The sequence below is a fragment of the Lathyrus oleraceus genome, chromosome 4 (genome assembly GCF_024323335.1).
Source record: "Lathyrus oleraceus cultivar Zhongwan6 chromosome 4, CAAS_Psat_ZW6_1.0, whole genome shotgun sequence".
In the NCBI taxonomy this organism is placed as follows: domain Eukaryota; kingdom Viridiplantae; phylum Streptophyta; class Magnoliopsida; order Fabales; family Fabaceae; genus Lathyrus; species Lathyrus oleraceus.
In genome coordinates, this window is record NC_066582.1 from 181204190 (window position 1) to 181276278 (window position 72089).

The following is a 72089-nucleotide window of genomic DNA, read 5'->3' on the forward strand; positions in this document are numbered from 1 at the left end:
ATCTAAGCCGTAAGAATTATGAATGGGACAAGAAAATAATAAACTTTAATAAATTCGAACAAGTAATACTAGAACGTAGTTCACCTCAACTAAATGTACTCTTGATTTCTTCTAATGAGATTATTGTATGGGGTAATATTTTCTACCTTGAAAAGAATTTAATTAAACAGGAATTGTCGCTTTCGCGTATTCAGAACCAAATTTTACTCCTTAATTTATACCGTCCATTGTGACATATGATCGGCGCTTATTGTGTCAAAGTAGTAAATCCTATTTTAAGAATTAGATTCTTTACTTAGTTGAAAAATGATTTTGATTGGTAAGTTTAAATAAAAAGGGTCCATAGCTTCCGCACAGGTGACCGGTTATTAACCCTTTAGGTGTGCGCGTTCGCAAATAGTTTTAAAACCATCTTCTAGAAATATTAAACCTCCTAAGCAATTAATAAAATTCTTTCGCGGTATTTTCTAACGAAAAATAATCTTATTTAATCTTTAGTGTCAAACGACTTTCGATCTTATTTGACGTTATCACTAACCTACGTTCGTAATAGCGGATTTGATTAAGTTAGGAAAAATTGTGTTAAAACCAAAACAACATAAAATTATAATTCCAAAGAAATAACAGACAGAGTAGGGTCAAATGACGGTCTTCATATTCTAGTACGAATAAATTAGCTAGACATGTTCGCGGTAATTAAAAATGCATTTGGTTTAGATTTGGAATTAAACATAACGACAGATTTAAATAAAGCAGTTTAAAGACAAAGTCGAGGAAATTAAATTAGAGGAAATAAAGTGTGATAAATAAAATGCGGGGAAAGTAAAGCAGGGATATTAAATAGATAAAGCAATTAAAGCATAAATAAAGTTGGATAAAATAAGAACCTCTCCAATCGAAGACTTTAATTTGATACAATGCGGGTAGACAGAAATAAACTTCGACAGAATGTAAATGCGGGAAGATAAATAACTTCAAAATAAAAGTGCTCCAAGCTTGATACACGAACTATGCGATAATCCTTTGATGTAATGGGTTAAAGATCTAATGATATTGAACTTATGGCCTATGTTGGTGCTAAGCTTGGATGCCTGAAAAAGAAGAGTAAAACGACTATTTATAATGACCCTAAGCCCTAAAATGTCAAGTGAAACCTTCTTTGTTTGTGGAAGAAAAAAAAGGGAACAATGGTTGGGTGGAAGACCAAGTTAAGCCCATTTCCAAGTGCAACACAAAACAAAGTATGGAGAACGCCATCCCGTGCATGGCGAACGCCATCTTCGTAATGTTGGTGTGACGAAGTCTTCCGACCATTGAAACGTGGTACACGTCATTCTCCTGGTGGCTGCCTCTATGGCGAACTCCATGTAGGTAGCCTTGAGTGCAAATATCCATTTTTTCATTATTTTTCTTTCGAATTATTTCTTTTCTTCGCATATGGTCCCAATATAGTTAAATACCTGAAATATAGACAAAGTACCCACATAATACTGGAAATAGAGATAAAACGATAACAAAACATGTACAAAAGGAGTCAAAATAGTGGTGTAATTTGGTGTTATCAATGACTGAATTGGATTTTGTATAGGGAAGTTGTTGGGAATTAGTTTGAAATATATGTGGGGAAATGGGTAGTTGTGAAACAAAGGTTAGATAGGTATGGCGTATGGAATATGATAATTCAGTGTGATTGATCTTCTTTATTTTCTTTACTCTTTTTTTTTGCTTTTCCTCTACTGACAAGTTTTGGCATGTACGGGTAATTGAGATATTCCCGTAGGATTTCATGAAGGTAAGAATATTATGTATTTTGCGAAAGACAAGTAACAAAGGATATAAAAGTAAAGTGGAAACTTCTACAAAAGGCAGAGAATTGTCTTGCAAAAGGAAAGCACCTAACTGAGCAATAATTTGATTTCCTGCTACAAAACGTAGAGGACACGCGTAAAAGGCAAGCGAAATGGTATAATGTTTCCTCATGCAAAAGGAATAAGGGAAAACCTTGGAAAAAGGCTAAGAAAACACATGAAGGTGAATATGATCTCTCATGCAAAAGGCAATGAGCACCTCTTAACAAAAGGTCAAGAAGAAAGATGAAGGCGAAGGACGACTTCACCGTGATATGGTTTCTCGTACAAAAGGTAACGAAAGCTTCTTAGCAAGAGGAACGAGAACTTGTTATCAAAAGGATTGGTTTCTTACACAAAATGTGATAAGAATCTCCTTGACAAAAGGTCAAGAAGAAAGATGGGAATGAAATTCTCATACAAAAGGTAATGAGAACTCATCGACAAAAAGGTATGCTGGGATTGAAATTTCTCATACAAAAGGTAATGAGAAAATTTCTTATCAAAAGACTAAGGAGACGCATGAAGATGGAAATGATTTCTCATGCGAAAGGAGACGAGAAACTCCCTAACAAAAAGTTAAGAAGAAAGTTGGAAGGGATTTCTCATACAAAAGGTAATGAGAAACTCCTTAGCGAAAGGCTAAGAAGGCACATGAAGATGGAAATGATTTCTCATGCAAAAGGCAATGAGAAACTCCTCAACAAAAGGTTAAGAAAAAAGCTGGAAGGGATGGTTTTCTCCTGCAAAAGGCAGGGGTACTTACAAAAGGTAAGTGACAAGAGAGATTTCCCATGCAAAAGTCAGGGGGTACTTACAAAAGGTAAGCAAATGGGAAGTTAATTCCTCGTGCAAAAGTCCGAGGGAACTTACAAAAGGTAAGTGAGGAATAAAATGGTTTCCTTTGCAAAAGGCATAAGGTACTCACAAAAGGTAAGATGAAAGAGATATTTCCCGTGCAAAAGACAGGGGGGATTTATAAAAGGTAAGCTGAAAGAGAAACTTCTCGTGCAAAAGGCAAGTAAAAGAGGTGATAATCCTCATGCAAAAGGAAGAGGGAACTTTGCAGTAGGCATGAAAAGCTCATGACGTCCCTTAGGTGCAACGAAGAGGATGAAGCTTTCAAAATATGGCTAGCACTCTGGGACACACCAAACCTACGTCGGGGATTTCAAAGCAATCAAGAAGGGAGTAAGTCAATTGTCTAGTCTCTTATCTTGTGCTCAAGATGATTTTTTTTCAAAGATAACTTTATCGTGCAAAAGGAAAAGAGGGCTTTCAAAAGGTAAGTGAGGAGATACGACTTCATGCAAAAGGCAACGAACTCTTTTCTGTGCGAAAGGTAGGGGAAACTTGAAAAAGGAAAAAGGATACCTGCAAAAGGTAATCAACTGACAAAAGGTAAAAAATATTTTCAAAATGCAAATTAAAAGGTTTGAATATGATTTTCCAAGTGAAACCTGGGCTTTCAAAATATTTTTCAGACGGGATCTAGGCTTTGGCACACTCTGAGAAGAATCCCCACACACTCAATCAACGAAGGCGGCCAACTAGAAAAACCATATCAATTCTATGATCCTGAGAGTCATTAACCGAAAGGACATCCTCAACAATAACAGCAAGCACATGATAGCTTACAAAGGCTTGAAGTTGGGTCAATGAAATCTCAACCAAGCTTTATGCCAACCACCCAAATTTAGACCGAGTTATCAGGCTTTTTATGATGAGCACGAAGATCACATGTCGTACCAAAATTTGATGGAATGCTTTACCACTTCTACTGATATAGATATCTACTTGAATGAGCAAGATCAAACATTAACTCATAGGATATAAAAGACGAGGACCACCTAGGCAAGAAAAAACCAACGATTTTAGGATGGCATGAATGATTTGAACAACTACTTCAACTCTGGCAACATATGATTAGGAGTTTTAGTTTTTATTTTTCTTTATTTCCTTTTTGTATTATGATCAAATGAAGAGTACTAGATAGCTCTCATGAAATTCTCTTCCTCCTATGTACTTATTTTTCCTTTGAATTAATGAATCAGGTATCTACTTTTTTTTCTTTCAACTTTGATTTTTTGTCTTAGCAATGCCATTATGAAAAATAAAAAGCAGAGTCACCAGAAAAAAAAGAGAATAAAAGTGATCAACTTTGAAGTTCCCTTGCAAGATTGACATTTGATGAAGAAAAGAGAAGTCTACTACTTGTACTCAATCCCCACATACCTCAACTAGTAAGGTTTAAGCAAATATTTTCATTATTCACTTTTCTTTCTTATGAGAGTATTTGTACATTAATTATCTTCTAGAAATTGAATTGTTTCTACTTAGTCTATTTTTCGGATGAATATACACTGAGAGAATTTTTTATGAAAGCTTTGAGCCTTTTTAAAAATCTTATTTTACTATGAATATCCATTGCTAACCACTTTGAGTCTCAGCCATTCTTTCGGTGACATAGTCTGTTATATAGCCATTTGACATAAAAGACTAAATCTTTTCACCCTAATTTGAGTTAGGTAAAAAAAAATATTTTCCTTGTCTCGTGTAAAAGAATAAGTTTTGGATTGCTCTTGGAAGTTAGCAATGTTTAAATTTGGTGTTGGGGTATTATAAAAATTGGTTAAAAGAAAGAAAAAGAAAAATATTTTTTTGTGAAAAAAAAAGGATGATGAATAGGACCAACAAAGTGAATTTTACAATACCTAACTCCAAAGGTTTAAGTCTAATATCCCAAATTATCCTACCCTAACATAAGTCACCTTACAACCTTGAAAAGACCTCAAAAGTATATATTTAAATATGACTTCGATAGAAATTTTACATGGTTGAGTACTTGTGTTGTTTGAAGAACTTTTCAGAGTTAAATAGATTGAAGTAGGGAAAGGAAATGTTGATCAGAAAAAGAAAGGTGAGATTCATTGGTAAGGGTAAACATTTTGATTATGATAAAAAATTTAGTGTGCAGACAGGTAACTTAAGGAAAAACAACATGGTAATTTTAGGGTTTTGATGACACTTTGTCATTACTTAAAATTCGCGAGTATTTTTGACGAAATTGGTGGAATAATGAGCAAAAATCAAGCAAGTATGTGAAAAAATTGAACAACGATGCAAAAGAGTGATAAAAGTGGATTTAGAAACATTCTGAAGGAAGAAGGAAGAAGATAAGACAATTTGCCTTTGTTTTTCTCGCGACACAATGTTGATATTGTGGGCCTGATGATATCACATTGCGACCGCGATAGATACCAACGAGGGCGGGATGCAGCAAAAATTCTGACGGGTTTTGTAGCCTTAAATACAAAAAATGGAGATCATTTTTAGGGTTCCAAATATGAGATAGAAAGTAATGGCCAAGTGATTTAGAGCATGATTTTAGAGAGCACTTGGGCCATTAGAGAGTATATTTTATATTGATTTTGATGTATACTTCTTATCATTTCATGGTAATTTTTATTATCACTGATTACCTAATTTATTTTAGATTAAGTCTTTTGAGATGAACCTAATCATACTCTATTGGATCTTATGATTTTTTGATATTATTTGTATTTATTAATGTTATAATCATGATTTAATTCTTCTTGTGCTTAATGTTGTTTGTCGGTTGACGAGCGTACAAACTAGTATCAGATGAGTAGAAATTATTGACGATAAGTCTATCAATCTGAACTAGGATAATTAGTCAATTTAGTAATTAATAACGAATATGTGATTATAAGTTGTGACTTTTGAATTAACAAACTTAGAAATGTATGATTTAACTCTAAATTGACCTAAAAAATTAAGGGATTATTATGTAAGTTAGTGATGTGTACGCCAAGGAATTTGATACAGTCGTCTTGTTGTATTCGCCGGGAGATTATAGCTTAATTGTAATTCATTTGATACATAATTTATAAATAGTTATAATTTGTGGATTCAATAAAAAGATCTAATCTCCTTTCCTCATCGAACTTCATATCGTTAATTTTCTCGTTCTTGTTTTCGCACCAAATCGCTATTGAAACCCCCATCCCAATTATTTAGTTTAATTCGCACAATTATTTTCTTATTTTAATTCGCAATCTCCATGGAGAAGAATTATTTTATTTCTTCGTCAAGATTTGTACACTTCCTAGTTAATTCCATTAATAGTATTCTTAAATCGGATGGCTTGTGGGGAGAAACATCCCAATGGGCTCCACCTAGAGATGTTTCCAATTACTGTCCAATTATTCTCATATACTTTAATCACTTGTGGGAGCCTAACACTACTACGTAACGGTAATTTAACCACGATTGAGAGAAGGATATTACCACAGATAGAGGTCTGTGGTAAAGTAGGATGTTGTAGTAAGTGCGCTCTTTTAGTGTTGGATTGTCAATTACTTTCTATTTTGAGTAATTGATATTGAAATGAATATTGTTGTTATTATTTTCCATTGTTTATTTATATGTCAATTGTTAAAATTGGGATTTAGTGTCATTAAGACCATTGTGCCTATGGTCGACATAAGTTTGGAGTTTGAGGCATGATTATAATTTTGAACTCGGCACCTTCGGGACCACTATATCGGTGGTATTCCATATTGGAGCTAAGGTTTGAGTTTAAGTTCGGCGTTGTCAGGACCATTGTGTCGGTGGTTGACTCCATATTTGAGTAAAGACGTTTTGGTTGTAAAATCATGCAATTTCTTTGCATTTAAGGTCTTTGAGAGAAATTGTTAAGGAATAACAGTTTGGATGTTGGATCACATTGGCATGTTGTTTTCTTGCCACACTCCACACTAATGACTAGTTGATAAAGTCCATAGTATTTCTAATCATTGAAGGTTTTACGTGAATGAATGATATAATAATCGTCATGATTCGATACTACTTGACTTTTGTTGGATGAAGTCATATTCAGATACTGCACTTAAAATCATACATTTTCTTAAAACGCGACTGCATTTAGAGAAATTAGTGATTAACCCGAGAATCGTTTTCAAAGTGTGTTTTTTAAAAATTAAAATCACACAATTATTTTTCTCAAGTGGGAGAATGTTAGATCTATCTGACATTTTGTGGGCTACAATCAATTGTTATTTTAATTTATGAAAAACAGATTAATCATGATTTTGATGGGGAACATAAATAAACCTCTTTATTGATTATGTGATCATTTTAATTAAAAACAGAGTATCTGAACATATGATGGATGTGGACAAAAGTGTGAGCTATAACCCTAACCCATAATGGATAGGGACTAAGATTTTATATATATATATATATATATATATATATATATATATATATATATATATATATATATATATATATATATATAGTTATGTCCTCTCAATAATCACAAAATGAGAAGGATAACTAAAGGCTCCACAACCCGCTTCATTGTGAATTGTCAACGATACTGTGAGATATAGAAGAAAATTCAATTACTTGTATTTAAATCCAAAGTACAACTAGCACTCTGAGTTCAATACATATGGATTAAACATTGGAATTGAAAACTGATTATTACGAAAGTAATCAAATATAGACATATATTATAATCCAATAGGCATACTAAGCAAGGTATGATGGTGTTTCAAGCACTGGTACAAGCATTTGAGTTTTTTCATAACCAGAATTAGTAACTTCAGAATTTTTACGAAGCTTAGTTGGGTATGTAGCATCCATTGCGATTCCACACATTCCAACAGGGTCTTTCACATTACGCTCCATCTTGAAGTAACCAGCTTCACCCCATTTAGTCCCCCACGAGTTCCTCACCAACCAATAATCTAAACCATTTTCAGAACCATATCCAACAACCACCACACTATGATCTAACCATGTCCCACATCTACCGTTGAACACACCCTACGAGAATAATATATAAACCAATTTCATTACCATGACGTTTAAAGCCAACTAATATACCATAAATGTATGTGATTTTGATTTTGAATAAGCTTACCGATTCGTAGAGTTGAAAATCTATTCCATATGCCTCAATACCAACGCTGACAGGTTGATTAGCCACAGCTTCCATTAATGCACTTTCATTATTTCGTTGAACATACTTATAACCATTGATGCTCACTACCTTGGTATTTTTCTGCATCACATCATTAGACAAACAATTCATAACTCTTTAGGAATTATGCTTATGAAACATAATATATATAATTTTATTTGACATGCTTACTTTTACTTGATTGCATGTGCTCCCCCGTCCTAGGTATGGATAATCTGTCTCTGTGTCAAGGCCACCATTTTCAACCATGAATTCGTACGCGTTGCCCTCGAGACCACCATTACACCCTAAATTTTTTTTTCTATCACAGTCCACAAGCTCTTGTACAGACAAATTCACAAACCTCCCTGTCACTATCTTGTTAATCGCTTCCACTGCCGCTACTGTGGAAAACGCCCAACAAGCTCCTGCATCACCACAAAATAATTTGAAGCAGATGAAAATGATTCAAAATTCAATCAAATCAGAAACAAACTTACCACAACTTCCTTGATTTTTTATAGTACCAAGAGCCCCTCTCCAATCAACAGACACGGGCAATCTATTATTATCACCTGCCTTATAAGCATATCGTTCACTGGTAATCTTATTTTTCATATTATTATTAATCCTCCTGCTCAAATACATGTCACGATATTCTTTATTAGTTATATCTGCAAACTCGTTCAATCCAACTCTATAACTGTGATTTTGAGCATTGTGCTCATCTATGAATTTTAAATTATCCTTAAATATTTGAAACCTTTGGTCTTTCTCTCCTAATCCGTTATACACTTTTTGGTGTTCTACTAACCATTTCTCGTACATGGTCATAACCTCCTTGTTACTACGTTCACTTGACATGTCCAATGCCAATGATAAAGTGATCAAGGAAAATAAGATCAAAGAGTCTAGTATTGACGCCATGATTGTTGTTTTGCTAATTAAGGAGAGAAAGATGGATTAGGCTTTGAACTAGTTGGATAATTTTGGTGTGAAGAAGATAAGGTGTGAGCGTGGGCTTTTATAGAGAGGATATGTTGTTTAATATTCGATGAATGAAAATAATTAAGTTAGGCAAGTGGTAAGCAATACAATCATGAAGCCACACCATGTGATCTCTGAGTTTATGACTTTTTTGTTACAATGAAAACAAAATTATTCACACATATATAAATCAACTAACTACCTACCAATAAAAAAAAGATACTACCATTTTTCCTAAAACACCCTTGTTGATTTTTGACTTTTAAACTATCCATTATCCATTAATGTAATTGGCATATTAATTCTTTCCATTCACTCAAAATGTAGTACAAAATCTGTGACATAAAGTGGCAACCTCATGAAGAGCATTGGGCAAAGCTGGATACAAAGGTCGATGGCTAGGCTGATTCATCAAAAGACTTGGAATAGGGTGATGAATCTTTAATTATGTGGAGTTCTCGAGGGAATTAAATTAGCTCACATGAAGAATTTTAACCGTATTGCTATTCAAGTCAACGCGAGAGCCGTTTACAAGGTTATCACTATGGAGAACTACCACAAAGGGGCTGACATTAGGCATGGCAATATAATCTGTACCCGCGGGTACCAACCCGAACCTGTCCCGAAGTTGACGGGGAAAACCCGCTTTGACTGGGTTTGGGTTTGGGTTTTCCCCGATTTTAAAATATGGGGATGGGTCGGGTAATGGGGACACTAGTACCCACCCCGAACTCGTCCCCGAACCCGCCCCTTTTATTTTACTATGTACATTATTATTTATTTTTGATAATTTAAAATATTAAATATGTGGTCAATGTTTTGATATTTTAATTCACTACACCAAAAACTGGAATAGACAGCGCACCTTAGAGGGCGCTTTATTACAAAAGCACTCTCTAAAGTGAAGCGAAAAATAAGGAGCAATAGACAGCGCACTTTAGAGGACGCTTTTGTAATAAAGCGCCCTCTAAGGTGAAGCGAAAAAATAAGGAGGAGATAGAGGGACAACAATACATGGCGCTTTTTAGAAAGCGCCCTCTAAGGTTATCCTTAGAGGGCGCTTTTACTAAAGCGCTGTTATTAGTCCATGTGCATTTCCAGCTTATAAAGCGCTTCTGGAAAGCCTTAGAGAGCGCTTCCATAAGCGCCCTCTTAGGCCCCCTTTAGAGGGCGCTTTTTTTCCACAAGCGCCCTCTAAGGTGAAACGAAAAAATAAGGAGGAGATAGAGGGACAACAATACATGGCGCTTTTTAGAAAGCGCCCTCTAAGGTTACCCTTAGAGGGCGCTTTTAATAAAGCGCTGTTATAAGTCCATGTGCATTTCCAGCTTATAAAGCGCTTCTGGAAAGCCTTAGAGAGCGCTTCCATAAGCGCCCTCTTAGGCCCCCTTTAGAGGGCGCTTTTTTTCCACAAGCGCCCTCTAATGTCCCCTTTAGTAAACATTAAAATTATAACATACTGCGCGTTTTGTTATTTCACTATCTGTTATTTTCGTTCTTTTTCACGTTAGGGTTCTAAGGCGTTTTCCTTCCACCTCTGTTAGATCTACATTATTACTGCGCGTTTCCTCCTTCTACCAATCAAAGGTACACGATGCATACATTATTACTTGCACTATTGCTTTGTTTTAGCTTTGCCCAATTTCAGTTTTATGTTATTGTTGTCTATGCTACGTTTGTTTCGACCTGTAAAGTTTCAATATTCATAGTCATTTAAATAGTTTGGGTTTATTAGGAAATTGACGGTTGGTTTTTATGACCATGATAGCGCATGCAATGGGACTACATTACCCAGTAGTTAGGGTTATACGACCTATGAACATATGATTTTGTGTCAACACCAGTATCATTAGAAACCTAGGTCCGAATGTGTTTGAACACTTCTGAAATTGTTTTTTGTTTATTCTAATTAGTAATGGATAATACATGGATGTCTTCCAATCGATTGTCGAGAGAGTACGAGAATGGGGTATCAGAATTCGTTAAGTTTGCCGTTGCGCACGCCGAAGACCCCAGTAGAATGATATGTCCTTGCTTGGGTTGTTGTTATGGGAAACGGGTTGACGCAGTTCAGTTGACATCGCATCTAATGAGGCATGGAATTGATCGAAGTTATACATGTTGGAATTTGCATGGTGAGAAAAGTAACGAGAATGTTGAACCGGGGGATAGTACGACCTATGCCTCAAACTATAGTGGCGCAGATACATACGATTGTGATCGAGTTGAAGAGATTGCAGAAGCACTTGAAGGAGATCTTAAGGATTGTCCCGAAATGTTTGAGAGGTTGGTAAGTGATGCAGAGAAACCTTTGTATGATGGTTGCACTAAATTCACAAGATTGTCTGCGGTATTAAAGTTGTACAACTTAAAGGCGGGCAATGGATGGTCGGATAAAAGTTTCACAGAGTTATTAGCCCTTTTGAATGATATGCTTCCTGAGGATAATGTTCTTCCCAATCGAACATATGAGACCAAAAAGATGTTGTGCTCTATTGGCATGAGCTATGATAAGATACATGCATGTCCAAACGATTGCGTTTTGTTTCGAAATGAGTATGCATCGTTAAATGAGTGTCCTAAATGCGGTGTCTCGCGATATAAGAACAAGTTGTCTCCAACAAAAGTCTTGTGGTATTTTCCTGTTATTCCGAGATTTAGACGCATGTTTCGTAGTGAAACCGATTCAAGACACTTGACCTGGCATGCAGATGAAAGAATTATAGATGGAAAGTATCGACATCCGGCAGATTCACCATAGTGGTTGAAAATTGATAATGATTATCCTGAATTTGGAGAAGAATCAAGAAACCTTCGCTTGGCATTATCTACTGATGGAATGAACCCACACGGTATCCAGAGTATCTCACACAGTACATGGCCTGTGATTATTATGATTTATAACCTACCTCTATGGCTATGTATGAAGCGTAAGTACATGATGTTGTCTATGTTGATTTCTGGACCTAAACAACCAGGGAATGACATAGACGTGTACTTAAAGCCCTTAATCGAAGATTTAAAGATTTTGTGGGAGACCGGTGTGGAGGTTTATGATGGATATAGGAAAGAAAGTTTCAACTTGAGGGCGATGTTGTTTGGCACAATTAATGATTTTCCAGCATACGGAAATCTATCAGGGTATAGCATAAAAGGTCAATGTGCGTGTCCTATTTGTGAAGATAAAACAGATTGGAAGCGCTTGGAGTTTGGTCAGAAGAATGTCTTTCTCGGTCATCGGAGATTCTTAAATTCAAATCATCACTACCGTGGATGGAGAAAGGCGTTCAATGGAGAGACGGAACAAGGCAGAACTCCACCTATATTGACGAGTGATCAAATTTTTGAAAAGGTGAAAGATTTGGATACTCAGTTTGGCAAGCCTTTTGCGCACACACTTGTCAAAAGTGGGTGGAAGAAGAGGTCAGTTTTTTTTGAATTGCCGTATTGGAAGTCCTTGTATGTGAGAAATTTTCTTGATGTTATGCATATTGAAAAAAATGTATTTGAAAGTGTTATTGGCACGTTACTCAATATACAAGGAAAGTCTAAGGATGGCCTTAAGGCAAGAAAGGACTTGATAGCGATGGGAATAAGAACTGAATTAGGACCCTTGAAGAAAGGAAAACGAACATATCTACCTCCTGCTGCTTATACTCTATCTAGAAAGGAGAAAAAAACATTGTGTAAGTTTCTAAGTGAAGTTAAAGTTCCAGAAGGGTACTCTTCAGATATTAGAAGACTTGTGTCTATGAAAGACCTCAAGTTAAAGAGTTTAAAGACCCATGATTGCCATGTTATAATGGAACATTTTCTCCTAATAGGTATACGTTCTATTCTTCCAGAAAAAGTAAGAAGCTCTATAACTAAGTTGTGTTCTTTCTTCAAGTCAATTTGCAGTAAGGTGATCAATCCTGCGATCTTACCAATGTTGCAAAAAGAAATCGTTATTACTTTGTGTGAGCTTGAAATGTTTTTTCCTCCATCATTTTTTGACATAATGGTACATCTAGTTGTTCATCTTGTGAAAGAGACACAATTGTGTGGACCAGCTTATATGAGATGGATGTACCCTGTTGAACGTTATATGAAAATATTAAAAGGGTACGTGAAGAACCGAAGTCGACCAGAAGGTTGTATGGTTGAAAGATACATTGTTGAAGAAGCGATTGAGTTTTGTACTGAATATTTGTCTAATGTTCAGTCAATCGGACTCCCCAAGTCTCAGCTTGTCGAAAAGAAAGAAGGAAAAAATCTAATTGGAAATAAAATCGTGGCAGTATCAAGGATCGAACGGGATCAAGTGCATTTGTATGTTCTGCACAATGAGAATGAGGTTGAGCCGTATGTTGAAATTCACAAGGATGTTCTCCGAGGTTTAAATCCCAATAGAAATGAAAATTGGATAGTACGAGAGCACAATCGATGTTTTATACCTTGGTTTAAGGATCATATTTATTCAAAGTATTATTCAGATCCCGCTTCAATAACAGAAAGGTTGAGATGCTTAGCATATGGTCCAAGTTTCCATGTTTTTTCTTATAGCGCATACGCGATTAATGGATACACATTTTATACCAAAGAACAAGATGATAAAAGTACTATGCAGAATAGTGGTGTCACCGTGGTAGCTGAAGCAATGCACATATCAAGTGTGAAGGACTTAAACCCCAAATTTGCAAATCTGTCGTATTTTGGTGTTATCGAGCGCATTTGGGTGTTTGATTATGAGAAGTTTCAGATTCCTATATTTGGTTGCAAGTGGGTTGAAAATAATAACGGCATTCGAATGGATAAGTCAGGATTTTTGCAAGTGGATCTTAATAGGGTGGGATACAAAGATGAGTCTTTTATTCTAGCCTCTCAAGCTAGACAAGTGTTCTATGTCAATGATCCGAAAAGTACGAAATGGTCTATAGTTCTTTTTTCCAACAAAGTAATTGATGAAAACATTGGAGATCAAGGTGATATTGATGTCGAGATTGAATCGTTTACCAGAAATGATCAAGATGAGAATATTATATCAAATGATTCATATATTAGAAATGATCATAATGAGGGTATTTGGATCAATCCAACCGTCCGTGTTGTTAAGAGACATGTAGAACATATTCCAACCAAGAAAAGAAAGAGAACTTAGTGAAAAAGGTACAGGTCAAATGATTTTAATTGTTTTCTTTATTACAGGTAAAATGACTTTTATGATTTTAATTGTTTTTACATTTGTCATCTGATTTTAATTGTTTTCTTTATTACAGGTAAAATGGCTATTATGAAGTCAATCATTCGTGCAAGGGGCAAGGGATACTCGAAAGTATCAATTGATATTTGTTTAGATGGAGATGTTCCATTGTCGTCAAGCCTCATTCGCGTAGATGATGATGCTGGATATTTGAAAGTATCCCTCTACGACAATGGAACATGTCCATCTAAACAAATATCAATTCTATCTTCAAAAGATAAGAGACCAAAAATATAAGGGGATTACGCAGCAAATCGAGTCAGTTGCATAAAAAAAAAAAGGTATAAACACAATTATATGATATTTATGCATAGAAAATGTTAATTCTTGATCTTATACATCACCTAACTAATTTTATGATATTTTAGGTTCATGCTATTGATATTGAACAAAAAGAGGTTGTTGCTAAGAAGACTGCTGCTAGCAAAAAAAACATACATCTCAGAGATGCTTTTGCTACTTAGTTTTATTTCTTTTTAAGTTATGAATTGGTTGTATATTTAGAATCTTTAGAAGTTAAACGATTATATATCAGTGGATTGTTGTATATGTATGGATTGTTGTATATAAGGCTTGTTGAATGCAATGTGTGAAAAAGGGCTTCAAATTATACAGTTTTGGGTGTACTGCTTCAATATACAGGTTGTCTAAAATAAATAAATAAATATAGTGCTTTTTAAAAAAAAAATTTAAATAACCACCCACTTTAGAGGGCGCTTCCCAAAATAAGCGCCCTCTAAACCCTTTAAATTTCCACTTTAGAGGGTGCTTTCCAGTAAAAGCGCCCTTTAAACCCTTAAAAGTTTCCACTTTAGAGGGCGCTTTCCAGTAAAAGCGCCCTCTAAACCCTTAAATGTTTCCACTTTAGAGGGTGCTTTCTTTAAAAAGCGCCCTCTAAAATGGCCCTTAAAGGGCTTAAAGAGTCACTTTAGACAGCGCTTTCACCAGGAAAAAAAACGCTGTCTTTACCTATGCCAGCGCCAGATTATAGGGCGCTTTAAAGCGCTGTTATAGGCCAAAAAAAGCGCCCTCTTTTCCCTTATTTGGCGTAGTGATTTGAATTTATTATTTAAAATATTTAAAATGTATGTATGAAAAAATTTTAGATTGTTTTATTTTATTATTTGTAATGTAATTTTATTTTGGAAAAATAAATATTTCTATTAAAAATTGATTTTACTAAACGAATGGGGACGGGGCGGGGATACCCGAACCCGTTTGGGACGGGTTTGGGTTTTGATTCCCCATCTCCGTTTGGGTTTGTGGCGGGGAACGGAGATTGTCTGAGGATTCGGGTTTGGGTTTGGGAGAGGTAAAAACCGTCCCCGACCCGCCCCGTTGCCATGCCTAACTGACATTAGTTTGTTAAAACTTATTCAAACTAAACTGAGTAAATTTGTCAACATAAAAGTTGAACATGTCTTTAGAGAAGCAAACAAGTGTGTCAATGGATTGACAAAAATAAGAATTTGGAAGGATAAATGTATTGATAGGTTAGAAAAGCGTCATGAGGATATATATATATATATATATATATATATATATATATATATATATATATATATATATATATATATATATATATAAAAGGGGAACCTCACAGAGGAGAGTGTTTAGTGTAAAGTTTGGAATTTTGCCCGGTTTATATTTAACACATTTGTTTTATCATTGGATTTGGTGATTGAATAATGATTGATTTTTTATCGTGTATTTTATTGGTTAATGAAGTAGTGAAGTTGGTTAATAAGTTATCGGAAAAAAAATATGGTTAACCATATATATTTTTATAATTAATAAAATAATAAAATTGGTTAATGACAAATGTTATATTTTTGTTACGAAATTCATTTTAAAAAAAAATATTTTTATAATTATTTTTTATTTAAAATAAAATTTTAATATTATTTTATTAAAAAAACATTGTTCATCGTATAATCACTATGAATAGTGTTTGGTGTAATTATTGGTGTAGGAAATGGGTATAAGAATAACATTACTCTTTAAATTATAAGTGTATTTAGTGAATATAGTTGTATTTTTAGGTTACTTTCATTATTCAGTACTTTTATAGGGGATGTGTCTACATAAATTGTCTCGTGGAGGATCTAATAAATTAGAGAAAATGAGAATAGGAAAAGAAATATTTATCTACATAAATTGTCTCGTGGATGATATGATAAACTAGAATAGATAATTATTTTTAAAAAAAGAAAATAAAGAAAACTAGAGCTAGGAGGTCCTTCTAGAAGCCTTGATCGCAATCTAATTTCATCATCATGTCGTGAAAAATGGAAGAGAGCACATCAAAGAACATGAGGCGAGTTTACATTAGAGGTTACACGCAAAATTGTTGAAAAGATTGTAAGTAGATACTTTTTTAAAAATTGATTATTTTAGTTAATTTAATTCAATAAAGATGAAATTTTATTTGTGTTGTAGGATTTGTTGGTTAAAAAATCTAAAGATTGTGCTTTTGTTCCACAAGAATATCATGACATGTTGGTAGAAGCGTTTCCTTGATCTTAGAAGAGGAGTCGACTTGAGGATATTTTTTAGATCATTGCTAAAGAGTAACGAAGTAATACTCAAGAAATATATTGAAGACTTACTTGATGAAAGAGTAGGTGAAAGGATACAAGAAGCATTAGAAAAGGAGTGCGGGAATTTGACTAAGGAGGTGCGGGAGATAGTGGCTTTGGAGGAACTAGAAAGGGTGCACTAGGAGGAGCGGGAGAGGTTGATCCAGGAGGTGTGTGAGAGATTGATTCATGTAAGAAGAAGATGGTGCATTAGGAGTAGTGGGAGAGGTTGATTGAGAAGCGGGAGAAGTTGACTGATGATATGCGGGAGAAGTGTACTCGAGATGTGATTGAGGTAAGTATAAGTTTGGTTTAAAAAATTTGTGTTATGTGTTGTTGATGTTTATGTATTTAAATTTATTTATTGTGTTGTTGTTATAATTATGATGCATCAATTAAAATCAATGGGTGTAATCATCCACCAAAATTTAAATCAATTAGACATAGCTGAGAAAGTTATTTTGGATGGTGTAAGTACGGAAGATAATTGTTCAGCCCCACAGTGCAATATTTATACAATACCTCAACTAGATAACATGCTAAAACTACCAAGGATGGTAGAGGAGATGGAAGACACCTTTTAGATAACATTAAAACATGAACCAAGTCAAGTTTATATAATTGAAATTATTTGTATTTTAGATCTTTTGAAGGGTACTTGGTAGTTGGACATCACCATACTACATTTATGGTGCATATAAGTACATATTTTATAGTGATTTCAATTTATATCATTTTTCTCGAATAGTTTTAATGTCATGACTCACATCAGAATTTGACTTTTGTGTTAACATTTAGGTATATGCGTCAGATGTGTGCTGAAAGTAGGGGTGGCAAACGGACATGCCCGCCCCGTTTAGGCCTGCCCCGCAAAAGCCCATAAAAAAACGGGGTGGGTCGGGGCGGTCATAGTTGAGGATGCGGGCCTAAAACTTAGACCCGCCCCGCAAAAAAGTGAGGGCGGGGCGGGGAAAGCCCGCGGGAACTGCACTCTTTAAGCCTAAAAATGCAAAAATTTATGTAAATACACGTGCCCGCAATAGCCCGCGAAAAAAGCAGGGCGGGGCGGGGCGGACACATTTGAGGGTGAGGGCCAAAATCCTTGGCCCGCCCCGCACAAAAGTGCAGGCAAAACGGGCATGCCACGTGGGCCGAGCCGTTTTGCCACCCCTAGCTGAAAGGGACCTAACAAAGTATTGCTTCTTAGACCCATTCAATATTCAATTTAAACAACTGGGATCAAACTTTGTCCACACGTACATACAAATAAGTTAATTCAAGAGAAAAGAAAGTGTTACATAGGACCATTTTAACATTTGCAAGTATATATGACTTTTTTTCTGTTATAATCAATTTTATATTGCATTATTAATTATTCTGAATGTTTAAGCAATTCACATTTGCAACTAATAATTATATGTCACAAGAAAAATAGTGTAACAAGGTTATGCTCGTTATACTATGATCTTAATTCAACGACGAAAAACGATTTGACCACATGTTATTATTTGTAATACTCAAATTTTACCTTTATTTTTGAACAATTTTTATTCATGTTTAATTTTTACCAACATGTAGAGGTATAGAGGGATAGAATTTAATGTCTCATAAAGTGAGAAATAATAAGCCAGCGAAAAGTATTATTTATGCTTTTTGACATTCTTTTATTTTTGGTAATGTATTACTTGTGTATTGTGTGGATTAAGGACTATATGAAAATTATTTGTAGACACGGAAACAACCCAACGAATATTCATATGGATACTATTTATGAACTATATGTTGGAAATTGTCTCTAGAGGCATTACTGATTCATGGTTTAAGGTATTAACTTTATCCATATGCATGTAATTTATTTTTGTTGGTTGTTAAGTTACTGTTATTGTTGGTAGCTACTAAAATGTTTATGTTGTTTTTTGTATGAATATTGAATCTTTCATGTTGTTATTGTAAGGTTATCCTAATTTAGATATTGTTCTAATTATAGGTGTTTGACAAACCAACACCATTTCCACAAGAAGATATAAATGGCACTCGTTCACGTTGGGCCAGTTGCTTTCTATCATTTTATGAACCCCGGCAACACTAGTGTGTCTTTGTTGTTGTAAATAATGTTTAAAGATTCTCTTGGTGTACCAATTTGTATATATGAGTATATTACGTTCTTTTACAAATTTTATAAATAATGCAATATGGTATTCTGTATATAATAGGTTTCGTTCTGTTATAAAATAAAATGTTATGATTCAGTCTCAAAATGTGTATATAGGTTATGTCTAAAAAATGCAGGTCAAAACCGAGGTAAAAACTTACTTTCCACCTCAGATATTAACATCTAATTTTTATAAGTTCCAATGATGGATAGAAGCTAAAGCAATGATAATTTTTACAATGGCGAGTTTGACAACATGTGAGTAGGTATCAAAGTAATCAATACCTTCAATCTGGTCATAACCTTTAGCTACTAGTCTAACTTTTTTAACCTATCAATGGAACCATATACCATGTATTTGATCTTATATATCCACCTACAACAAATTGATGTGATTACAAGTGGAAGATACACAAGCTTTCATGTACATGTTTTCTCAAGAACACTAAGTTCAAAGTGCATAGCTTAGTTCTAACATTCATGTTTGGATGCCTTAGAGTAATTTTTAGGTTTAACATTGGACACTAGAGACAAAGAACAATGTGAATGTCAAGAATACAATTTATGATGTGAAATGAAATTAGCCACGGGATAGAGAATATCTTTGGATGATTGATTTTTGGTACTAGTAGAATGACATATGTAATATCTCACCCTTGAAGATGTTATTGTTTAAGGGTTATGATTGGATGTGTGAGTTTCATTATTTGTATGAGTAAGAGGCTGTGTAAGATTGTGTGTAATGGTAGGGTTATCAACAGGAATGTGAGACTCAATTGCGTGGTCATTTGGTGGATCAACAAATATATTGTGGTTTTGTTAAAGAATGATGGCATGAGCTTTGTTTGTATTTATGCTTGATATATTAGGTGTGTTAATTCCTTGTGTTTTTTATTGGCAGTAATTTTGGTAAAACTAACTTAGTTGCAACATGTTGTAAAAGATATCCTAACATGTGGTTGTGACATCTTGTCTGAAATAGGTTTTACTCCTGGTAACGTTTGTGTTTAACTGATTTCAGAATATTTGAGGAATATTAAGCATTCCCATGTGACGTTCATGATTGAGGAATAAGAGATTCTAATTATGGTTTAGAGATTCTGTTTTCTAAATGTTGAGACATTTTAGGAAACTTTTGATTGATAACCTAATGTTGTGCAACTGATTCATATGGAGTACAAGGCCAAAATCTAGTTCATTCTATGGCTATGTATAGAATGTCTCAAAACCTAATTAACGACGAAGAAAATAAGATAGTTGATTGTATTAGGGTTTGAGTGTTCATGTTATTTGTGAGCCTACAAACTAATAGTATCTAGTGAATTTCCTCCTTGGCTTGGTAGCCCCCAGATATAGGCGTTTTTGTACACCGAACTAGGTTAATAACTTTGTGTGTTATGTTATTTTATGTTCCTCTATATGTAAGTTGTCCTATTATTGATCAGATTTCAATGTCTTGACATCTCATAGGACATCTGATATCTGCATACCAAAATTTCAATTGGTATCAGAGCAGGATCCCTGTTTCTGGGTGAGATTCAATAAAGTTATTTCTGGTAGAATGGACAAGGAAAGAGGTTTTATGAATAGATCTCCCATTCTTGATGGAACCAACTATGACTACTGGAAAGCACGTATGGTGGATTTTATCAAATCCATGGATAGCAATGCTTGGAAATCTATGGTCAAGGGATGGGATCAACCAATGATTAGAGACAAATATGGAAAGATCACTGATGAGTTGAAGCCCGAGGAAGACTGGGATGATGAAGATGATAGATTAGCTCAGGGAAACTCCAAATATTTGAATGCTCTATTGAATGGAATGGACAATAATGTCTTTAGATTAATAAACAATTGCACTGTTGCTACAGATGCTTGGGAGATCTTGAAGATTACTCATGAAGGAACCTCCAAGGTAAAGATGCCAAGACTTCGACTTCTGACCACCAAGTTTGAGAACTTAAGAATGAAGGAGGATGAGAGCATTCATGACTTTCACATAAATATCATTGAGATAGCCAATGCCTCAAGTGCTCTAGGAGAGAAGATGTCAGAAGCCAAACTGGTCAGAAATATCCTCAGGTCTCTTCCAAAGAGATTTGACATGAAGGTTACTGCCATTGAAGAAGCTCAAGATATCAACAACATGAAAGTTGATGAATTGGTGGGATCTCTTCAAACCTTTGAGTTAGGAATAAATGAAAAGTCAGTAAAGAAGAAAAGCATAGCCTTTGTTTCTAATATTGAAGACCTCGAAGATGAATGTGACATGGATACAGATGAAGGGATATCTAATGCCATTGTCTTACTTGGGAGACAATTCAACAAAGTGATGAAGAAGATGGACTGGAAGACAAAAGCTAATGTGAAGAACAAATCATTCGACATCACCAAAAATCAGGAATTTAGCAGAAAGCCCAAAACTGAAGAAAATACTAACCAAGGAAAAGGAATACAATACCATGGATGTGAAGGGTTTGGTCACATAAGGGTTGATTGCCCCACATTTCTCTAAAAGAAGAAGAAGGGTTTCTATGTATCTTGGTTAGAAGATGATTCTGAAAGTGATCCTGAAGTGGAACCTACCAAATAGGTTACTGCCCTGACTGAAATTTGTGACTCTGAAGAAGACTCTAAATTTGAAGAACTAACCTTTGAAGAGCTTGTTGAATCCTACAAAGAATTGTGCCTCAGAAGTGGAGAAGTCTGTAAACTGGGAGAAGATCAAAAGAAAACTATTGCTCAACTACAAGCTGAGAAAGTGGAGCATCTCTCTATCATTTTTTATCTAAAGGAGGAAGTTGTACTTCTCAATTCAAGAATTGACAATATGACTAAATATGTAAGAATGCTTAACAGTAGTTCTGATGTACTGGATGAAATTCTTCAAACTGGTAAGAATGCTAGAAATGTTCAAGGTTTAGGCTATGACTATCAAGGAGGAATGAACAAAGGAAAATGGCCTGTAATGAATTTTGTTCCACCCAAAAGACAATAGGAACGACATATTTAAAATCAAATGTCCCAACATCAGCAAGGGTATCAAAAGGTTTACTCAGGAAGTAAGACCCAAAGATGGAAGTGTCATCATTGTGGGATGTTTGGTCATATAAAACCTTATTGTTACAAATTGTGTAACTATCCTAAACCTGCTTTACAATTTAGAAGAAAGCAACCCATGATAAAGCCAAAGAAAAGATGGATTCCCAAAAATGGTATGTCAGGAGTCATAGCTCACACCTCCCTCACATGAGTGAACTTCATTAAAGAAAAGTCATAAGTGTTTGAAGTGTTTAAAGAAATTTGTCAAAAGATTCGAAGAGAGAAGGAGTGTGGCATTGTTAGGATTAGAAGTGACCACGAGATGAAATTTGAGAATAACAAGTTTGAGGAATTTTGCACCTCTGAAGGAATTATTCGTGAGTTCTCTTCACCCATCACCCCCACAATATAATGGTGTGGTTGAGCTCAAAAATAGAACCATTAAAGAATGTTCCAGGGTCATGCTTCATGCTAAGAAACTACCATATCATTTTTGGGATGAAGCCATGAACATTGCCTGCTATATTCTTAATAGAGTGACTATCAAATCTGGCACGTCGGTCACATTATATGAACTATGGAAATGAAGAAAGCCAATTGTGAAATATTTCCATGTATTTGGAAGTAAATGTTATATTCTGGCAGATTGTAAGCAGAGGAGAAAAATGGATCCTTAAAGTGATGAGGTAATTTTTTTAGGGTACTCTACAAATAGTAGAGCATACAAAGTCTTCAACTCCAGAACCAAGGTAATGATGGAATCCATAAAGGTTGTAGTGGAGGACTCAAATAACGAAGTTGATGTCACAGATGATGTTGAAACATCAATGAATGATGTCCTAGAAGATGTTGCAGACACAAATACTAATACTGAACCTATAGAGAATGATTCAACTAACAAAGGGTCTTCCAACAGAATTCAGAAAGATCACCCTAAGGAGCTTATTATAGAAAATCTAAATGAAGTAATTATCACCAGATCAAGTGAATTGTGTCAAATCTCTGTTTTGTCTCTAAATTTGAACCCAAGAATATCAAGGAATCCTTGATTGATGAGTTATGGATTAATGTTATGCAAGACGAACTTGGGGAATTCAAAATAAATGAGGTGTGGGATATGGTTCCAAGACCTGTAGGAACAAATGTTATTGGCACTAAATGGCTTTACAAGAACAAGTATGATGAACAAGGGGTTGTCACCAGAAATGAATCCAGAGTTGTGGCTCAAGGATACACCCAAATGGAAGGAGTAGACTTTGATGAAACCTTTGCTCCAGTTGCTCACTTGGAGTCTATCATATTGTTACTTGGAATGGCATGTATTTTAAAGTTAAAATTGTTCCAAATGGATGTTAAAAGTGTATTCCTAAATGGCTATTTAAATGAAGATGTGTATGTTGAACAACCAAAAGGATTTATTAATCCTACATTCCCAAATCATGTGTACAAATTAAATAAGGCACTGTATGGTTTAAAACAAGCCCCAAGAGCTTGTTATGAAAGGTTGACTGAGTTTCTCATTAACCACGGATATAGAAAGGATGAAATTGATAAAACTCTCTTTGTCAAAGAAAATGATGGAAAACTTATGATATCTCAGATCTATGTGGATGCCATTGTGTTTGGAAGGATGTCAGATGAGATGGCCCAACATTTTGTCAAGCAAATGCAGTCTGAGTTTGAAATGAGTTTGGTAGGAGAACTGACATACTTCCTTGGGCTTCAAGTGAAACAAATGGAAGACTCCATCCTTCTGTGTCAAAGCAAATATGCTAATAGTATTGTGGATAAATTTGGATTGGAGAATGCTAGTCACAAAAGAAATCCTGCACCTACCCACTTGAAGTTATCTAAAGATGAAAGAGGCTTAAGTGTTTACAAGAGCTTATATAGAAGCATGATTGGCAGCCTTCTATACCTTACATCAAGCATACTAGATATAAAGTTTGCTATTGGTGTGTGTGTGTGCTAGATATCAAGCAGAACCAAAATTTAGTCACATCAATCAAGTAAAGAGGATTCTAAAGTATGTGAATGACATAAGTGAGTATGGTATGTTGTACTCCCATGATTCAAATTCTATGTTAGTTGGATATTGTGATGATGATTGGGTTGGTAGTGTTGATGATAGGAAAAGTACCTCGGGAGGATGTTTCTTCTTACAATTTGATTTCATGGTTCAGCAAGAAACAAAATTATGTATCCCTATCCACTGCTGAAGTTGAGTACATTGCAGCAGGCAGGCAGCTGCTCTAAACTAATGTGGCTGAACCAAATGTTGACAGAATAAAATGTCACACAAGATGGCATGACATTATTCTGGGACAACTTAAGTGCTATTAATATCTATGAAAATCCTATTCAGCAAAGTAGAACTAAACACATTGGCATCAGACATCATTTTATCAGAGAACTTATTGAAGACAAAGTTATATCACTTGAGCATGTTAGGACGGAGAATCAGCTTGTAGATATTTTTACCAAAGCCTTGGATGCAAGTCAATTTAAAAAATTAAGAGGAAAACTTGGGATTTGTGTTAATGAGGATTTATAGCAATTATAGTTAATTAAGTGTGTTAGACAAGAGCATGTCTCTCATTATCACACTAGACACGCTTACCTAAACCCCTTACCTTATCGTGTACCCGTTTGGATAAAACTACACTATCTTTTCCACTCAAATGCCTCATTCTCTTCCAAACATATATGATCTCTCTCTCTCTCAAAAACCTTTCCCTATTCCATCTGCCTCGAGTGTCTACTAACATGTCTTAACAATCTTCACCCACTCACATAAATGTCCTAGCTGAAACCAGTGGATCTTCCTTACCATCGTCTAGGGAAAATGAAACATTTAAAATGATTAACTTGGTAGATCTGATTTTAGACGTTGCCCCTCTGTCCACAGTTCATCCCCCTCCTTAAAAGAAGCCTACACCGCCTGTGTCAAAAATTGTCAAGACTTATGGTAAGTCTTCTAAACCTATAATCCCCAGTAAAGATAAAAATGTTGTTGAAGAAGAATCTATGATTAAAGGGTATGAATTAAGAAACCCTAGTATGCATGTTGACGGCTCTGAAAATCCCACGGAAGCAGAAAGAAGTGCAACTGATAAGGATCTTAAGAAGTTTGTTGCATCTGATTTGAAGGAAGTAGACTTAGATGTTTTACCAGATGTTGAAACATCTTTGGCAAAAGATCCAAGCCCTGATAATGACTCGAGTGAAAAATCTGAGTAAAATGTTCCAAAGCATGTTGCTCATGAGAGAAGAAGTAAAAAAAAGTTGAGCTTGTTGTCAATGTTAAAGAACTTACTTCTGTTGAAGAACCCCTTACAAACATTGTTACTCCTAGTATTTCCAAGAGACTGCAGAAACGTAAAGGAAAGACTGTTATTTTTGAAGATTCTACCTCCAGGGAAGTGAAGATAAAAGTTGATGGGTTGAAAGGTACTCCTTCTAGAAGCTCCATAGGAAAATCTCCTTTTGGGCCCACTAGGTCATGCAGTAAAGTTATTACCCCTACTAGAAAGAGGAAAGTTGTCTCTTCTTGAATTTGAGTTTGATGTTGATGATGCTTGTCGTGGCTATATATAAAATATAGTCAGTCGGGTACTTGACTGCAAGTGCACAGTCTAGTCGCTTTAGTTTTAAAAGATATCGATCCCACAGGGACCTATGGTCAAATTAGTGCTACTAACGTCACTATGTTTAGCTAAGGGAATTGATTAGTAAGAGTTCAGGGGTAATATAGTAAATCTAAGGGAAAATTTCGGTTTTAAGAAAGAATTAAAGGAAGGAATCAGTATGCAGCGCATCAATCGTCAGGGATTCGATAAGTCACCGGTGAATAGTTTAAATGCCAAATATCTCTTAGTAGAAAATGTTTATTTAAAAGACTTTATCTCACACTCTCGTGGTTGTTGATTTGGCCTATAACTTTAAGTCAGAATGTACGCTCTCGCTGTCCCATTTGAAGTCAAAATTACTTTTTGAAAATAAATAAATTCTAATTGTTTTTAAAGTGCTCTCGCTGTTTTTAAACCCAATGCCTAATTTTTACTATCCGGCTCGAGCCTCACGCTCTCGCGATTGTTGGTTCTCACCTTAGTTAATTTTCCACTCTCGTGGCAAAATCGTATTAAATAGATTTTCGCGCTTTTGTGATAAAGTTAATTAAATTTAGATTAAAAACTTCAGCCTAAAAGGTTATTTGAGAAAAAAGGGTTTTCACCGGTTATTATTAAATCCCATCAAATTAAGTTGCTACATACCAATACCGGTAGTTTAGCCGGACATATTATTTAAAACAATCACAAGGCATACACAGATCAACATTGTGGCAAACATGCTTTTAACAATAAATGGGAAATAATAATAATAATTCAATAAAAACCTGGAGATCGAAGTACAGAGTATAGCGATTCTTGGAGCACTTGAGCAGTCCTCCACAAGTCGGTAGGTTTTGCTTCTTCAATACAGATTACTACTTAAAATTAAATAAAGTGTAGTAGTTCCTCAGTGTAGGAAACTACTACTATGGCTAACTGGAAAACTAACTGGAAAAGGGAAACTAGGAAAAGAATGGCGAATACAATAGGGCAACGAAAACAAGGTTGCTGGAAAGAAAGAAAAAAATGATGAATGCTAAAAAGCTGGAAATTAAATTGCAGAGCATAAATATCAGAGTAGGCGTTTCCAATTTTTCCCAATTGAGTCCTTTATATAGTGTCCATTAGGTCTTTGTAGTTGAGGAATTCAAGGAACACTTGGTCTTGAGAGAGGAAATCGTGGGAAAAGTTTGTTGGAGGAAATATAGGCACATTTGGGTGCCTGTTGCTGACTGCTTCAAAGCGCAGTTTGTGGCCATGTGACGCTCGTCATGGGCCTGTGACGGTCGTCACAGTTTGGGTCGTGACGAGTGTCATGAATGTGTGGCGATCGTCACATTAGCAAAATCTGCTTTTTCTGTTCTTCTGGTTTTTCTATGCTTTTTATTTACTTGTTTCTTCTTCTTTTTCTTCCTTTTCTTCATTTTGCTGTTTAATGCATGGAGATTTAAATACCTGCAAAAACAACACAAATGCTTGCACAATAATCGGGAGATTAATCGAAATGATGTGATTTCTGAGTGTAAATAAAGGCAATTATCTGATGTGTTTTCGCGTTATCAGTTGAACAGGATGTCCAACACATCACACCTATAAAAAGATTTGCTAACAAGAAACCTCATGATGCTAGGTCCAAAGCTCCACTGGACAATGTTTCTTTACACTATGTGAAGAATGGAAAAAGGTGGAAGTATGTCATTCAGAGGAGGGTAGCCCTAGAAAGGGAATTGGGGAAGGATTCCCTTAAGTGTAATGAGGTCATAGAACTGATAAAATTTGTTGGGCTATTAAAGATTGTCACACACTGTGGACCTAGCTATGAAAACTTAGTAAAGGAGTTTGTGGTGACTATCCATGATGGATGTGATGATACGAAGAGTGCTGACTATGGTAAAGTTTATGTGAGAGGAAATGTTGCAACATTCTCCCCAACTGTGATAAAAAAATATCTAGGAAGAACAAATGAACCCCAGGCTGAGCTAGAACTTACTCATGATCAGGTGTGCAAAGAGATCACGGCCAAACAGGTTAGACATTAGCCAAACAAAGGAAAGTTGTCTGCTAGTAAGCTAAGTGTAAAATATGTCATCCTTCATATGATTGGTACTTCCAATTGGGTGCCCACTAATCATACCTCAAAAATCTCTATTGGTCTTGGTAAATTTATTTATGTTATTGGTACAAAAAGAGAGTTTGACTTTGGAAAATACATCTTTGAACAAGTGTTGAAATAAGCCTTCTCTACTAATGTAAAAATGCCCATATGCTTTCCATCCCTCATCTGTGGAATCATCCTAAATCAACATCCTGGTATCTTGCTTCCCATTGACAGTGTGAAGAAAAGGGATTCTCCCTTATCACTCCACTACAATCTCTTTGTAGGAACACATGTCCCAGACATTGTTATGACATCCTCTAAGGCACCTGACCCTGCCACATCCAAGAAGAGTGTCATTGCTCAACTGAAGGAAACTTGTAAAGAGCTGGGGGATTCCATCAGATCTAGCACTGCAACAAAGATTAAACTGAAGACATTGATGAAGGTTGTGATGGAAGAGGAGAAGAAGGAAGTTGTACAGGGTGGTGATGCTAATGAAGATTATGTTGGTGAAGATGATGCTGATGAAGACAAAAGAAGATGAAGGAGAAGAGTATTAAACACCTGACTCAGATAGTCAGGAAGATATCTGATTGTAGTCTTCTTTTGTTCTGTTTTTTTTTGCTTTTGGGGTTTGTGACCAGGATATTGTGCCCCCTTAGGTGCCCCCTTGTGTGAGAGATTATACTTTATGAATATGGTTTCATCTGTGTTTGGTTATATGTTTGCCTTTGTCAGATTATGGCTAAAAGGGAGTATTGTGTACGCTAACCACTAACCACTAACCTCTGGTTGTGCTTAAGGAGAAATGACCACTAACCACTAACCTCTGGTTGTGCTTAAGGAGAAAGGAGATGCAGGTCTGAGATGCAGGTTTGACTCTGTCTAGGATGTTGTATTGTGATGTCAAGCTAAGATGTCAAACTTGATATTCTGACATAATTGATTAAGGAAGTGTTTTGTGTGATGGTCTTGAAGTTTTTTTGTTTTTTCGTTCCATATGCCTCTGATATGTGAGGTAAAACATGTCGTGTTTGCCATGGATGAACCCTTGAAGGGGGTCCTGGTTATGTGAAACAGGGGTAGTACTGACTATTGACTTTAACTGATGTGATTTCTTGAGTACCCTTGTAATCTATGTGTTTGATTTTTATTTGTTGTGTTTCAGTCCTATAATGTTATCCTAGACTCTGGCACAGGTGTGCAAAGTGTACTTGGTTGTTTTAGTCAAAATTTGCCAAAGAGGGAGATTGTTAATTCCTTGTGTTTTTTATTGGCAGTAATTTTGGTCAAACTAACTTAGCTGCAACATGTTGTACAAGATATCCTAACATGTGGTTGTGACATCTTGTCTAAAACATGTTTTACTCTTGGTAATGTTTATGTTTAACTGATATCAGAATATTCGAGGAATATTAATAATTCCCATGTGACGTTCGTCATTGAGGAATAAGAGATTCTAATTATGGTTAACAGATTCTGTTTTCTAAATGTTGAGATATTTTAGGAAACTTTTTATTGATAACCTAATGTTGTACAGCTGATTCATGCGGAGTACAAGGCCCAAATCCAGTTCATTCTATGGCTATATATAGAATGTCTCGAAACCTAATTAAAGATGAAGAAAAGAAGATAGTTGATTGTATTAGGGTTTGAGTGTTTGTGTTATTTGTGGGCCTCTCAAATATCATCTTGATATATGAGTAGGATTGTGTTAACTGGTTGTAAGAACTGTCAAACACTCTTAAGCTTTTAAGCATTGAGTGATTGTGTGTTTGTGATGTGTAACTTATGAATTTCTTGTAATTGTTTAAGTATCATTGTTGTGATTGATAGGGAGGTGAGAAGGGTCTCACACCTAGGAGAGACTTAGGTAGAAGTTAAGCACGGGTATTGATTAGGGTATTAACTATAATCTGGAGATAGTTTACAGAAGGCCAACAAACTAATATTATCTAGTGAATTTCCTCCCTGGCTTGGTAGTCCCCAGATGTAGGTGTTGTTGTACATCGAACTGGGTTAACAACTTTGTGTGTTCTGTTGTTTTATGTTCCTTTATATGTAAGTTGTCATGTTATTGATCAGATATCAGTGTCTCGACATCTCACGGGACATCTAATATCTGCATACCAAAATTTCAAGGTGGATGTAAGTGATTGTTTTAGTATGTGTTGTTTGTGCCAGGTATGGATGGAGAGTAGGTCGAAGTTGTGGATTAGGATTTAGTTATTGATTTATATGGAAGAATATTTTCATGAAATGAAACATTTCTGGGTACAGAAACTTTTTAGCTATTCATGTCAATCAATACACACAATTTCATTCATGGTTTGTATTAGAAAAAATATGCTTTCTTGTCTTAGGTTCAAGCTTAGTTATGTGAACTTGAAGGGTTGAAGCATGACATGATAATCCAAAAACACTAAATGAATAAAAGTCAGGTAACTTGTTATGTATGGCCTAATAAGGTAATTTATGATGGAGAATATAGGTGGGAACTATATTAATAATGAATGTGGAAAATTGGATAGCAAATGACCAATATTGTTTAGGAAATTTGGATTGATAAAGAAGATCACGGCCAAAATTTAAAAGAGTCTTGTGTTTTCTTTCAACCCTCCCATTTTGTTAGGAAGTTTCAACACAAGACCATTGATGAACAAGGCTTTTAGATGCAAAAACTTGGTTAAGCCTAAATTCAGGTCCATTGTTGATCTTACAACTTTAGGAATTGTGTTGCATTGGTTTGTATTCATGTTAAAAAAAATTGGACCTGTTGTGAAACTTCAGACATGTTTCTGAGAAGAATGGTCTAAAAAAATATTGTATGGTCATCAAATATAGTTTTAAAATATCTTGTATGGTCATCAAGGATAGTTTTAAAAATGCAAAAAATGGTATGAGGTAGAAAATAATTTTATGAAATTATGAAAAAAAATTGAATAAAACAATACTAAGGGAGCTAATTTTAATGAATTTTAGAAGAAAAAGGAATTAATATAATAAAAAGAAATTGATTTGCTCTAAGCAGGGAGAATTTGATCAGAAACATGAAGAACACTAGTTCTTTAAAGTAAAATTAAATAGTTAATATAAACAATAATTGGAAAAGAGGTTATGGCTTTTATCCATAGAACCTTCACTCGTGCGTTTTGTGATTTTCTTTAAGCCAAATATTCACTTCATGGAGTAGAACGAGATGAAAAAAGAATCAATTTAAGAGGAGCTTTGAGGTGAAAGTTATGGACATGTAAAGTTGAGGTCGTGACTAGAAAAATGAGTTAGGCAAATGGTCAAGCACCTTGCAGCATGCTAGGTGATGTTAAGGTCCAATGTTCTTGATGCAATAACTTTAGATTCCCTCGTGCATTTTGAGCCAAACTTGGGTCAAATGATCTTTTCCATAAGATTAAGATAATGCAAAAGGAATGGGGTCAAAAGGACAATTGAGCTGAAAATGGCAAGGGTGGAAAGTATGGGTCATGACATGGTTTTAGCCCAAATTGGTAACTTGGCCGATGACACAAATGAGGTCTTAAATGGATGAATTGATGTTTGACCCTTGAATCAAATTTGGAGAGGATCCCAAAAGGCACATTGGACTCAAAGAAGTTTGTCATTTGGATGAAGATTGAAGAAGTTATGGAGCTTGGACCAAAAGTAGGACATATTTGCAAATTAGGTCAACCACACTTGCACACCTTTTGCAAACTTGATGTTTCCTTACATTCCAAGCCATGACGATGATGTAATGAGTAACCCTTGATGAAATCTTGAAGATACAAACCACAATGTGGTCATGCTTGTGATTTCATGACCAACTGCAATGGTCATGCATGATATGGTTTGGATGTATGCAAATGAGATATGCATAAAGGGAAAAAGGAGGGTAAATTTTTGGGTATGACATCATGCAATTTCTTTGCCTTAAAGACATTTGAGAGAAATTGTTAAGGAATAATAGTTTGGATGTTGGATCACATTATCATGTTGTTTTCTTGCCACACTGAGTAATCACAAAATCAGAATGGCAACTGACGGCTCCACAGTTTGTCTCATTGTGAGTTGTGAACGGAGAGTGTGGAATACAGAGCAATATTCAATCACTCATATTTTCAAGATTCTAAATCAAGGTGATAAGAAGATGATCTTTATTCCCAAATTTTATCTACAATAAATAAGTATTGATATTTTAATTTTATATAATTGATCAATAAATTTTTCGATTATATCTATACAATTTTATCATATTCAATACCAAGTGTGCAGAGTGCTTGTAAAAGTTTATTATATATAAATCCAAAATACAACAAGCACTTGAGTTCAATACATATAGAGAGTACACACTGAAATTGAAAAACTGATTATTAAAAGAGTAATAAAATCTATAGACATATATTCTAATCCAATAGGCATACTAAGCAACGTATGTAGGTGTTTCAAGCACTGGTACAAGCATTTGAGTTTTTTCATAACCAGAATTAGTAACTTCAGAGTTTTTACGAAGCTTAGTTGGGTATGTAGCATCCATTGCGATTCCACACTTTCCTGTATTTGTATTTTTCAGATTACGCTCTATCTTTAAGTAACCACGTTCACCCCAGTTAGTCCCCCATGAGTTCCTCACCAACCAATAATCTTTACCATTTTCAGAACCATATCCAACAACCACCACAGCATGATCTAAGCTAGTTCCACAACTACCAGTAAATACACCCTAAAATAATTATATATAAACCAATTTCATTAGCATGACATTTTAAGTCCAACTAATATACCATTAAATGTATGTGATTTTGATTTTGAATAAGCTTACCGATTGGTAGAGTTGAAAATCTTTTCCATATGCCTCAATACCAACGCTGACAGGTTGATTAGCCACAGCTTCCATTAACGCACTTTCACTATTTCGTTGAACATTCTTATAACCATTGATGCTCACTACCTTGGTATTTTTCTGCATCACATCATTAGGAAAACAATTCATAACTCAAAATATATATTATTATGACCATTTAGGAATTATGCTTATGAAACTTAATACATGTAATTTTATTTGACATGCTTACTTTTGCTTGATTACATGTGCTCTGCCGACCTAGGTATGGATAATCTATCTGTGAGTCAAGGCCACCATTTTCAACGATGAATCTGTACGCGTTGACCTGGTTACCACCATTACACCCTTTATTTTTTGTTCTATCACAGTCCACAAGCTCTTGTTCAGACAAACTCACAAGACTCCCTGTCACTATCTTGTTAATAGCTTCCACTGCCGCTACTGCAGAAAACGCCCAACACGCTCCTGCATCACCACAAAATAATTTGAAGCAGATGAAAATGATTCAAATTTAAATCAAATCAGAAACAAACTTACCACAACTTCCTTGATTTTTTATAGGAGTAAGAGCCCCTCTCCAATCAACAGACACGGGCAATTTATTATTATGACCTGCCTTATAAGCATATCGTTCACTGGTAATCTTGTTTTTAATATTATTATTACTCCACCTGCTCAAATACGTGTCACGATATTCTTTATTAGTTATATCTGCAAACTCGTTCAACCCAACTCTATAACTGTGATTTTGAGCATTATGCTCATCTATGAATATTAAGTTATCCTTAAATATTTGAAACCTTTGATTTTTCTCTCCTAATCCGTTATACACTTTTTGGTGTTTTACTAACCATTTCTCGTACATGGTCATAACCTCCTTGTTACTACGTCCACTTGACATGTCTAATGATAATGACAAAGTGATCAAGCAAAATAAGATCAAAGAGTATAGTATTGATGCCATGATTGGTGTTTGGCTAATTAAGGAGAGAAAGGTGGATTAGGCTTTGAACTAGTTGGATATTTTTGGTGTGAAGAAGATTAGGTGTTAGTGTGGGATTTTATAGAGAGGATATATTGTTTAATATTTGATAAATGAAAATAAATAATTTAGGCAAGTCGTCAGCAATACAATCATAGAGCCACGCCATGCGACTCTTGTTACGATAAAAAAAAATATATTCACACATATATATAAATCAAGCAACTACCTACCTGAAAAGGAAAGATGCTGCCATTTTTCCTAAAATACTCTTATTGATTTTTGACTTTTAGACTAGCAATTATCCATTAATGTAATTGGCATATTCACTTCTTTCCATTCACTCAAAATGTAATACATAGTTCGCGACATAAAGTGGCAACCTCACGAAGGGCATTGGGTAACGCTAAATATAGATGATGCAATATGTCAAGAAAGATATGCAAGATGTGGAGGCCTTAATCGCAATAGCAGAGGTCGATTGCTAGGTGAATTCACCAAAAGACTTATTTGCAGAGTCAGGAATGTTTAATTATAGGGAGTTCTTGAGGGAATTAAATTAGCTCACAGGAAATTTTTTGACTGTATTGTAATTCAAGTGGACACGAGAGCGGTTTTTAAGGTTATCACTATGGAGAACTACCACAAAGGGGCTGATATTAGTCTGTTAAAAATTCCCCAAACTGAATATGGTATCGAATTTTATGGATGTGTTAATGGATGTTATTTCTTAAAATTACTTGCGAATGAGCGAAAAAAATGTTTAAGAATTAGTGTGCTCGTCAAGGATTCGAACATTTTTGTCTACGTATTCTAATAGTGCAATAAGGAAATCAGAGATCTATAGTCCGTGGTAGAGAATACGGATGTGTTGGTTATTTTTAGTGAATCATTATAATCGTATCCTTAAAGTATGTAGACATTAGCTGACTTGATTCTAGTTTGGATACTCCAAGCTTTTAATCTGACTGCTAAGAAACAGATTATAAAATTTATTTTATGAAAAGAAGAATTGTTTTGCAAAAAGGTTTAAGTAATAAAGGAAAAAGAAAGGGTTAATTGAATTAACGGGGAAAAGAGACTCCTTGAAGTGAAAAGAGCTTGAAGTGAAAGGTATTGTGAAAGTGTGGTTTGAACTAATGATTATGTTGTTTGGATCCACAAGATAGGTGTATCTAAATCAAGGAGTGGCTAATGTAGAATTGTAGGATTGTGTATAGATCCAATGATCAATACCTATAAATGGGGTGTTTGCCTAAGCATGAGAAGACTGACAAGGCGAACATGAATGAGAAATGGTTTGCCTAAGCACGAGAGGACTAACAAGGCAAACATGCAAGAGAGAAAGACTTTGTGTAAGTAGGAGAGGACCGACAAGGTGAACTTGAACAAGAAATGATTTGCATAAGCACGAGAGAACTCACAAGGCAAACATTCAAGAGAGAAACGATTCGATTTTAAGTGGGAGACAAGTATCACATACCACAAGTTAAGTACGGGTGGCACTCAGAATACTTGAGAGCTGAGAGGACAGTTACATCATAACTGTAAGTTTAAGGAGTGCCTTAGAGGGGGTGAATGAGGCACTTAGAGTATTTTCCGGATTTTTGACAGTTTATGACTTTTACTTTCTTCAGTTGCTTATGTGATGAAAAGCGGTAAAGTGCGGAAAATAAAGAACACCACGATGTATAGTGGTTCCCCTCACAGATTGAGAGTACTCCACTCCCCTTTCTACACGAAAGAGAATTTCACTATAATGTTAGATTCCTAGAAAAGACACCTTAAGGTCTTTCTATCTAATTCTAACACACCAAGAACAATCCTCTTGGATTTATAATGTTTAAAGTCCAATCGAGACTCAATTTCTCACAAATGGACCTCTTGTATCCACACGCCGAATAACAAGGATAACACCTGACAAACTTATTCTTAACAATCCTAAAAATAAGTTGTAATCAAAGAATATAATTCTGAATGTTTAAAAAAGATTGAAAGTAGTTGGAATTTGAAGTATATCAATTAATCAATTGATCTTCTCCTTTGTAACACTCAATTCTCACAATAATTATACAAGTGTTCTTTGTATGAAATGAAACTATGATGCTGAAAATGAAAGTTTATGCAAGGTTTCACTCTTAAGAAAATTTGGATGAACACTTAGAAAGTTTGAGAGAATGTGTGTAAATGATTTGAAATTTTGCAAGGAGGTGATTTTGAAATCTGAAAAATGATGTTTATATAATGTCTAAAACACCTCCTCAAATGAGTGCAATAATCCAAAGGTTGCCATGGTTCATGGTAAAGAAAATTGAAAAGTTTCCATGAAGAGATGCATATATTTTTGCCTCTGGATCAGTGGTAATCGGTTACCTTAAATTGGGTAATCGGTTACTTGCATTCAATGTTTAAAAATATTTGAAATTTACTCAGAGTAATCGGTTACCCCAAAGAGGATAATCGATTACTTGGTTCCAACGTTCAAAAAATATTTGAAAATAACACAGAGTAATCGGTTACTCTAAAATGGGTAATCGGTTACTCTGTCACAAATTTGAAAAATAGTTAAAAGAGTGAAATGTTTGATGCATAAAAATACTTTGAATGATTATGGCATGAATGAAACATGGTTTGAACACTTGTATAACTATCTAGAGTTCAAGTGTTACCTTATCCATTTGAAAGACGATTCTTCATGCGTTTCATCAAGACTTGATCATGGGTGGGAAACTTCATTCACGAGCTTGAATTTTGATCAAACCTTTTTGTTAATCAGTCTTAGCTTTGTAGCGAAGTTTGTCGTCATTAAAACATCTGAGAAGTCATGTCTTCACAATCTCCCCCTTTTTGATGATGATAACCCAAAATCATGAAAGTTTGATCCAAGTGTGTTTCTCTAGCACATGCTCCCCCTTAAATGATGCTCCCCCTTAATTTATGAATTAAGGAGTCTTTGAAATCTGCATTTTGTTAGAGAGAAACAAACAACAAGGAAATAACATAGTAACAATTTCTTCTCCCCCTTTGTCATTAACAAAAAGGATGAAAAAGAAAAACAAGTAACAAGCATGCAAACAGAATAGACTAAGCACCAGAAAACACACAAGAAAATTCAAACATAACATAACATAAATCAATAGTTGTAACATAGTTTGAAAATAAAACTAGAATTGTACTAAATTAAAAAAACATAAGCTAGTGAAAAACAAAAAACATGATCAAACTTAATCACTTTAAGACATGTCGTCTCCTTCATCCTCTTCATCTTCTTCATCACTTTCCTCGGCACCTTCTTCACTAGGGACAGGTTGACGGTTTAAGGAAAGGAAGAGTTTTCTAAGAGATTTGATACCACGTTGCGTGACCTTGTAATTATGGTGCATGGTTGTCTCAATTGAACACATCTTGTTATATAGCATAGCATTGGTAATTTCACCTTCTGGAATGGTTGGAGGAGCGGAAGAAGCAGCCGAATCTTTGTATCGAAACACTCCATTTGGTCCGATACTAATCCCGGTGTTCTTTGTTGCAGTAACCTCGTTGATTTCACAATTTCTAACAGTCATTGGAGTCTTTGGTTCCCTTTGAAGCGGAACACCATGAAATTCCTGAATTCTTGAAACAATTCGACCATAGGGAAGTCCGCCACTTAGAGAAAGTTGATGCTTCATGTGATGGTAGATAACATACGCCCAATTAATCTTCATATTCAGTTTCAAGGCTCTAATAAGCTACAATTCAAGTTCACTAACTTGGGCATGGTTAGAATGTTTTGGAACCAACACATAGGCAAGAACATAGTGGAGCATCCTATCGCTCACAGACAACATGTTTGCAAACTTCACAACCCTTGAAGATTCTGATCTTTGCCGGCTCATGAGGCTAGCCTGAGTTCCTATAGAGATTGAAACAAAGTACTCCAAACTGTTATAATTGCTCCACGCATCATTGTCGGGTTCAGTACCTTGACGAAATGCTTCTCCTTCCGAAGGGATTTCCAGACATGTTCCCAATTGATTAAGATCCATATAGATTTCAAAATTTTTGACCTTAGCAATAAATACCAAATCTCCAAAATCATTTGTTCCAAACTTTATAGTGGTATAAAAATCTCTTATCATATCAGGGTAATAATCTCCAATATCTGAAACTAGTTTATCTACCCCTGAGTTTCTCAGTAAAGTTTCAAAGTTAAAGCTATGAGACGGAAAAGCTTGGAAGTTAACATACTTTACCGACATTAGAGTCCGAGTCCGGACAACATCGCTCAACCGTCTGGATTTTACACTGCCAACATGTTGTTCTTCTGCATGTTGAGAAGACTCTTCATCCAATTTCTTCTTTCCCTTGTCTTGTCTAGGAGGAGCCATGGAGGATTTGAGATTTAGGGTTTTGGAAAGGTTTTTCTGGATTCTAGCTGGAGAGGGAATATGGTGAGTTTATGGAGAGTGATAGTGAGAGTGATAATGAGAGTGGGGTTTTAATAGCTTTGAATGGAATTAATGGTGATAATGGAGATAGTTAGGGTTTTGGAAAGGAAGATGGAGGGTTTTGGAAGAGTGAGATGAATGCGAAGTTTGGAGAGAGAGTACCAATGTTTGAAGTGATTAACTTTAAATGGAAAAGACAAGAAATAAACACTTAACACAAACAATGCAACAACTCACGTGTATTTTTTTAAATAAAAAATTTCTAGAATGAACAATTGTAATCGATTACTCAAAAGAGGGTAATCGGTTACACATAATGAAAACGCGTGAGAAAACTAAGAAAGTGCAGGGTAATCGATTATCCAGAAGGGAGTAATCGGTTACACAAAATGAAAATTTGTGAGTAAGGCAAAAATATACAGGGTAATCCATTATCCAATAAGGAGTAATCGGTTACACAGAATGAAAATTCGTGAGTGAGGCAAAAAATATACAGGGTAATCGATTATCCAATAAGGAGTAATCGATTACACAAAATGAAAATTTGTGAGTAAGGCAAAAAATATACAGGGTAATAGATTACCCATTATGGAGTAATCGGTTACATAGAATGAAAATTTGTAAAGAGGGCAAAAATATGAAGGGTAATCGATTACCCATTAAGGAGTAATCGGTTACACAGATGCAAAAAGCTCATATACAAATTTTCAAAGAGAAATTTCACCAAAATAAGAAAGATTAAGAACTTGTGTACCTTGGCCTCATGTATAGTGAATAATTGTGAGATGGTTATATGTCACCTTCATCCAAAATGCCAAGTTCTCTTCGAATCTTATAGAATGTTTCTTTTGCGAGTGGTTTTGTGAAAATATCCGCCAGTTGGTTTCGAGTATCGACAAAGGTACCTTCGACATCGCCTTTAAGCACATGATCACAAAGGAAATGGTGTCGAATGTCTATGTGTTTGGTCTATGAGTGCATGACCGGATTCTTTGTGATGTTAGTCGCACTTGTGTTGTCGCATCGGAGTGGTATGCATCCAAGATCGATTCCATAGTTACTTAATTATTGATTTAGCCAAAGATTATGTGCACAGCAACTGCCTGCTTCTATGTATTTTGCTTCAGTCGTACTAAGAGCAACACACGCTTGTTTCTTACAGGACCATGAGACTAGAGCATTACCAAGGATGTGACACGTTCCACTAATGCTTTTTCTATCTGTTTTACAACATGCATAATCCGCGTCAGAATAACCAATTAACTTACAAACACTACCTTTAGGGTACCATAATCCAACGTTGGTTGTTCCCTTGAGATACTTCATGATTTTGTTGACCGCCGTGAGATGTGACTCCTTTGGATTTGCTTGAAAGCAAGCACATAAACACACACTAAACATTATGTCAGGACGACTTTCCGTCAAATATAATAAAGAACCAATCATACCTCGATACTTCGTGATATCAATTGACACGCCCGATTCGTCTTGATCAACATAGGTTCCGGAGCCCATTGGTGTTGACATTGCTTTACACCCATCCATTTCAAATCTCTTTAGCAGCTCTTTGCAATACTTTGATTGGTTGATAAAGATTCTGTATTTTAGTTGCTTGATTTGCAATCCAAGGAAGTAGTTAATCTTTCCCATCATAGACATTTCAAATTCACCTTGCATTATCAACGAAAATTCTTCACATAGTTCTTTGTTGGTTGAACCGAAGATTATGTCGTCTACGTAGACTTGAACAAGTAAGGTGTTCCCTTTTATCTTCTTGATAAATAAAGTCTTGTCTACTTTGCCTTTTTCAAAACCTTTTTCACATAGAAAATTACTTAGACGATCATACCACGCCCTTGGTGCTTGTTTTAATCCATAGAGCGCTTTCTTCAATTTGTATACATGTGAAGAATGCTTGAAGTCTTCAAATCCTGGGGGTTGTTTGACATAGACTTCTTCGTTGATGTAGCTGTTTAAGAAGGCGCTTTTGACGTCCATTTGAAATAGTTTAAAATTCATTGAACATGCGTAAGCAAGTAATAAACGAATAGCTTCTAACCTTGCAACCGGAGCGAAAGTTTCTTCAAAGTCGATTCCTTCTTCTTGATTATACCCTTGAGTGACCAATCTTGCTTTGTTTCGAGCAATTATTCCATTCTCGTCAAGTTTGTTCTTAAACACTAATCTTGTTCCAATGATGTGCTTACCACTTGGTCTAGGAACAAGTTCCCAAACTTGATTTCTCTCGTATTGGTTCAATTCTTCTTGCATAGCAACAATCCATTGATCATCTTCTAGAGCTTCATCAATTTTAGAGGGTTCTATTTGCGAAACAAACGCCATGTTTAAGCATGCATCCTTGACATTCAATCTTGTAGAAACACCTTGGCTAATGTCACCAATTACTTTGTCAATGGGATGATCTTTATGAGTCCTCCATTCCTTAGGTAGATCATTTTCATTTGAGTCTTGTTGAATCGGTGCTTCTTGATTCTTGTTTGAAGTATCTTCTTTAGGAATTTCTACAAAATCATCATCATCATCACAAACAACAATTTCCTCTTTAGAGGGGTTAGATTTGTCAAACTTAACATGCATGGATTCTTCTATATTCAAAGTTCTTTTATTATAAATTCTATATGCCTTACTTGTAATAGAATAACCAAGAAAAATATCTTCATCCGATTTTTCGTCGAACTTACCAAGGTTGTCTTTGTCATTGTTTAGGACAAAGCACTTGCATCCAAAGATGTGAAAGAAAGAAATGTTGGGTTTCCTTCCTTTGAAGAGTTCATATGGAGTCTTCTTTAGGATGGATCTTATGTTAACTCTATTACTTACAAAACTTGTCGTGCTAACCGCATCCGCCCAAAAATACTTAGGAAGATTTGAGTCGCTAAGCATTGTTCTTGCAAGTTCCACCAATGACCTATTCTTTCTTTCAACTACTCCATTTTGTTGTGGAGTCCTTGGATCGGAGAAGTTATGAAATATTCCTTGATCTTCATAAAATTCTTCAAAAGAGGTATTATGGAATTCTCCACCATGATCGCTTCTTATGGAGGCAATTGTTAATGATTTCTCATTTTGAATTTGTTTTGCATACTTCTTGAATACTTTGAATGCATCACTTTTCTGCACTAAAAATAATGTCCAAGTATATCTATAATAATCATCAACAATAACGAAAGCATATAAGTTGCCTCAGAAGCTTCTTGTTCTTGATGGACCAAATAAGTCCATATGTAACAATTGTAGTGGCCTAGAAGTGGACACCACATTTTTGGATGTGAAAGTTGATTTGGTTTGCTTTCCCTTTTGATATGCGTCGCAAAGTCTATCTTTGATGAGTTTTATCTTTGGAAATCCAATGACAAGGTCATGTTTTACTAACTTATTCAAGTGCTCCATGTGAATCTGAGCAAATCTCTTATGCCATAACCATAAGTCATTGTTATTTGCCACAAGACACTTAACCTTCAAAGAAACATCGTCAAGGGAAATCATAAAAATATTATTAAATCTCTTACCTATAAGCATTACCTCTTGTGTGACTTCGTCTTCAATTAAACATTCATCTTTTGTGAACCTTATCTTGAATCCTTTGTCACAAAGTTGTCTTATGCTTAAGAGGTTGTGTTTTAGTCCTTCGACGTATAGCACATCTTCGATGGATATGAAATTTGGTGCACCTACATTGCCTATGCCAATAATTCTTCCTTTGTTGTTATCTCCATAAGTAACATAACCCTTGGCCTTAAGCTTTAGATCTGAAAATTTGTGCACATCACCGGTCATATGCTTGGAGCACCCACTATCCAAATACCAAAGATTTGTTGTGGCCTTCAAGCATACCTACAAAACAAAGTTAAGTTTTGTTAGGTACCAAAATTGCTTTGGGTCCTTTATAATTAGTACCTTTCTCAACCCATACATAATGCCCTTTTGCTACACTAAAGTTTCTAATGTAGCAAGCATTAGGTGTATGGCCAATAATACCACAATAAAAACAGGTTCGTTCAAAATTGCTTTTATATCTAGGAACATAGGACTTTTCTTTGTAAACTTTTTTTTAGGATGTTGATGCACAATGTTTGGTGTGTTGACTCTTTCTTTTGGAGATTGATCCTTAGGGCTTACAAAGATAGTTTTACTTGAACTTGGTTTAGAAAATTTGGAGTAACCAAGTCCACTTTTGTCATTTGAGTACCTTTGTTGGCTAAGAACCCCTTCCAAACCAATTTGTCCTTTTTCATACCTTTCAAGGACTCTTTTAAGTTGGACAATTTGGAACGAGAGAGACTCACACTCTGGACATACAAAATTCTTCTTTTCACTAATCATCTTTTGTTTCTCATTTTCAAAACTTTCAATCTTTTCTTCCAAGGAAGAAATTTGTTTCTTTTGAGATGATATAGTTTTATAAAGAATTTTTCATTCATTTAACAACTCATTAATTGCATCTTGTGCATCATCATCAAAAAGAGAAAAATTGTTACTAACCTCTTCTTCATCATCGGAATGATGTGAAGCCATTAGCGCCAAGTTTGCACATTCCTCGCTATCAGATCCAGATGAAGAACTAATTTCATTGTCCTCCCATGCAAGATATGCCTTTTTGTTCTTGAAATACTTCTTGCTCTTGAATACTCCTTTCTTTGAAAGTTTAGGAAATTCCGGCTTTATGTGGCCTTGCTTTCCACATTCGTAGTGTAAGACCCCAATTTTGACCCTAAGATCCCTCATGGCATTATAACATTGCATTTGCATCTTGCCTCAAGGATCATTAGCATCTTGGCTCCTAACCTTGGATGGGAAAACTTGTGAGTTGGTTTGAGATCACAAAGCATGCTTGAATTGTATATTATTTCTTTTCTTACTTTGTTTACTAACCAAAAGCACAAAAATATGTCACTAACATCTTTTGTTTGTAGCTTGAGCAATCACAAGATCCAAGGCTCATAGAGGCCCCTATGCTAATTGATATGGCTAGGTGAAGATGAAAGCAAGCATGAAAATGGTTCACAAAGCTCTCATCCATCAAATATTCCTCCCAAGTATCTCAATTCATCATTTTCATCAAAGCAAACCAAAGGGCTTAAGGCTTGTTTCCCAAGGAAACCCTAATTCATCTGTGCATCAATTGTGCCTTGCTCATGAAGCAACCTCAACCCATGATCAAATACAATCAAGGGAAGTTATTTCATTCATCATTTCATGAATATTTGATCTTATTTGAGTGTACTCAATCATTAATTCATCAAGATTTGAGGTATGGACTTGAGAAGTTGATCAGTCAATTCATCTGACTATTTTGAAATACACTGAGACCTAACTTTTAATGTGTTTGTCAAGTGAAGATGACCCCAAGAGTAAACATGTTGTTAAGAACCATATGAACAACTTTCATGTTCATCAAAAATATTTTTGAAGCTTGGAAGGTCATCATCCATTTCAAAACATTATAGGTTATTTTGACTGAAACTCTAATTTTGGGTCAACTTCCCAAGAACATAACTCATTCATTTTTCATACTTTTAGGGTGGGATCAAATGAATTGGAAATTTTAAGATGTCTAATAAATTTGTTATGTTTGGAAAAGTTTCATAATCCTAAAATAAATACATGTGATAATGCAAAACATTATAGGTCACCTTGGACCAAAGGCATTGAAATGTGAAAAAGTCCAAATTCAAGTGCCCATAACTTTCTCATAAAAAATCCAAATAATTCAAAATTTAAGTCCAAATTGATTTTCTTGAAAATATATACAACTTTGATGTTAAATATTTTGTCATTTGGAACTTTCATCATTGAAACAGAAGGGCTTGAAGTTTAGCCATTTTGGAAATTTTCACATGTACATGTTTTGCACCTTGCACTTTATGATCAATTTTCACCAATTTCCCAATTCCAAATGAAGTTTTGACCAACATAACAATTGATCCTCATGCCAAGAGTTTTCCAACCATTACCCATAAGGCTATGTTTCATTTTTGGAAATGTCACTTTCGAAGAGGAGAAAGTTTTAGTGCATTTTTGGAAACTTTTTGAAAACACATTGCATGAGCTCATTAAATTACTTTTGCACGTCCATTTTAATTCCATATGATACCAACATTCATTTCCAATCAGAATTGGGCCCTCCATGCGCCTGTACAGGCCCATGCATGGAGGCCCTCTTCATTCATGCACATGCTCTGTTCATGCTTCTACCTTGCCAATTGCTATATATAGGAGTGCATAGCTTCACAATTACACAACCTGAAGGCGCCTGTTATGCTGCAAGAATCCCTCCATAGCCTCACTTAAAGGAACTTTCTCTTTTCTCTTCAAATTTTAAGATCTGAATTTCAATTTCATTGATTGATTTTCAGACTCATAGTTCCTTAGCCTTGCTTCATCTTCATCCTGAGATCACATTGCAAGCAAAAGCATTGAAGAATCATGCTCTCAAGACCCTCATTTTAGAGGTTTATGCTCAAACTTATTTTCTTCGAAACTCCTTGATTATTGTTGTTTTCTTGCATTTATTGGGTTGGCTGAAGTCCTCTCATCAGAGGCAACATAACTGTGCTTTGAATTTTGCAAATACACTAATTTTCAGTTGAACACCACAAATTTCAACCTCTGATTTCTCTCTCCATGGAAGTCTAGAGTGGAAAGAGTTGGTACAGGGGTGATGTACATCACCCCAGCTTTCATTTGATATATAGATCGTGGCATTTGGTTGAGGTTGCCATGTCTGCAACTCTCACCGGCGTTGGAGGTCTCGCCGGAGAAGATGGTGGTGTACACCACCGTCTGGTTTCCAGATTAAATCATGGCCACACGATCTTGTTTCCAGATCTGATCTGGACCTTTCCATGTTATGACTTTTTTAATGGCAGCATGTGACTCGGTTGACTTAAGAGTATGGTGGATGCGCGCATGTGATCTGTGTGATGTGCCAGCTCAATTAATGAGCTCAATCCAACGCCTCACGCTTTTCACATTTTTAATTTCTGATTTCGATTTTCATTTTATTTCTTTTATTCCATTTCATTTCAAAAAATCATATCTCACTCATTATTGGTCCAAAAAATGTGAGACCAATTGCATTATTTCTCTTTTAATTTCTAGTTTTTAAAAATGATTTTTAATATTTTTTATTTTATCATTTGATATTTTATATGAATTTTCTCTTTTCTGGTTGTTTTTAATTCATTTAAAATAGTTTTTGATATTCAAAAAATACAAAAATATTTTCTTAACCTCTTTGAATGATGATGGATCCATGAAAAATATTCTCATCAATTTATTAATTGATTTGAGATTTATTTGAGATTTTAACTCAATTAGGTTATTTTTAGGCATTTTTAATTGATTAAAAATAGTTTCTGGTTTCTAAAAAATGCTGAAATTTTTTGTCAAACTTTGTTTGACTTTGTTGAACTTAGTATGATCCATTTGGACTTATCAAAGTTAATTTGAAATGGATTTGAAGTTTGACCTTTATTTTTTTATTTTAATTCAAGTATTATTTTAATTTTGAAAAAATACCAAAAATATTTTATTTGTTTCTTGACTTCTAAACTTCATTTTGCTTCTGCTTATTAATGTTTGACCTTGATTCCATCTATCTTTGGTCAATGTATGTTGATGATCTCATTTGATTTCCATTAATGCACTTTCTTATTCATCTTCTTCTTCTTCTTCTTTTTTTGATCAATGAGTTAAAGATTGATGGTTAGCCTTGATATATGGGAGGTTTAACCTTCCTTGACTCAAATCTAATTCATCTTGATCATAGATCAAGTGAATGGCTTTGCATTAAGGATATGTTTCTTCCTAATCAAGCAAAGAACCTAAATCAATACAAGATCATTTCTCATCTTCTTTTGGCATGGCAAGTTGTAGGAGCTTGATTCACTAATCAAGATCTCTAACTTGTGTTGTTGCCTATATTTTTATTGACCGGCCTCAGATAGGTGTGGCTACTACATTAGTCCACTTACGATTGCTTAACATAGCACTAAATTTTCCTTATGGCACACTAACACTAACTATTGACCATTAACATTTAATTCTTGCACTTTACATTTATGCAATTTACTATTCTTGTACATATTATTCATTTGCTTTTGCCCTTTGCTCATTTGAGCACATGTTTATGTTAATGCAATTTGCCTCTTGCTCACTTGAGCACATAATTGTGTATATAGTATTGTGCTTGTGTTTTGTTTTGATTGTTGTGAACCAATTGAAAATGGACAAAAGAACTTAGACTTTAGGACATCCCATATGCAAAAAATGGAATCAAAGAGCAACTAGGCCTTATGCCTTTAGAGTGCTATAAAAGTCAAAGAGCAACTAGGCCTCCTGCCTTTAGAATGCTAATGTTGAAGAGGAATTGAAAGGACCTATTCTCTAAACTCCCTCTTATCCATTCTTTGTTTACTTTATAGAACTTTTTGATGTGTGTGTTCTTTTGCTAGGGATTCCAACTTGAGCCTAAGTGAAGGACCATTGTCATGAGCTTCTAAAGTGAGAGATATGAGAGCCATTGGAAGATTCCTAAGAGCTTGGCTTGATTGATTGATTGCTTGAGTATACACTTATTTGCTTGCTTATTCCAAAGGATGGGAGCTACTTGGATCATCAATATGATCTAAAGAAGGGAACTCCATTTGTGATCTTATTTCTTTTCCTTCATCTCTTGTATGCTTAAGACTTAGCCATTCTTCTTCTTCCCTCCACTTTAACCCAAGCCAAAACTTTTATGCAAACATTAACACTTGTTTTAAAACATTAGAAACCTAAGCATTATGCTTTTGATTTTCAAACTTCCTTTTCATAACACTTATTTTGAATTAAATCTTTAAGTCAACTTTGACCATATTTTGTAAATACTTTTCATTGGTAAATATAACCCATTCAAATGTTTTGTGGTTTCAATGGCTACTTTCTTATAAAAAAAAAATCATAACCATTATCTATTAGGTTTGAGTTATCCTTGAAGTTGATATAATACTCACCTATATCCTTAGTGATGTACAATGAGTCTTCCATGCTTATTATAGGGTTAACCCCTCACTAGCATGTTAAAGTTATCCTCACATGGTGGATTTGTGGTTTTAGGTTGAGTTTTCTCCCTTAGATAACAAAAGACCTTAAGGCTTTTGGACCAATCAATTCACCAATTTATTTTTTTGAGATTTTTACCCCCATACGTAGGCAATGGGTTCATCCATTCAAACACAAAAATTGTAAATAACTTGTATATTCTTCTCTCATCTCCCCAATCATGTTTGCACAAATAATTTTCACAAATACCAACCTACCTTACAACAATTGTGAAAAGGGCTCCTTCGGTTGCCATTCTCGAGTCAATGATCTTAGTACTTTAAGATTGAGATCATCATTTGTAAAAAAAAATTGAGAGCAATCAAGTGGTTTGTCAAGTGAACAAATCTCTTTTGTAGCGCCACGATGGATTCTCTGGGCAGCATTCTAAACATCTCATATTCTTGACTTAATGTATTCAACCTTGATCTCTTTACTTCGGCGGTGCCTTCATGTGTCTCCACTAAGGTGTCCCATCATTCTTTCGCCGTCTTGCATTGAGATATGCGGAAGAACTCATCCATGCTTAAAGCACTTCAAAGAATGTTTATTGCTTTCTTTTCATTTACGATTTTTTTCTTATCATCTTCATCATACGAACTCTTTATCTTTGGAGTACCAACGCCATTGACCATACTCATAGGATTATGTGGACCATCTTCAACGGCTTCCCATATGCCTTCTCCTTGGGCTTCTAAATGTGCCTTCATACGGATCTTCCAAAAATAGAAATATTCTCCAGAGAATAGTGGTGGTTTGTTACTACTTCCACCGTCTTTAAAAATCGGATTCGTGCTTATGGAAGCCATGCAGATCTTTTAGGAACAGGTTACCTATATCCTTCTCTGATGCCAATTGTAAGTTTAAGGAGTGCCTTAGAGGGGGGTGAATGACGCACTTAGAGTATTTTCCGGATTTTTGACGGTTTATGACTTTTACTTTCTTGAGTTGCTTATGTGATGAAAAGCGGTAAAGTGTGGAAAGTAAAGAACACCACGGTGTATAGTGGTTCCCCTCACAGATTGAGAGTACTCCACTCCCCTTTCAACACAAAAGAGAATTTCACTATAATGTTAGATTCCTAGAAAAGACACCTTAAGGTCTTTCTATCTAATTCTAACACACCAAGAACAATCCTCTTGGATTTACAATGTTTAAAGTCCAATCGAGACTTAATTTCTCACAAATGGACTTCTTGTATCCACACACCGGATAACAAGGATAACACCTTACAAACTTATTATTAACAATCCTAAAAATAAGTTGTAATCAAAGAATATAATTTTGAATGTTTATAAAAGATTGAAAGTAGTTGGAATTTCAAGTATATCAATTAATCAATTGATCTTCTCCTTTGTAACACTCAATTCTCACAATAATTATACAAGTGTTCTTTGTATGAAATGAAACTATCATGCTGAAAATGAAAGATTATGCAAGGTTTCACTCTTAAGAAAATTTGAATGAACACTTAGAAAGTTTGAGAGAATGTGTGTAAATGATTTGAAATTTTGCAAGGACGTGATTTTGAAATCTGAAAAATGATGTTTATATAATGTCTAAAACACCTCCTCAAATGAGTGCAATAATCCAAAGGTTGCCATGGTTCATGGTAAAGAAAATTGAAAAGTTTCCATGAAGATATTGTAAGACCCTAATTTTGACCCTAAGATCCCTCATGGCATCATAACATTGCATTTGCATAGCCTCAAAGATCATAAGCATCTTGGTTCCCTTTGCCTTTAGGGTGGGATCCCTCTTGTGAGTTGGTTTGAGATCACCAAGCATGCTTGAATTGTATATTGTTGTTTTTCTCATTTCATTTACTAAACAAAAGCACAAAAATATGTCACTAACATCTCTTGTTTGTAGCTTGAGCAGTCACAAGGTCTAAAGCTTCTAAGAGACCCTATGTGCATTGATATGGTCAAGAGAAGATGAAAGCAAGCATGGCTATGGTTCCCAAAGCTCTCATCTATCAAATATGCCTTCCAAGTATCTTAGTTCAGCATTTTTTATCAAATTAAATCAAAGGGTTTGAGGTTTGTTTCCCAAGGAAACCCTAATACATCTGTCCATCAATTGTGCCTTGCTCAGGAAGCAACCTCAACCAATGGTAAAATACAATCAAGGGAAGTTCTTTAATTCATCATTTCATGCATATTTGAACTTATTTTAATGTCCTCAATCATCAATTCATAAAGATATGAGGTTTGGACTTGAGAAGTTGATCAGTCAATTCATCTGACTATTTTGAACTACACTGAGACCTAACTTTTTATGTGTTGGTCAAATAGAGATGACCCCAAGAGAAAACATGTTCTTAAGGACCATATGAACAACTTTCATGAACATCAAAATTTGATTTGAAGCTTGGAAGGTCATCATCCATTCCAAGACATTATAGGTCATTTTGACTGAAACCCTAATTTTGGGTCAACTTCCCAAGGACATAACTCATTCATTTTTAATGATTTTGAGATGCGATATAATGCATTGGAAAGCTTACGATGTCTACTTCAAATTTTATGTTTGTCAAAATTGCAAAATCTCAAAGGAAATACATGTGATAATGCAAAACATTATAGGTCACTTTGGACCAAAAGCATTGAAATGTGAAAAAGTCCAACTTCAAGTGCCCATAACTTCTTCATCAAAAATCCAAATGATGCAAAATGTAAGTCCAAATTGATTTACTTGAAAAGATATACAACTTTCATGTTGAAGCTATTGTCATTTGGAGCTTTCATCATTGAGACAGAAGGGCTTGAACATTGGCCAATTTTGAAAATTCCACATATGCATGTTTTGCACTTTACACTTCAAGTTCAATTTTCATTAATTTACAAGGCCCAAATGGAGTTTTGATCAACATAACATTTGTTCCTTATGCAATAAGCTTTCCAACCATTACCCATAAGGCTATGTTTCATTTTTGGAAATGCCATTTTCGAAGAGGAGAAGGATTTGGTGCATTTTTGGAAACCAGTTGAAAACACATTGCATGAGCTGATTACATCCATTTTGCACGACCATTTCATCTAATTGTGATCTCAGCTTGCCAAACCAAGTGAAATTGGGCCCTCCATGTGCCTGTACAGACCCATGCATGGAGGCCCTTTTCATCCATGCATACACTTTGCTCATGCTTGCAGCTCCCTTCATCTATAAATACAAGGCCTTGGCTTCATAATTTGAGAACCTGAAGGCACCTGTTATGTTGCACGAATCCCTCCATAGCCATACTTAAAGGAACTTTCTCTTTTTTCTTCAAATTTTCATATCGAAATTTCAGCTACACTGGTTGATTTCTAGATCTATAGTTCCTAAGCCTTGCTCATCTTCATCACTAGACTACACTGCAAGCATTAGCGAAGGAGAATTGTGCTCTTAAGATCCATATTTCAAAGGTGGATATCATAACTTATTTTCTTTGAAACTCTTTATTCATAGCTTATTTCTTGCATTTGTTGGGTTGTCTGAAGTCCTCTCATCAGAGGCAACTTAATTGTGCTTTGAATTTTGCAAATCCATCAAGTTTCAGTTGAACACCATATTTTTCAACCTCTGATTTCTCTTACCATGGAGATCTAGAGTGAAAATAGATGGAAACAGGGGTGATGTACATCACCCCCAGCTTTCCATTGTTGTATAGATTGCCTCATTTGGTGAAGGTTTATTTTCTGCAACTCTCGCCGGAATCTCTGGTCTCGCCGGAGAAGACGATAGTGTACATCATCGTCTGTTTGCCAGTTTTGATCCAGGTCGTTGATCATGATTCCCAGATTGAATCAGGGCTCTTGGATCTTATGACTTTTTTTAAATGTTTATGTTGCTCAGTTAACACAGGGCCATGATACGCGCGCATGCCACAGTCGTCTGATGCTCCAGCTCAATTAATGAGCTTGGATCCAACGCGTGTGGATTTTCCTGATTTTCTATTTCTGATTTTAATTTCCATTTTATTTCTTTTATTCCATTTCATTTCAAAAATCATATCTCATTCATTATTTGTCCAAAAAATGTGAGACCAATTGCATTATTTCTCTTTTAATTTCTAGTTTCTAAAAATGACTTTTAATCTTTTTTATTTTAACATTTGATATTTTTTAGGAATTTTCTCTTTTCTGGTTATTTTTAATTCATTTAAAAAATAGTTTTTGATATTCAAAAAATACAAAAAATATTTTTCCAACCTCTTTGAATGATGATAGATCTATGAAAAATATTCTCATCAATATATTAATTGATTTGAGATTTATTTGAGATTTTAGTTCAAATTAGGTTAATTTTATGCATTTTTAATTGATTAAAAATAGTTTCTGACTTTTAAAATTGCTGAATTTTTTTGTCAAACTTTGTTTGACCTTATTGAACTTGGGATAATTCACTTGGACTTTTTAAAGTTGATTTGAAGTGAGTTTGAAGTTTGACATTTCTTTATTATTTTAATTCAAGTTTTATTTTAGTATTAAAAAATGCCAAAAATATTTTATTTGTTTCTTGACTTCTAATTCTCATTTTTGCTTCTGTTTTCTATTACTTGACCTTGATCTTCTCTATCTTTGGTCATTGCTTGTTGATTAATACATACTATTTCATTTAATGCACTTTATTTCTTCATCTTCTTCTTCTCCTTCTTCTTTCTTCTTTTTGATCAATGAGTTAAAGATTGGTGGTTAGCATTGATTATGGAGGTTTAATCTTCGTTGATTCAAATCTAATTCATCTTGATCATGGATCAAGTGAATGACTTTGCATTAAGGATAGATTGCTTCCTAAATCATGCAAAGAACCTAAATCAATACAAGATCATTTCTCATCTTCTTTTTGGCATGGCAAGTTGTTGGAGTTTGATTCACTAATCAAGACCTCTAACTTGTGTTGTTGCCTACATTATTATTGACCGGCCTCAGATAGTTGTGACTTCTACATAAGTGCAATTACGATTGCTTAACATAGCGCTAAATTTGCCTTATGGCACACTAACTACTAACATTAACCATTAACCATTAACATTTACTTCTTGCACTTTACATTTATGAAATTTATTATTCTTGTACATATTATTCATTTGATTTTCCCCCTTTGCTCACTTGAGCACATGTTTATGTTAATGCAATTTGCCTTTTGCTCACTTGAGCACATAATTGTGTATATATTATTGTGCTTGTGTTTTGTTTTGATTGTTGTGGACCAAATGCAAAGAAATGGACAAATGGACTTAGTTTCTAGGACTTTCCCTATGCAAATTGGAGTAAAAGGACCTTAATGTTGAAGATGGATTAAGAGGACCAAATCTTTAAACTCACTCTTGTCAATTCTTGATTTACTTCATAGAATTATGTGATGTGTGTGCTTTTGTGCTAGGGGATCCTATGTGAGCTCAAATTGAAGAACCATTGCCATGTTCATCCAAAGTGAAAGATACAAGAGACATTGGGGATCTTCTAAGAGCTTGTCTGATTATGTTGATTGCTTGAGCTTACACTTATTTTGCTTGCATATTCCAAAGGATGGGAGCTACTTGGATCATCAATATGATCTCAAGAGAGGAACTCCATTTGTGGTCTTGTTTCTTATCCCTCATCTCTTGTATGATTAGGACTTTAGCCCTTCTTCTTCCCTCCACTCTAACCAAAGCCAAAACTTTTGTGCAAACATTTAACATTTGTTTTCAAACATTAGAAACCTAAGCCTTATGCTTTTGATTTTCAAACCTTCTTTTCATAACACTTATTTTGAATTGAACTTTTAAATCAACTTTGACCATACTTTGTAAATACTTTTCATTGGTAAACATAACTCATTCAAATACTTTTGTGGTTTCAATGGCCACCCCCTTAATCTAAATTTTTCATCACCTTTAGCTATTAGGTTTAAGTTATCTTTGAGGTAGGTGTAATACTCACCTGTATCCTTAGTGATGGGCAATGAGTCTTCCATGCTTATTATAGGGTTAACCCCTCACAAGCATGTTGAAGTTATCCTCACATGGTGGATTTGTGGTTTTAGGTTGAGTTTTCTCCCTTGGATAACAAAAGACCTTAGGGCTTTAGGACCAATCAATTCACCAACTCATTTTGAGATTTTTACCCCGAACTACGAGGTTTTGATCCTAATCTTTTTTTAAGATAGTACGTAGGCAATGGGTTTATCCATCCAAACACAAAATGTAAATAACTTGTACATTCTCTTCTCATCTCTTCAATCATGTTTGCACAAATAAATTTTCACAAAAAACCAACCTTACAACAAATGTGAAAAGGGCTCCCTAGGAGTACCTAGGATGTTTTGGGTGCTTAAAACCTTCCCATTACATAACCAACCCCCTTACCCCGATCTCTGACATTTTTACTAGTTTTTTATTCGATAAAACTTTTAGGTTTTTGTTCGCTTTCTAACCATTCCTTTGGATAAATCGAAGTGAGGTGGCGACTCGACTTGTATGGTTTACCTTGGATTTAGTCAATATCTCTAATGGTAACGGATACCCCGCTACAGAAAAGTGGCGACTCTGCTGGGGATTATTTGCCTAGTGGGCTTCGCCTACTTTTCATAGTTGTTGTATTGTATTGTGTATTGTGTTGTGACATATTTTTGTGCAATTTGGGATTACTGTATTGTATGTAATGATTGAATTGATTGAATATTAATTCCTTGTATGCTTGGTGATCTTTGTGAGATGAGTTCTATACCCGAACTCGAGTGCACTTAGGATAGGAGAATGGCATAGTCTTGTTGACTTGTGTGGATTATTCCTTAGCAAGTTGACTTGCAAGCCCATTCACTTGGTGGAGGTCATGTTGGGATCAATAATGTCACACAAGTAGTTGTGGTTAGACATTATTCTTTCCAATATAGACCTTAGAAGCCGAGGACCTTAGTATACCAAGCCCATCTTGGCCTATTCTTAGGATGTAGTGCGAAAGTTGTTCAAGTGTAAGATTTGATACGATTGTTACACGATACTACACTCATAAGAGTCTCTCTTGAGAATATTTTTGGAAAACGAGTAGTCGTTTATCCGATAATATCCGAAATATGGGATAATGACTATGGGAACCTCTTGTAGAACATGTTTGGCAGGTTTAAACCCTAATACACTCCCTTTTGGGTGGTTCTTAGCCGAGACTCCATGCTCGTGACTTGCAACAAACCCTTGATTCATGGTTGATCCGTTCTTGTATCCTTAATATCAATGGAACTTAGGCGTTGATAAGGTTAAACCATAATCCACCAAAATGGATGATTGATATTAAGGATAACATGATCCATCCCATGACCTTTGTTTGGTGTGCTTTGCTTGATCCTTGAGTGTGATTGTTGCATTCATGCATTCATGCACCCATTTGCATCCATATCATCAACAATGAGAAAATTTTCAAGGAACTTAAGAGGTCTATTTGCAAATTTTCAGACATGGAAAGACAAAGAAGGAATACAAAGAAGTACAGTTTCAGACAACCCGAATTGAAAGAGCTAAGGAATTTGACATCCTATGTACTAGATCCCTTGGGTTTCAAGGCTCGTTTTGGGAAGCTTCTATCTGTTCTGACTACTCAGGTGGACGAAGGATTGATGAGTGTATTGGTGCAGTTCTACGACCCTCTGTATAGGTGCTTCACTTTTCCGGATTTCCAGCTTTTGCCTACACTTGAAGAGTATGCCTACCTTGTGGGTATACCTATTCTAAACCAGTTGTCGTTCAGTGGCTTAGAGAGTGTTCCTACTTCTCAAGAGATAGTTGATATGTTGCATATAGATGAATCTCTGGTTGGTGCTCATATGACTACCAAAGGTGGAATTCAAGGTCTCCCTTCTGAGTTCCTCATTGCTCAAGCTACTATATATGGGAAGGCCATGAGTGAGGACGCCTTTGAGGCCATATTTGTACTTCTCATCTATGGACTAGTGTTATTCCCCAACATCGACAAGTTTGTGGATGTGAACGCTATTAGGATTTTCTCTACTCTTAATCCTGTTCCGACTCTGTTGGGAGATACTTACTTTTCTTTGCATATGAGGAATGCAAAGGGTGGTGGTACCATTGTGTGTTGTTTGCCTCTGTTGTACAAGTGGTTTATTTTGCACTTGCCACAGACGGTCGCCTTCAAGGAGAACAAAGGATGTTTACGATGGTCTACGAGACTTATGTCTCTCACTAATGATGATATCTTTTGGTATAACCGTGTATATGATGGTGTGCAGATCATCGACTCTTGTGGTGAATTCTCCAATGTGCCTCTTCTTGGTACATGTGGTGGGATTAACTATAACCCTATTTTGGCACGTCGTCAGCTTGGGTTCCCCCTAAAGGGTAAACCCAATAACATTCTGTTAGAGGGTGTGTTCTTTAAGGAGGGTAAAGATCCCCAAGGCTTGAAGGGCAGGATGGTCCGCGCTTGGCGCAAGATCCATAGAAAAGGAAGGAAAGAGCTAGGTCTGAAGAACTGTATCGCTTTGGAGCCTTATACTTCTTGGGTTAGAAGGAGAGCTTTCGAGTACCTCATGCCTTATGAATATCCAAGACCTACACCTTTGGTTGTGGTTGGGCCTTTAACCCTCCCTGATCAAGGAGTAGAGGAGTTGAGAGACGAAGACCGTTCGCGTGCCTGGATCCGTAAACGAGAGGAGTTGCTTCAGCAGATCAAGGAGAAGGATGCTTTGATAGAGTTCCTCGAGCACCAGGTTATTGATGATCCTGATGATGCATGGACTTCTCTACTTCCTCAATCTTCCAAATTTTGGAAGAGGGAGTACGATTGACTCGCCAAAGAGAAGGCAGACATGGAGGCAGCCTACGATAGGAAGGTGAAGAGGCTTTGTGCATCTTATCTTCCAGTCTCCAGAGCTTTAGATGATTGCTTCTAGGGTTCCATAGGATGTTCATTTTCCTTCTCTCTTGTACTGTATTTGGATACCAAGACTATACTTCTTTGGTGTAAAATTTTTTTTCCAAATATTATTTGATGTGATATCTCCATATGTGATAAATGTTTAATATTTCCAATATTTGCAAATAGGACTCTAAAGTTCCTCTGATATAAAAAATAAATCATATGCATTGCATGCATCATGTGCATAAGCAGGTTTTGCTCCAGGCTTCTTGTTCTATGGTCTAACTCTGTGTTCTTCGTTTATTTTGAAGACAAGCTGACTCACCGATACTACACCCGAGCCAACGCATCAAGACTAATGGATCATTTGGAACAAGAGAACCGTGAGCTTAAGGAGGAAGTAGCCAAATTTACTGCCCTGGTGGAGTCATTCATGGTTGCCCATAGCCAGTCGTCTCCGACACCTTCAACTCCTCCCCAGAGGACAGTCATCTCTGAGATTGTCTCTTCAACTGTGCCTGCGGCCAGCGCCCATTTCGCACCAACAGTCATGCCAGCCGGATTTTCGTGGGGGATGCCTCCCAACTTCATGCTTGAGGGTCCTGCACCCACCTTTGCTTCTCTGCCGGCATCTAGCCCGGTCCTAGCCGTTCATCCTCCTGTCGTGTATACTATGCCTAGAGTAGACAACACCATCTATCATTCTGAGCCGTCTGAGGGCCCAGATGTTTACGAAAATATGGATGCTATGAATGACCAATTTCTTGAGCTCCGCAAGGAATTGAAAGCTCTTCGAGGAAAAGACCTTTTCGGCAAGTCTGCTGCTGAACTCTGTTTGGTCCCTAATGTCAAAATCCTTGTAAAGTTCAAGGTACCTGACTTTGAAAAGTACAAAGGGAATACTTGCCCTCTCAGCCACCTGGTCATGTATGCCAGGAAAATGTCGACTCAGACCGACAACGACCAACTATTGATTCACTACTTCCAGGACAGTTTGTCTGGTGTTGCCCTAAGATGGTACATGGGCTTGGACAGTGCGAACATCCGATCCTTCAATGACCTTGGAAAGGCCTTCGTCAAGCAATACAAGTACAACGTGGATATGGCTCCCGATAGGGATCAATTGAGAGCCATGTCCCAGAAGGACAAGGAAACTTTCAAAGAGTACGCCCAGAGGTGGCGAGAGGTAGCAACACAGATTGTGCCCCCGCTGGAGGAGAAAGAGATGACCAATATCTTTCTGAAGACCTTGAGTTCTTTTTATTATAAGCGGATGATTGCCAGTGCTCCTTCTGACTTCACCGAGATGGTGAACATGGGGATGCGTCTAGAAGAAGGAGTTAGGGAAGGGCGCCTGACCAGAGAAGAAGGCTCTTCTGCTAAGTGGTATGGGACGTTCAGAAAGAAGAAAGATGGCGAGGCACATGTTGTGACCTCCCATGTTAAACCAAGAAGACCCTCGGTGAGGAGGAAGACCGTGCGTCCTGCCGGTAACCAGCATCAGGTGGCTCACATAGCACTTGTTTTCAGAGATAATCAGCAGTATCAGCATCACAACAATAATCAGCAACAATCACATCCGTAATATCAACAACAACAACAACATCTTCCTCAACAGTAGGCCTACCAGCCTCGAAATAGTAATCAAGCCAGTACAAGCTACGAGAGGAAGAGGGTCACCTTCGATCCTATTCCCATGACATATGCAGAATTATATCCCTCTTTGATAGAGAGGAAGTTGATTACTCCACGAGACCCACCGGCTATACCTACCAACCCCCAATGGTGGTATAAGCCCGAATTACACTGTGTTTATCATTCCGGTGCTCCCGGACATGGTGTGGAAAACTGCTACCCACTGAAGACCAAGGATCAAGACCTTGTGAGATGTGGTATTCTATGTTTCGAGGACGTAGGTCCTAATGTGAAGAAGAACCCATTGCCCGAGCATGGGAAGTCTGTCAACATGGTCCAGGGTTGTCCTGGCAAATACAAAGTCAAATATGTCAGCCATATTCGACAATCTCTGGTCGAGATGCACAGACTGCTGTGTGAATACAGTCATTACGAGCACGACCATGATAGATGCCGAGTTTGTTCTGTCAACCAAAGAGGATGTCGCCAAGTCCGCAAAGATATTCAAGAAACGTTGGATGAATGAGTCATTGAGATACTTCAGAACAGAAATGTTGATGAAGATGCTGATGAAGTCAATGTAATTTCTCCAGTATTTCGGATCCCTGAGCCTGTTATTATCAAGTATGATGGTAGCAAGCAAAAGGCTTCTCCTTCTTTGACCATTAAACCAGCTGGCCCTATGCCTTATTCTTCTGAGAAAGCGGTTCCCTATCGCTACAATGTTGTAGCATTAGAGAATGGGAAAGAGGTGCCCCTGCCCTCTACATCTGTTGTCAATATTGCCGACGTCAGCGGCCTGACCCGTAGCGGTCGTGTATTCTCGGCTCCACCGAAACCCCAAGTTGATGTTCGAAGGGTTGACGCTGCTGATTATGCTGAATGACCGGTTAGGAATGCTGTGAACGCTCTGAATCCGACACTTGTCGTTAAACCTACCTCTACGTTGAAAACTCCTGTCTCTGTTGGCCAGAGTGGCAATGCGAAAGAAGACTGTGATGAGATGTTGAGGCTCATCAAAAGAAGTGAGTACAACGTGGTAGATCAGCTTCTACAGACGCCATCCAAAATCTCTGTACTATCCTTTCTTATGAATTCAGAACCACACCAAGAAGCTCTGCAGAAGGTGTTGGATGTGGCGTATGTGGATCATGATGTCACGATTGAACAATTCGACAGTATCGTTGCAAACATCACTGCTTGTAACAATTTAAGTTTTTGTGATGCTGATATCCCCGAGGAGGGAAGAGACCACAACTTGGCACTACACATATCTATGAGCTGCAAAGTCCACTCTTGCAAAATTGTCATATCAGGGGCCTCCCATGAGGCAGAGTGGAGTGGTGGTGAAAGCTTTCGATGGGTCCCGTAAAACTATGATTGGAGAGGTGGAACTCCCAGTCAAGATTGGACCAAGTGATTTCCAGATCACCTTCTAGGTCATGGACATTCACCCATCGTATAGCTGTTTGTTGGGCAGACCATGGATTCACGAGGCAGGCGCCATGACATCCACCCTACACCAGAAACTGAAATTCGTCAAAAACAAGAAGCTGGTGGTGGTAGGGGGGAGGCGGCTCTCCTGGTTAGCCATTTGTCTTCCTTCTCTTATATAGACGCTGAGGATGAAGTTGGAACTCCGTTCCAAGCTTTATCTATTGTTGAGCCTATTAAAAAAGGAACTCTTTCATTTGCGTCCTATAAAGATGCAAAGTTCACCATCGAGCATGGTACAACTGCTGGATTGGGGCAAATGATTAAGCTAGAAGACAACAAATCCCGGGCTGGCATAGGGTATTCTTCTGGCGTCTTCAACAAACAAGGGATGTTCAAGAGTGGTGGATTCATCCACACCGGTCAAGATAAGGAAGTTGTTGTTATAGTGGAAGATGATGAAGAGGAAGATTCTGGCAACTTCGTCATCCCTGGAGGGGTCTGCAATAATTGGGTCGTTGTTGATATTCCAACAGTTATCCATAAGTCAAAGTAATGTTCATTGTGTTTAAAAACCCTTCTCCCATGCCAAAAGGAGGAGTGATGACATTGTTGGCTCATAAATACAATGATATTTTCATTCAATAAATTCATGTTAAATGTTTGTTTTTCCAATTATTTTCACTTTTTGCTTTTTGCACGAAATTGGTGATCGCATAAAACCTTAAAAATAAGAATAAAATCAATATTTTCATTTGCATAATGATTTGCCTTTGTTTGAATTCTAAAATCTCTTTATATCTAAAATCATTATGCAGGTTGATCAAACCCATTGAACATAATGATCTGACACCATCTCCCAACTTTGAATTCCCTGTATTTGAGGCGAAAGAAGATGATGTTGAAGAGATTCCTGACGAGATTATCCGTCTACTTCAGCATGAAGAAAAGATCATTCAGCCGCATCTTGAGAATCTGGAAACAATCAACATGGGGTATGAAGACTGTGTTAGAGAAGTAAAGATTGGGGCACTCCTAGAAGAGTCTGTGAAGAAGGGGTTGATTGAGTTGCTACGAGAATATGTCGACGTCTTTGCCTGGTCGTATGAAGACATGCCTGGTCTGGATACTGATATCGTGCAACATTTCCTGCCTTTGAAGCCTGAGTGTGTGCTTGTAAAGCAGAAGCTCAGAAGAACTCATCCTGATATGGCAGTAAAGATCAAAGAGGAAGTTCATAAGCAAATTGATGTGGGGTTTCTGGTGACTTCTACATATCCTCAATGGGTGGCTAATATTGTGTCTGTGCCTAAGAAATATGGAAAAGTCCGAATGTGTGTGGACTATAGAGACTTGAATAAAGCTAGTCGGAAAGATGATTTTCCTCTACCACATATTGATATGTTGGTGGATAATACAGCTAAATTCAATGTCTTCTCGTTTATGGACGGATTTTCTGGATATAATCAGATCAAGATGACACCCGAGGATATGGAGAAGACAGCATTCATCACACCTTGGGGAACATTCTGTTATCGAGTGATGCCCTTCGGTTTGAAGAACGCCGGAGCCACGTATCAACGAGCTATGACTACCTTGTTTCATGATATGATGCATAAGGAAATCGAGGTATATGTTGATGATATGATTTTAAAGTCAAGAACGGAAGATGAGCATGTTGAGCACTTGTTGAAGCTTTTTCAGTGTTTGAGGAAGTATAAGCTTCGTCTGAATTCTAACAAGTGTACATTTAGAGTCCGTTCCGGTAAGTTATTGGGCTTCATTGTCAGCGAAAAAGGTATTGAGGTTGATCCCGCAAAGGTCAAAGCAATACAAGAAATGCCTGCTGTAGCACCTCAAATTTGCACCTACCATTTTGTACATACATTTTCATATTAGGTCATTAACATTACATTGTCCACTGCATAACATTGCATTGTCCTTTGCCCAAGTGCAAGTCCTCAGACAAGATTAGGTCAACTGGTTAGGAGGATCAGTCAAGCAGGCAAGCAAGTGCATTTCTCAAGGAAGCAAAGCCCTAGGGTTGGTTCAACAAGTTCATGTGACCTAGGGATCATTTTGAAGTGGTTTAGCCAAGGATTGGATGATCAAAGCTCAATAGTCAAGCTGAATTTCATCTGAAACCCTAGAAAGTCAATTGTGGTCAACTGTGCCAGAAATCATGGATTTGAAGGAGGGAGATGGTTTGAAAGGCTTCATTCATGTCCATACAAGTCTCATTTGACATTTCAAAGATCAAGATTGAAGAATTTGAGCTCAGATGAAAACTTGCCAAAAATAGTAAGTGACCTGTAATTGGAAATTGCCAAAAATGGAAAGTTCTTCTCCTCAAATTTACATCATCATACAAGCTTCAAATGAAATTTTGTCCAACATGAAAGTTGAAGATCTTGCTCTCACCTTTCCAAAAAGTCCAAGAACACTCATTTCTAATGTGTGGTTGGCAAGTTATGATCAAATCATTGTCAAGTTTTTTTGAACTTCAAAGTGGCATAACTCTTGAACCATTTGGCCAAATTGAGTGAGGTTTTTTGCTACAAGTCACATTTGACATGTTCTATCCAAATCCTTCATCATATTTCATCAAAAGTCATCATACAAAAAGTCCATTTTTCAAGTGACTTGAATTTAAAAAGGGAGAGTTAAAGAAGTGATTTTCAAAATAAGCATTTTCTACACTTTCTACCAATTGCATTTGATTAAAAATCATATTTGGAGTGTGTTTAGGCCCAATTTCGTGTACTGTAGCATGCACTCCATGCACAATGAGGTGAATTAGCAATTTGCACAAAAACACTCATTTCACTAATTACCAAGGCTTGGCTTAAGATTGATTAGCAAAGTTCATTAACAGTTGATATATATACATAATCAAAACAGAATTTCGGATTAACAAAAACATTCACACAGATCTAGATCTAAGAATTGCATTTTCTCTCCACTTTTTCTCCTCAATTTTTCTGCAAAAATCTTCATAAACTAGCATTGATCTTCATTGCCCAGGCATACACGAGCCTTTTGGAAGTGATTTGTGGCCGAGAATCACAACTGTTGAGCTGTTTCCAAGCACTGTTCCATAGAGCTCCATTCATGGCAGTTGGACTTTTGAGCTGGATTCGAAGCGATTGAACATCCAACACTCTTCCATTCATCAACTTGAGCACCATTGAGCTTCTGTTTGCACATTCCAAGCCTTGAAAGCTGCGATTTCACAGCTGCATTTGCATAAAGGTCAGATTTCGAAATCCACCATTCGTGAAATTATGCTATGATTTGTGAAGATCTTGTATCCATGAGCCTGCTGAACTTTACATTTTTTATTTTCATTAAGTATCGAGAGAGATATTTGGATTTGAAATTTGGTTGTCAAATCTTCTTTTGATTAATCCGAGCATGTTAGTATGAATTAGGTTTAATGGTTGATAGCATGTTGTTGTGCATTAGAAGATGAAGCTATTGGTATGCCACTTGTTGATTTTCATGAACAATTGTTCTTGAGTGTTTGAGCTCGTTGAAGTTGGTGATGAACCCTAAAAAACGTTTCCAGAAAGCTTGTTGATCCGTGCCTTCGCTGATTGCATGCGTTTTCACGTTTTCTACGCATGTACTGGGCCATGTGTCGCCACCGGATTGGCGTGCGTTTCACTTAAGTGAAATGCATCGTTTTGCCTTGGCCAGAGTTCATGTTATTTACAAGTTTGCCATTATTTCTTTTAATTTCCATAATTTCATTTTCATTTTCAATTTTAATTTCATTTGATATGCTGATCTTTCAAAAATCATAAGTCAACGAATATTTGTCCAAATAATGTGGGATTTTTGCATAGTGTTCCTCATGATCTCTAGTTTTTTATGGTGATTTTTCCAGAATTTATGCACGTGTAGATTTTTAAAATGCCTAGGTTTTGTTCATGTGTATCCAACTTGTACCTTCCATGCCATTTTGCTTGTGAAATGATGATGCTTAATCCAATGAGGCTGAAATTTTTTGTGCTTAATCTAGACACCTTTAGGGATTTTTTGGTATAGAGTTTGTGATTTTATCATTGCTGGTTGATGAGATATGATTTTTTTGAATAGAGGTGTGACAATTTGTGTCACACCATTCTTGTCCAATTTGATGATTTTTGTTACCATGCCTATTTAACTCCAAATGACCTGAATTTTTGCATTTTGATACTTATGAATGTTGAGAATGCTTGTGAATGTTTCTGGAATTTTTGAGTGCATTTCCAATTTGATTGAGATTTTCTCCTCTGTTTGACCAATTGTTGACTTCTTGTGATACATGATTTTATATGATTTGTGAAATCCTCATGCATAATTGGATGGACTTGAAATTTGGCATGTGTATTATAGACATCTTGAAGTTTTCCATGGCTTTGATTTCATTCATTTATCACGCTTGGTCTCTGTTTTATGATTGCTTGAAGTGGATGCATGTTTTGGTGCCTTGTATGAGCTTGTTTGAATTTGTGTTGACTTGATGAATTTCATTGACTTGCTTCCCTTGGTCCAAATGAGCTGAAATTTGGTGTGTAGCTCATGTTGTGAATGTTGTTTGATCATGAATTTTTTGGTGATTTATTGAAATGTTTGTGAGTTGATTTGAGTTGAGCCATTCTGTTTGGTCCTTTGAGGTTCTAAATTGCATGTTTTGTACTCTTTGATTCATGAAATGATATTGGTTGATGATATGAACATGAAACCACTTGGGTTTGCTTCCTAATTGATTGATCTTGATTTTGGATAAGTTTCATGTTCTGTTTTGGTTTTTTTGCTATCATTTTGACCCTAGTCTTGTACTAGTGGTTTGTGCTCTCACATTTGAGCTTTGTTTCAGGTCAAAGGGCACAATTGCCATGCTTAATGATGCTTACTCAATTGGAGTTGACCTATTGATTGTTGATGACTAACTTTGGTTTATTTTGTAGGGTTTGAGACTTAAGCTTGTGCCTTATGGCTTGCACCTTTGTGCATTGACTGTTGTTTGCTTGTGTACAGTTGTACAGTTAACTGTTGACCTTTGCTGTTTGATTTCTGTTTGAGTTGAGTACTGATTATCTTGGATTGTTTTCAGGTACTTTGGTTGCTTTAGTTACCTTGTGAACTTGCTCTTGCTTTGCTTGATAGCTTTAGCATTGAGGTATAACATCCTAACTCCATGTAGTCTGGAAGACCTGGCCTGTTACTTGGCCAGGCACCTGTCTGAAGTCCTCCTTAAGAGGCAATGTTTGTGTTTGTCTACCTTTGTCCTTGTACATATCCAAAGACCTCCTAAGTGAAGAGGCATTGGCAGATACCAGGGATGTGCAATCCATCCCCTTCTATTCTGTGTGTCATCTGCTTTGCTCACACCACTGTGTTGATGCATTGCAGATACTAACCCAAGATCATTGTACATTGTGTCAGTCATATGTGTAGAAGGGTTCCCACCTTCTGAACCCACACATTCTTGTCTTAAGCTCTCCCAGGCCAGGGATAAGAGCTGTGAAGTCTCATCTTCACTTCCCATTCATCTGCTTCACCCTAACTCTCAATGTTAGGGTTAAGAGCAAATCACACCCCATTCCAATGGCTTGTTTGTCGAGGTTGACATGACCCCTTGACTAAGGCCTAACCCTTGTTTGAGCCAACTGATTGCATATAGTGTGTGCTATTTGTGCTTGTGTGTTTGTGTTTTTTAGTTTAGCTTGCTTCCAGTGCAAGTTAGGGTTAGTTTGGCTTGCTCCCTGTGCAAGTCATGTTTAGGTTAGCTTGCTTCCTGTGCAAGTTAGATAGCAACCTTGACTTAGGGATGATTTTGCATGATAACATCTAGGCTCGAGTCGTAGTCTCCCTAGTTGTGTCTCCCTCTGTTATCTGGTTAGACTAGTCCTGTGTCCCTGCGTAGGGGAACTACGTCGCCCTGATCCTCATACCAGATGAGGTACGTAGGCAGGAGATGAGCAGATCTCTCCGAGCGCCCTTTTTGTTTTGTCTTTGTGTGTGTTAGGAGATGGATGTAAGCCCAGCGATTGGCATTCCGTATCTTCTTGTTGTGTGCTTGGAGTCCGGTATAAGTCCATCAAGTGGCATCTGGTTTCCAGTGTGCGTGTGTTTGGTTCGGAAGCTGATATAAGTCCAGCGATTGGCATTCGGGTTCCAGGTTTGCCTGTTTGTGTGGAGTTTGACGTAAGCCCAGCGATTGGCAGTCGATTTCCTGTGTTGTTTTGTTTGGCGTGCGTTAGCCGAGCTACGAATGCTCTGATTCTTCTTAGTCCAATAAGATACGTATGCATAGGATGCGACATCCTAGCGAGCATGTGTTTCCCAGTCCAAACTACTTCGACTCTGATGTCTATGCCTGATAGACTAAGTAGGCCCAGGATGCGATATCCTGCCGAGCCAGTCTTGTTTGTTTTCTTGTGTCTCTTTCAGCCAGTGTTTGTTTGTTTATGAGCAGTGTTTTAGCAACCATATTCTTTCCTTTTGTGCATGGATCCCGTCGAGTACGACGGATGCGTAGGGGTGCTAATACCTTCCCTTCGCATAACCGACTCCCGATCCCATTCTCTTTGGTCGCGAGACCATGCTTTTTCCAGGTTTACTCTGAGCGTTTCCTTTCCCTCTTTTGGGATAAATAACGCACGGTGGCGGCTCTGTTGTTCTTGTTTTCCCGCCGGTTTTTCGCGTAATGCGACAGCTGGCGACTCTGCTGGGGACCAAAGAGAAGTTGACCTTCTGTTGGTCCATCTTCCCTAAGCGTGTCTCTCCTAGCGCTCTCTAGGTTAGGGTTTTGGTTGCTGTTTGCTGTTATTTATTGCATTCATTTATTTATTGTTTGCATTTATGTTTGCATTCATTCATATTCATTTGTTCATTTGGCTGGCTGGTTGTCTGTTTCTCTCTGTTGGGGTGGGAGTTACTTGAGGTAAAAGGCCCAATACCCAGGCCATGAGTGAAATCTAGGATACTTAGGAATAGAGTGATTCATGGGAAGCGGGTGGTATTGCGCCACTTAGCGGAACATTGATATCACGAGCAGTTCAGACCCTGGTGGGATATTATCGTTGCATACTTCGGGTGTGTATATGATGATATTCTGCGAAAGGTTATTTATGCTGCGTTTCTCTCGACCTTACCCTGGCCTAGACGACACCCGTGAGTGGGGAGGGATTGATCATTATTACAGGTACCGTTGGTGACTTGTGGTCCTGTTGGTGACTTTTGGTTCAAATGACAGTTTCTCAGTTGACTTTGGGTTTCAGATGGATTTGGGGTTCTGAGTTTAAACCGAAGCTTCGATCCTGCGTTCTGAGATGCACAGCCAGCCAGCCTTGTCTGCATCATTTGCATCATAGCATGTTTATTTTCAAAAAATACGCAAAAAAAAAAAGAATTGAAAAAAAAAGAGAAAAAGAAAAACTAATCTCTGCATGCATATCATTTCTCAGGTACATTCCAGAGTCTGTTCACTGAGAGAGATGACAACAGTCCCAGAGTTGAAGCGGAAGACTTGTTCCTACAGCTTTCACCGTGAGCCTTTGACGTCTCTGATTGAGTTGAGTAGCCTTATGATCAGTGGTAACCAGAAGGGGTTTGTTGACCAGTATGGGGATATTCTGACGCTGTTGAAGATAGTAGTCGATCCGGTGCCGTTGCAGACTCTTCTTCAGTTCTACGACCCAGAGCTTCATTGTTTCACCTTTCAAGATTATCAGTTGGCGCCTACTCTTGAGGAGTATTCTATTCTGCTGAGTGTCCCGATCCGGTATCAGGTTCCTTTCTTGGATGTGCCTAAGGAAGTCGATTTCAGAGTCGTTGCTCTAGCTCTCCATTTGGGTATCAAAGAAGTTTGTGATAGTTGGAAGACCAATGGTGGTGTTGAGGGTTTGCCTTTGAAGTTTCTGTTAAGGGTAGCTAGAGAAGAAGCAGAGAAGGGGAATTGGGAAGCTTTTCATGCTCAGCTTGCTGTCATGATCTATGGGATTGTCTTGTTCCCGAGTATGCCCAACTTTGTGGACTATACTGCAGTCTGTATCTTCGTTGGAGGAAATCTGGTTCCTACTCTGTTAGCTGACACTTACTATGCTATTCACAATAGGCATGGTAAGGGTGGAGCTATCAGATGCTGCCTCCCACTTTTTCTCAGATGGTTCATGTCTCTCCTGCCAGTCAGTGGACCTTTTGTGGATGCTCAGGGAACTCATAAGTGGACTCAGAGGGTCATGTCTCTTACTTCATATGATATCAGATGGCAGTCATACCGGATGGATGTGCGGAGTGTTATTATGAGCTGTGGAGAGTTCCGGAATGTGCCACTCGTAGGGACTAAGGGTTGCATCAATTACAATCCAGTTCTTTCTCTTCGCCAGTTGGGGTTCGTGTTGAAGGGAGAACCACTTGAGGCTGAGGTAGCTGAAAGTGTGTATTTTGAGAAGCAGAGTGACCCGGCTAGATTGGAGCAGATAGGAAGATCTTGGAAGGCTATTGGTGTGAAGGATGGATCTGTCTTAGGGAAGAAGTTTGCCATTGTTATGCCTGATTACACTGATTGGGTCAAGAAGAGAGTGGAAACTTTGTTATTACCCTACGATAGGATGGAGCCGTTGCAGGAGCAACCACCTTTGGTCCTTGCTGAGAGTGTGCCTGCTGAGCACTACAAGCAAGCCCTGATGGAGAATTGCCGGTTAAGAGAGAAGGAGCAAGATACCCAGATGGAGCTGTACAAAGCCAAAGCTGATAGGTTGAACTTGGCTCATCAACTCAGAGGAGTGTAGGGAGAAGATGCTAGTAGACTGGGAAGCAAGAAGAGATCCTACGAGGAGATGGAATCCATGTTAGATGCAGAACATCGGGAGTGCTTGAGGCTGCAGAGAGCTGAAGCCAGTTATCAGAAGAAGATCAGAGACCTGGAGAAGCAACTCAGAGACAAGGACATCCAGTTGAAGAAGGAGGTTGACTTGAGACAGGCATCAGAGAACCATCTTGGAGGAGAAGTTGTAGAGCTTAGAAGACAATTGAAGGAGAAGATCACCCCTCTACCAGAATGTTCAGAATGCGCCCTGTTGATAGACCAGTGCCAGTACCTGAAGACTCTCATTCCGGGAGACCGTTTGTCTTAGCTTGTATCTTTGATGTGTATGTTGAGAATCACCTCCAGGCTTGTTGGATGGGATTCATTGTTGTACTACCGTTTATTTGGATCTTTGTTGACTTGGTTGTATGATCTTGTTGCTTTTATCTATAGATAAGGTTGTTGTTGTTTCATTTTGTTCTCATTGATCTTGTATGTTGTTCTCTTGTTGCTGCAGGTTGCCATCTTTTGAGGATGAGTCAGGCTCTTTGAATGCCTGAGAGATGAACATATCATGTGCATCATCCGCATCATTAACATCATACTCATATCATTTTGCATAGCAGGTGTTCTTGTTCGTGACTTCTCACTTTGATTCCTGTGTTCAGGCAGGATAGCTGATCAAAGACCGCATCGCTACTCGACGAGACTGAATCATCAAAGGAACATGGATCAGGTGCAAGCTGAGTTAGCTGAGATGAGGGCTAACATGGCCCAGTTCATGCATATGATGCAAGGGGTTGCACAAGGTCAAGAAGAACTCCGAGCTCTAGTTCAGAGGCAAGAAGCTGTAATTCCACCGGCCAACCAAGCTCTGCCAGAGGGAGGCCCGATCAATGACAACCCTACTGCGGCTGTGCCCATCAACAACTATGCTGTAGGGGATGAAATGAGGGGTCTTCGAATCAATGGTCAACCTATTGCTCCAGATACCGCCAATGCCAGAGTAGTCCGTGCTCCGGCCCGTAATCAGGCTCCGATTGTTGACAGACAAGAGGATATGTTCACTCTGCTCAGTGAAGACGAAGACGTTCTGGGAAGGGTTGATGAGAGGGATCGTAAAGTTGATGCCCTTGCTGAGAAGATCCGGGCTATGGAATGTCAGAATTCTCTCGGTTTTGATGTTACCAATATGGGGTTGGTTGAAGGTTTGAGAATCCCATACAAATTCAAAGCACCGTCCTTCGACAAATACAACGGCACTTCTTGCCCTCGCACCCATGTGCAGGCTTACTACAGGAAGATCTCTGCTTACACAGACGACGAGAAGATGTGGATGTACTTTTTCCAAGATAGTCTATCTGGGGCTTCTTTGGACTGGTACATGGAGTTGAAGAGAGATTCTATCTGCTGTTGGAGGGATCTGGGTGAGGCCTTCTTGAGGCAATACAAGCACAACATGGATATGGCACCGAGCCGGACTCAGCTGCAGAGTCTATGTCAAAAATCCAATGAAAGCTTCAAGGAGTACGCCCAGAGGTGGCGTGAACTGGCTGCGAGAGTTCAACCCCCTATGCTGGAAAGGGAGTTGACAGATATGTTTATTGGCACGCTACAAGGAGTATTCATGGACCGGATGGGGAGTTGCTTATTCGGTAGTTTCTCAGACGTGGTAATATGTGGTGAGAGAACTGAAAGTTTGATCAAGGCTGGAAAGATCAATGATGCTAGTTCCTCATCTTCCAAGAAACCTTTCTCTGGGGCACCTCGCCGTAGAGAAGGTGAAACTAATGTTGTACAACACCGAGGGAATGTGTACAGAGGAAATCAGAACAGAAATCAGTACCGTCAGGTTGCTGCAGTGACAATCCCGGCACCTCAACCTCGTCAACAACAACAAAGAGTTCAACAACCGCAACAACAACAACAACAGCAACGTCCGTATCAGCCCAGACAAAGGATGCATGATCGCCGTTTTGATCCGCTACCAATGTCATACGCCGAACTGCTGCCCGAACTACTCAGGTTGGGGTTTGTTGAGTTACGTACAATGGCTCCGCCTACAGTATTGCCTCCGGGGTACGACGCCAACGTCCGTTGTGACTTTCACTCCGGGGCACCAGGGCACCATACTGAGAAATGTCGGGTTTTCCAGCACAAGGTCCAAGATTTGATCGATGCCAAGACGATCAACTTCGCTCCAATGCCCAACGTCGTGAACAATCCTATGCCTCAGCATGGTGGGCATAGGGTGAACTGTGTCGAAGGGGAAGAAGCTGAAAATCTTGTTGTCAGTGTTGATGAGATTCAGACTTCTCTGCTTGTGGTAAAGGGCCGTCTGTTGAGGAGTGGTGTTCACCCGCGCTGTGATGAGGCTTGTATTGCTTGTGCAGAATCTGATAATGGTTGCTCACAGTTGAGGGTTGGTATTCAGAAGCTAGTAGACGAGGGCTGTGTTCAGTTTGGCCGGGCCGATAATAGAGGTCGTGGGGCAGTGTCAACTGTCACGATCTATTTCAAGCCGTCAGAAGGACGTGGGACGAGGGATGTCAATGCGCCTACTACGAGTGGTACTCCGGTTACCATTTCTGCACCCGTTTTCGCCAGTTCTCCTACTACAATCGTTGCCCCAGTCAGAAGGGTTGATAGTCGGGCTGTTCCTTGGAGTTATAATAATGCCTACCGCAGCAACAGAAGGGTTGATAATCAGACAAGGCCAGCAAATCAAGCGCCTGTGACGATCAGTGCACCGGTTAAAACTCCTGTGGTTGTGAGTCCCGTTGTGGACAACGTTGGTGGACCAGGAGGTTTTACCCGTAGTGGACGACTGTTTGCTCCTCAGCCGTTGAGAGATGCTAATGCTGAGGCTTCTGCCAAGTCAAAGGGCAAACAGGTTGTCATCGACGAGGAACCGGCTCAGAAGGAGGTGCCTGAGGGTTCATTTGAAAAGGACGCGGAGGAGTTTATGAAGATCATAAAGAAGAGTGATTATAAGATTGTAGATCAACTTAATCAGACTCCGTCCAAGATTTCAATACTCTCTTTGCTGCTGTGCTCTGAGGCACATCGTAATGCCTTATTGAAGATGCTGAACATGGCTTACGTACCTCAAGAGATTTCCGTCAACCAACTGGAGGGTGTGATGGCCAATGTGAGCACCAGGCATGGTGTAGGATTTACTGACCTAGACTTAACGCCTGAGGGTCGCAATCACAACAAAGCCTTGCATATCACCATGGAGTGCAAAGGGGCAGTGTTGTCTCACGTATTGGTAGACACCGGGTCATCGCTGAATGTGCTGCCTAAGCAGATTCTGAAGAAGATTGATGTGGAAGGGGTCGTGCTTACTCCTAGTGACCTTATCGTTCGTGCTTTCGACGGATCCAAACGTTCTGTGTTTGGGGAGGTTACTTTGCCGGTGAAGATAGGTCCGGAGGTTTTCGATATCATCTTCTATGTTATGGACATTCAGCCCGCCTACAACTGTTTGTCGGGGCGTCCGTGGATTCACGCAGCAGGGGCAGTCTCGTCGACTCTCCACCAAAAGCTCAAGTATGTCTGGAACGGTCAGATTGTGACCGTGTGTGGCGAAGAAGAGATTCTGGTGAGTCACCTATCCTCGTTCAAGTATGTCGAGGTGGATGGCGAGATCCACGAAACCTTGTGCCAGGCGTTTGAGACTGTGGCTCTTGAGAAAGTGGCGTACGCTGATCAGAGGAAGCCAGGTGCTTCGATTGCTTCGTACAAGCAAGCCAAGGAGGTTGTTGATTCTGGCAAAGCTGAGGGTTGGGGCAAGATGGTGGACTTGCCTGTCAAAGAAGACAAATTTGGAATTGGTTATGAGCCTCTCCAAGCAGAGCAGAGTGTGCAAGCGAGTCCAAGTACTTTTACCAGCGTTGGGCTGATGAATCATGGCGACGTCTTTGCAACCGGTAGTGAAGACTGTGACAGCGACTGTGATTTAGACAACTGGGTTCGCCCGTGTGCACCAGGGGAGTCTATCAACAACTGGACGGCTGAAGAAGTGGTCCAAGTTACTCTTCAGACAGAGTAATTTTCTTTTGTTTTTTCATTTTGCATGAAAACCCTACGTTCTGCCCAAGGCGTAGTGGTTCATTGTAGGGCCTCATCATGTTTTAATGATTATCATTAATAAAGGACGTTTTGCAATCAAATTTTGTGATCCCTGTCTTTCTATTTTTGTTTTCGTTTTTTTTCAAAATCATAAAAATGGCAATGTTTTTGTTTTTTGTGACTTTCTTGAACTCTTTTTTCTAAAACAAGGCATTAACATGCAGAAGTGATCTCACAGAATCCACTATGAACAATTCTGTTATGGCTCAGTATGATTTTGATATTCCCATCTACCAAGCTGAAGAGGAGAATGAGGAAGACTGTGAACTCCCCGCAGAATTGGTCAGATTGCTGAAGCAGGAGGAAAGGGTCATCCAACCTCATCAGGAGGAGTTG

General features: G+C 37.2%; 1 protein-coding gene across 3 annotated transcripts; it reads right to left on the reverse strand.

The window, feature by feature from the left end:
- Positions 1-7261: 7261 nt before the first annotated feature.
- On the reverse strand, positions 7262-33493 carry LOC127074412 (ervatamin-B). 3 transcript variants are annotated; one of them, XM_051015727.1, is made up of 5 exons: positions 33194-33493; positions 8340-8602; positions 8032-8267; positions 7801-7941; positions 7262-7703 (listed from the first exon to the last, which is right to left on the reverse strand). In XM_051015727.1, the coding sequence occupies exons 1-5, from the start codon at positions 33355-33357 to the stop codon at positions 7407-7409; spliced, it is 1101 nt and encodes a 366-aa protein (XP_050871684.1). In that variant the 5' UTR covers positions 33358-33493; the 3' UTR covers positions 7262-7406. The 3 variants fall into 3 exon arrangements, with proteins under 3 accessions (XP_050871684.1, XP_050871685.1, XP_050871683.1); XM_051015728.1 differs by lacking the exon at positions 33194-33493 and having other exon boundaries at positions 8340-8842; XM_051015726.1 differs by lacking the exons at positions 7262-7703; positions 7801-7941; positions 8032-8267; positions 8340-8602 and adding exons at positions 31825-32270; positions 32370-32510; positions 32623-32858 and having other exon boundaries at positions 32931-33439.
- Positions 33494-72089: the final 38596 nt, after the last annotated feature.

Bases quoted from the DNA above. Each gene is read 5' to 3' on its own strand.
- LOC127074412 (XM_051015726.1), bottom strand. From the start codon at position 33,357: ATGGCATCAATACTATACTCTTTGATCTTATTTTGCTTGATCACTTTG. The intron at 32,511-32,622 runs GTAAGCATGTCA...GATGTGATGCAG, and splicing joins GCACATGTAATCAAGCAAAA to AAAAATACCAAGGTAGTGAG. The intron at 32,271-32,369 runs GTAAGCTTATTC...TAATTATTTTAG, and splicing joins ATTTTCAACTCTACCAATCG to GGTGTATTTACTGGTAGTTG.